The sequence below is a fragment of the Haliotis rufescens genome, unplaced genomic scaffold (assembly GCF_023055435.1).
Source record: "Haliotis rufescens isolate VD_foot unplaced genomic scaffold, xgHalRufe1.0.p SCAF_6, whole genome shotgun sequence".
Taxonomy (NCBI): Eukaryota; Metazoa; Mollusca; class Gastropoda; order Lepetellida; family Haliotidae; genus Haliotis; species Haliotis rufescens.
The window spans coordinates 40,125,783-40,197,871 of record NW_025964334.1 but is presented as its reverse complement, the minus strand read 5'-3'; the positions used below and the strand labels follow the sequence as shown (position 1 = coordinate 40,197,871).

General features: G+C 41.7%; 1 protein-coding gene across 1 annotated transcript; it reads left to right on the top strand.

The window, feature by feature from the left end:
• Positions 1-17,277: 17,277 nt before the first annotated feature.
• Positions 17,278-64,297, top strand: LOC124115560 (cell surface hyaluronidase-like). Its single transcript, XM_046476593.1, has 36 exons — positions 17,278-17,437; positions 18,820-19,008; positions 22,206-22,366; positions 23,431-23,572; positions 27,404-27,565; positions 28,096-28,320; positions 28,488-28,592; positions 28,780-28,967; positions 29,511-29,583; positions 29,672-29,790; positions 30,931-31,103; positions 31,284-31,353; positions 31,949-32,095; positions 32,640-32,794; positions 33,167-33,238; positions 34,191-34,334; positions 34,573-34,771; positions 35,016-35,228; positions 35,922-36,021; positions 36,345-36,450; positions 36,886-37,056; positions 38,778-38,940; positions 39,024-39,074; positions 39,960-40,041; positions 40,265-40,379; positions 40,518-40,690; positions 40,876-41,033; positions 41,225-41,387; positions 41,598-41,699; positions 45,109-45,257; positions 54,923-55,001; positions 55,168-55,242; positions 55,396-55,428; positions 55,856-55,937; positions 59,948-60,045; positions 63,814-64,297. The coding sequence occupies exons 1-36, from the start codon at positions 17,278-17,280 to the stop codon at positions 64,014-64,016; spliced, it is 4,800 nt and encodes a 1,599-aa protein (XP_046332549.1). The 3' UTR covers positions 64,017-64,297.
• Positions 64,298-72,089: the final 7,792 nt, after the last annotated feature.

Sequence of the window (72,089 nt, the reverse complement as noted above, 5' to 3'; positions counted from 1 at the left end):
TAAGAGAGGTGACGAATAAGCCTGGAATCTTGTGAAAACTTACCATTGTGGCATGATGCTGTCGTTTATTTTCTTTTTTTAACTAAACCAATGGATGATACGTTGAGCCTCTTAGTAGGACGCGTAGAAAAGGGACCTGCTACCCTACCTAAGAGTATTTCTTTTTGCAGTTTCCTGCTGACAACCTCTGGAAGTTGTACTGTTGTACTGTACAGAAATGCAAAGTGCAGTGTGATTTATTTACCCCCCCCCCCCCAAGGTAAAATGATCCTGATTACCTGTCGCCTGTTTGGCGAACGTGTTACCTGACCCAAGGGGGGGGTTGTTGCTAGGAAAGCAGTCCTTGGTGGTGTGAGTTGTGATGTTACATTTGGAACACCTATAGGGGTACAGCAATGCAATGTGCAATGTGAAAGATTGTGCACCGAAATAGACCCTGCTTGGCTGGAGATCGCCATCAATGACCCCAGTTATTTTGGGGAGTTCTTGCCATCTTTTGACGAACACTGTAATCATAAGCTGACCACGCCTCACCCCCAAATGTGTATGCTGCCCCTCTAACTGCCTCTGCATAAGACAATAGACCTTGCACTTTGTCAGGGTGGTTTGGGATGTATACACTCATGAAAACAAGGATGTGGGGCCGGCTTTTTGACGGGTGTAAACATGGCTTGTACAGCGTCATCTGTTGCAGTGTTGAATAGCCCACCCTCCTCATGTGACTGGGTTATCGGACTGTAACAGAGAAGCAAATTGGACATACTCACCATTCCAAGTCTTTTGCCTTATTGCGTCTCTGACGTGCACTGTCAGCGTATCTGCCTGGTACGTCGGTTGGGTGTGAAGTTGGGCTGCCGGGTTTTTACTAACTTGACATATATTGCTGGCAACAGACGATAACCATGTCAAAGTAGGCTGTATTTCTGATGCTGGGGGTGGATAAGGCAATGTGTTTTGTGCTCTGTGATCGGATGGCACTGTATTCGGCCGGTTTGTAATTAGATCATGTGTGTAAACGTTTGGGAATGAATTGATATTGCTATCAGGGGCTACCGAAGTGGTAAACGTCTGAGATCTGCATCACTTCGGGCTTTCCTCCCACATTAGGCTGACACGCCGTGATATAACTAGAATATCGTTAAAAGCGGCGTTAAACATAACTCATTCACTCACTATCAGGGGGTATTATAACCTGTGGGTCCATATGAACCCCAAACGATGTGTCTATACCCGAACCAAGACTAATCATATTCATACCTGATACGTCTGGAGCTCGAACGGTGGCTGCCATGATCGATGTTGGGTCCCTCGGTAGTTCAGCCTGTCCATGCTGATCGGGTAGTCCGGGTTTTTAAGAGCGCTCTTTTGTCCGCAACTGCTTAGACTGATCCTCGAAATATACTGTTTAAGAACTTGTGATATAAGGTTTTATACCCCAGTGACTCTAATGCTTATGGACAAAAGATAAGTCAATTTTAAATATATTGTTACGTGTCTATTCCCAAATTGAAACAATATGTTAACCCAGAAATCTAAATGTAAAGGAATTTAGCGTGAAACCAACAACAAAAATTAACTAGGTTTACAAATCAATACATATTACTGCACAACAATAACAATATGCAATAGAGTGGTAGTGCAATATTCAATCGCAGTATCAAATATAAATATGATGGCAGTGGTGATATCAGCAAGTTCAGTGATAATAATACTCACTTATCCGCAACAGTGGTCAAGCTTCTGCGACACACCTAGGCTGGGATTCCGGGGTGATAAGTGATCTTCACACAAAAGCTCGTCTTGATGTAATGTCAAATGAAATGTGAGATGAGACGCACCCGCTGCAGTTATATAGTCTTACCAGCTTCAAGCACTTTCCACACAGTGCTAGACCAGTTCGGCGTCACTAGAACATAACTGAATATTCCATATGATTCTGTAACGCTTGGCATCCATCCCTGCTATTCCGGAAGTTTACCGGTAATTCGAGCATCTAAGTATAATAACTTCCTCACCACTGCTTACATTAAATAGTACAATGTTCCTGACAACCAACCATTGTCCAAATACAATGCAAAGAACTTCTACTGAATGTCACAGACACAATGAAATACAGTTACAGACATTGTTTAACAATACACTACACTGCCATATAACAATATTCATATTTTATAGCCGTGTTTTAGTTTAGTTAATGCCCTAGCAAGTTACAAGTGATCTGTCACGCTGTTCTACATCTATATCTGCAGAGTCACGCTGTTCTACATCTGTCAGTGTGGTGTCACGCTCTTCAACATCTGTCCGTTCTGTGTCACGCTGTTCTATATCTGTCAATGCTGTGTCACGCTGTTCTACATCTGTCAATGTTGTGTCACCCTGTTCTACATCTGTCAGTGCGGTGTCACGGTGTTCTACATCTGTCAGTGCGGTGCCATTGGTACTTTTCACACTTTGCTCTGTGTTGCGGCATTGTTCACATCTTGCTCTGTGATGCGGCCCTGTTCACATCCTGCTCCGTGGTGCGTCACTGTTCACATCTTGTTTTGGGATGCGTAACTGTTCACATCTTGTTTGGGGATGCGGCACTGTTCACATCTTGATCTGCGGTGTGGTACTGTTTACATCTTGCTCTGGGATGCGGTAATGTTCACATCTTGTTCTGCAGTGTGGTAATATTCACATCTTGTTCTGCGGTGTGGTAATATTCACATCTTGTTCTGCGGTGTGGTAATGTTCGCATCTTGTTCTGCATTGTGGTAATATTCACATCTTGTTCTGTGGTGTGGCAATGTTCACATCTTGTTCTGCGGTGTGGTAATGTTCACATCTTGTTCAAGTGGTCCTGATTTAGAACGAGGTGCATATTTGTCCTTGAAGATACAATAATGGGCCTCGTTGACATCTGAAATGTCACCTTTATTGTACATTATGCAAACAAAGTGCTCGATAATGTTGACAACTTCCTGTGTGATTTCGTCTTGGCTTCCCAAATTAGAAAAAGCTGGTTGAAATGCATCTGATGTCTCCAACATATGTAATGGATGACATTTTCCTTTTCTGGCAAATGCTGCAGTGTAGTCACAACCTGTGTATGCATGGAAAGAAGGAAGAGCCTCACAGATATCCTCCCCAATAGCTGAAGCTACTGCATTGACATCAATGTAGCGTCTGGTGTTGTTACTACTATTTCCTATGTCCATCCATACCTGAGAACCATTCATTCGTTTCAGATGGTGCAGTAGAAGGACCATGACGTCTGTATCAGATGCTCTGACTGAAATCCTTGGCGATTCTAAGTCACTGCTGGTACTGCATGCATGAAATATCAATCTTGTATCTGCTTCTTCGTGGCCAGACTGTAGATGGGAAACAAGTGATCTGACAACTTGCCCACTGTAGGCTGTGAAAACATAGCTGACACTGTCGATGGCAACATACAGTTCATGTCCTGACAATATTGAATTATATTCATCTTTTGCCCATTCTTCTACAAGAAACCTCAGGAGCGATGATTTGAACGTTGGAGACCTCAATGCTTGATGGAATTCTTTTGGTCTAATCTGGAGAGTACCTGTCACTAAGGCTTCAAATTCAGTCGGACCACGCATCTGCCGTTCAGTATCCTTAATGGCTGGACTCTTGTATGTACCACACACAAACTCAACACGTTTGGCCATTCGACAGAGCACAATAAGCATTGTTTGGGCAATATCCTTGTACCTTAGAGGTACATTCGTGAGAGAGTGTACAAAGAACATCCCATCAACAATGCAGACATCAAGAGTGACAGCTTGTGAGTGATCCTCAACCTTCTTTTCAAGACAGTACAGAAGCCTTGATTTGTCAGTCTTGTTGAGAGAGCCGTCTATGTGGGCAAAGCAAAGAGGTACTGGAGTCAAGGGATATTGAAAGACTTCTTGCAGGTTGATGTTTGAGGTTGTAGCTAGGTACAGTAGTCTTCCAAACAGATCACTTGTGCATTTCAGCTCATTTACCTTCTTATCTTTGGCGGTGCATGAAAGTTTCACAGCTTCAGCAGCAAAATATTTTACTTTACGTCTGGGAATAGATTTTTCAAACCGACGAGCATCACTGAAACAGCCATCTTGAAATTGCTTGTACCACTCTTCTCCTTTCTGTAGCACAGAAACAAGATCATTGGCTATTTCATCTCATACAGCCTTTCCGGAACTGATACAATAGAGGTTGGAGTTGGGACATGCTTCACTGAATGGATTCAAACTATTTTCTTTTGCATTGAGAAGTTTCTCAACATCCTGGTGATCTCTCACAACCCGACATAGCCTTTGCTCACGAGAAGTTTCATCTTTTCTGTCAAGGCCAGCCATCTCAAGAAGACCTGACACCAACTGCGCTTCTTAAAGAGCGAGTTATCATCCATCTTGTGCGAGCAGACTCTGATTGTATGAACGAAGAAATTCCTGTCATCCTTGAAGCCGCATTAGCATTGACAGTTTGCTCAAGTGCCATATCAACTGGTACTCTGGAGAATGAATTTGTGCTTCTCTTTATTGAAAGTACTCAATTTTCTAGCATCTCTTTTGCTCCCGGGTGTGTGATATCTATGTTCAGTAGATTCAAGTGATACAAGGTCATCCATCTTGAATAATTTGGACGATTAATAGCAAAGAAAGCTGGACACATCCGTCCAAGGCAGTACACAAAAAGGTTGAAGTCATACGTCCTGCAGGCCCTGCTAAACATCAGATAGAGGTTTACAAGATCGTTATAGATGATCCAGAACTGAGCAGTTTTCCCATGAGCCCAATTCCTTGTCTCCTCTGAATAGGCATCATATGTGTCAAGGATTCTTTGAATTGCATTCTTTTCTAAAGCCAGTTTGACAGACTCTGATGTTGGATTGATGCCGACTTCACTCACCAGTTGCTTCATGTCATCATCAACAATTCCAGGGTGCTTGTCAAGGAAGGACTGAAAATATAGTTTCCAGAACGTGAGGGCTAGTATTGGATGAAGGCGTTTGCATCTATTGTAATGTCTACCACTGATAAATCCCTTGAGGGATCCACCAGCAAGAACACCAGTCTCGGTCAAGAGGTATGGTCTTCCAGATCCATCCAGGAGGTATCCCAAACAAGCAAAAAAAGTCATAGATATATGGAAAGCTCCAAAGCAAATGAACACGTTGTCATAGGTGGGTTTTTCTTGTGCCTGTATCTGCAATGCAAGTTTGGCGACAGCCAAATTATAAGTGGCAAGTGCCATGTTTTCCCCACAGGCTTTTGCAACGTCATGAGATATCCTCAGTGTTTTAGCAACCACATTCAGTTGTGTTGGTGGCTCTGTTATGTTTTTCAAATACCCAATTTTTTGTTGTGGTAGATAGTCCTCAGACCATCGTGCATTCCATCCGATCCACATTGGGGTTTGCTGATTCCACGAATAACCCATCATCCAGAGCATGTCCATGTGTCTGAAGTGTACATAATTTGCAGGCTCCTCATCTTTGGATAATGGATACTCAAACCTTTGAATCCTAGGCTTCTTCATGTATGGCTGGATGTAAGATTGTTCTCCTTGGAATGATCTCTTTCTTCTTCCTGCTTTAAAAGATGTATGTGTTGGAACATCTTCAGGTGTAACTGGGGCTGTTGGAATATCCTGGTAACATATACCGACTGTGTCATGAAGTGTCCCAGCACCTGATAGAGTTTCTGTGTTCTCATCATAATTGTCCCATGCTGTGCCTGTGTGAAGTCCAGGTGAGTGAAGGAGACCATCTGGAAGTGGTGATTCAGTTTGTGATACAGATGTTGCCATCTCCGTTTCCAACATTTCAGCCATGTGATACCCTAGACAGTGTCCAAAATGATTCAAAATCTCAATTACTTTCCTGCTGCCAGTGATACTTTTAAGCCCAAGTGCAAGATTTAGATGTTTACCTGGTTTGATAGTTCCATTTGAAGTATTGTAAAGAACGTCATCTGCTGATGACCTGATTAGTCCGGCAGAGAGGACAAAATCCAAGGATTGGGGGATAAAGTTTTTTTTATTGCTGGATTTGTTTAAGTACACATTCTAGGTTATGAAATTGACTGATGACACTCTGTCATCTTTGGGCATTTTAAAATATTCAAGATGGCCGCCAAGATGGCCGCTAAAACATGAAAATATCTCTTCCGTGCTAATTGTATGGAATATGGGACTACTTTTGGTGCATATCACTATTGTTTTGCCTTCAACATATTAGAATATGCTATTCTTAATGAAATAGTTTCATTTGGAAATGTAATTAATCAAAATAATAGGCAATATTGTCTATGAAACCCCCCAAATCAGTATATATCGTTATATATACATTTGTTATTATATTATTCAGTGTCAACTGGGATGCTTGTGGATTTTCTAACGATTGTTCATGTTCTATGGTTACAAAATAAGATAAATTCCCACTGCATTTTGAAATCAAATTATAAAAAACAATAAAGATAAATAAAAATAATAGTAACCTCAAAAGAGGTGCAAATAAAGCAAAACCTATTATGTCTGTTATACACATGGTTATGTTAAATTGTGTTAAATACTTTTAAGAAATTCATGCCAAAACAAACTGGGCCAAAAAAGATTGGGCCAACTTTTTAGGAAAAAAAGAATGGAACAATTAATGACTGGTCCCTTTCAATGGCTGCCTCAAAGCTTGAACTTGACATCTCAGCGTGCACTGCAAACACGAAAACGACGTTTTTTTCCGTATATGGTCATTGGACGGAAAAACGACTAAAAATTCATTAAAATTGATTAATTGGTTAGCGTCTAGAAAGTGTCCGGAAAAGGGTCGAGTTTTTCAAGCGTAAAATGGACGGAAAACGATGCTTTTTGCTCCGCCTTGTTCAACTGTTAACGGCCAATCAGATGGCGCTGGTCCCCCGACGCACGTGATGCCCAAGACTTCTTTTCGGAAGCATTAGGTTTCGCATTTCTGGCATGCCTTGCTCTAGTATCTGTCGCGCGCAGTGCAGCGAGATTTGCTGATTAGTCAGTTTTAGGATATGTAACATGGTAATGGAATTCAGACACGCGCCAAGAAGTCAAACCAAACCATGCTACCAAGTTTATTGAGATAACATATCCCTCCGCTATGCACAGTTACCTCTATCGGATAATGGGTTGTGTTTCATTTGGTTATAACAGTAACTTATTTTGTAATGTGAAGTTTACACGATATACGGCTTTTCCATAGGACGAGAGGTGGGTCACATGACGTTTATCAGGTGACTGTATTCTTGAAATTACGTAAACACTGAGTACTTCCACATTCCTGGGGAAAACCCTGGGAATTCCCAAGTACGAATTCATACAGAAGCGTTGTTTTTCATCATTTAGACCCTTTAATTTTGAACGTAGCGTCTTAGCATACTCTGGGATAAGTCATAGAGTCTGGTTGCATGCCCGTTCATGGATACCCATCCTAGAGAAAAAAAACAACCCAAAAATCCAAACTATCGTAGTGACAATCTACAGCAATCTATGAATTTACCTTAGTATCTATTTGACACATCTTTACAATCACCTTTCAATGATCGGCCAATTGATCAGTGATGACAAAGGCTTGAAATCGCCACAGGTTAATTAACAACTTCGGAAATATCTCCCGTCACGTTTATCGTGTCGGCCTTTTTGTACTTGATGTAAATGTATTACAACGCTCTGTCATTGTGATTGACTTACTGAGGTAGTTCTTAACGGACCTTCTCATCTAATGAGGATATTTTTTGGAATTCATTTCTTGTAAACAAACTAAAACAGATGTTCCTCGCTTTGGGGGGGACTATTTTATTCCGGAATGGCCTATTAAAGCTAATAGTAAGTCAAGGCACATTGCGTGTATATGATCTGTTATTATATGTGTTTAACAAATACGGTTTGGGGCGTTAATAAAATACACTGACGCAAGTATATTCTAATCAAATCAATTGGATAATTGAATATGCTTTATTTTACATATTACATAACATCACTACACAAAATTTGGACAGTTGCAGTAACACACTACGGTGATCGCATTAAACACCACTTTGAACAGTATTTTAGTTATATCACGGTGTATCAGACTGATGTGGGATACAAATCCGAAGTGGTTCAGGCCATCCAACGGGTGTTAGCGAAAGGTGAGCGTATTCTGCCATACAGGTGGCACCCGTCACAAACACATGCAAGGACAAGTCAATTGTTCACCTGAACAAAGCACGGAAACACACATTGATGCCCGTCCTCACTATTACCGAGCATGTAAATTATATTGTCCGTCAAAAACATGGACGAGTATAAGCAATATGTTCCTACAGGTAATACATGTCATACATTTGACAAAATGTATTGGCTCAGAGCATTATTGTTCATCACAGCGTATAGACTCGGCATGCAGATGAACTCATCAGCGCATTTTTACACTTTATCTTTTAACTGGCATGTTAAACTTCTATTTCATAACTCAGTTTTATTTGCATCGATCACTATGGAATCTTGGAAGGGACATTGTCGCGTTGTCGTATTTCCGCATTGACGCCCTTACAAAAACAAGCAAAACGTGTCGAAATTAACTAAAGCGCGACAATGCGACAACGCGATATTTTGGCCATTTGTCGCATTGTCGCGATGTCGCATTGTCGCTCTTTGAATAATCTTTTTCTATATTTTACAAAAGGGCGACAATGCCGTAACGCGACATTTTTCAATGTCAAAATATGTCTCGTTGTCGCATTGTAGCCCCATCACAAATATGTATAAAAGGCGTAAAGTTCAGTTAATGTTACAGTTAGGAAGCGGTAACCAAGTTATATCTGTCGTAGAAGTTCAACTTGATACATGTACGTCTTGAATTGAAAACACAAGTCCGTCCGCGAGTCCATAACGTTTTATGGTGAGCTCTTCTCTATAAGTGCTTAGTGTTCAACTCCCAGTTTCAAACACGTTGTAGCTCATCAACAATCCACATTCCTCTAGTGCAGTGATAGTCCGGAAGATCTTACTCTTGACCGTATCAGACAACTGACGAGTGCACGCCTGACCTGTGACCTCATTACACCCCCCCCCCCCCCATGAGGTGTTTGCAGAAGGGAGAGGGGCAGGAAATGTGTGCTCCAGCCCAGCGCGGAGCTCGCGACACACTGTATACTGCATGTTGTATACAGTATATTGCAGTTGATATACTGTATACTGCATGTGATACTGATTTGCGGAAAAACTGCAACTTTCAAGATTCAAGATTCAATTTGCATTTATTTCATATACAACAGACCGCCGTCATATATCACTGGAATGCTGCTGAGAGCGGCGTTAAAACAACTTGTTTTCATAATGGAGCGCTGCAGTCATTTAAAATGGAACCGTATACATGTGTTGTACCAACTCAATCACTCTGTTTCGAATATTCAGCAGCAAAAATATATAATAACCAGCTGTGAGGAGAGATATAAGATTTTTATAAGCAGTCAAATATGGATGATAAAGGACCCCTCACTGATTAGGTTCTTGTTTACTTAAGAGCAGAGTTGGCCATGTTAGATGATATAACGGTGTCCTCCCAGATCGCCTAATTTCTCCCCACAAGGTACCAAAATACAATTAGGTGATGTGGGTATGCCATGCCTGGATCAGATTTATAATTAGGTAATGTGGGTAGTTGGAACAGTCCACTTTACTGAATGAAGGGATGACAAGACAGCCAGAGATACATAGTTTTACATATTTTAATCAACAATATATTATAACAAGTAGCCTTTATCAAAAACTATGTGTCTCTGTGTCTCTTGTTGAATTAGCATTAGATAAGGTTGAGAAATAATTTGGAAAGTGTGTCGTCTCCTACCCCAGCTGGCGCCATCACGAATCGTCAATCACCTACTGACCCATAGCCCCGACAGCTGATTGTCCTGCTATTTTCACAAATTAAACTACCGCGGCGGTATTGATTTAAACATATTTTATTTCGGAAAACCAAATCGATTAGGCACAAGTGACACACTTACGAGGCCTTCTCCTATTACATTGTAGCTCCAGTGTCTGCTTTAACCCACTCACTAACCGTGTTATTGATGATGAGGAAGAAACCTAAACTGATTGTATGTATGTGAAGAAAACCTTGAGCCAATATTCATTTTTGAAAGTTCAGAATAATCAATTATCCTTAAAAAGAATGCCGTGCTTGTTGACTTTATAATGTTTCGACAGGCATTTTGCCAGTTATCTTGCTTATTTAAGAATCAAATTATGTTTTAAATGATACCAGTTCATATAGAATACCATATTCTAATTAGTTGAAAGCAAAATATTAGTGATTTGCTCCAAAAGTGGTATCATATTCCATACTGTTAGCAAGGAAGCGATATTTTCATGTTTTGGCGGCCATCTTGTCGGCCATCTTGAATATTTCAAAATGCCCAAAGATGACAGAGTGTCATCAGTCAGTTTCATAATCTAGAGTCCATCATTAAACAAATCCAGCAATAAAAAAACCTTTAACCCCTAATTCTGGGTTGGGGGAAAATATTCATTTCTCTGCCGGACTAGATGCATCTCTCAGCCTTGACACTAGGTGGATCTTTGGGCCTTGGAGAGCCTGTATACAATGTTCTAAAGAATCGCATTAAATCACTGGAGGGTTGGCCATTACCCTTTCCTATAACTTGTGCTGACAAGGGCAATGGTAGATCCTTTGACTCATCTCTCATCCTGATTATTTCCTGCCTCAGAATAAAAGCTGCGTCCACTACACGTGCAGAATTGGAATTTGCTTGTGCCTCAGCGTACAGGACCGCATCTTCATTTGATAGACTTGAAGAAAAAATTACTTTTCCTTTTCTGTTGGAGGATTTGGTACTCTTTATTTCATTCTTGTACTTGTTCAGCAATTTAGCTTCCACCTTCTGTGCACTGTATTTAGATTCACTCCCAAGGAATGTCACATATTGTTTATGCAGAGATGTGAGGTATTCAGCGCCATTTTTAACAATAATTTCTTGTTCAACATAGAGTGACAATGTCTTGAAGGCTGTCTCATGTGCATTGCTCAGGTTTTCTTTGCTGTTGTCAGAGTGCTCCATAGATGCTCCATAATTGATGGATATATTTTCTGCTCTTTTGAGGAAAAGCCTACGACAAGAATGGTGATATTTTACTTCCTTCGATATGAAATCTACGTCACAAATCTGAGCAAGTAGCGCTTGGTCACACAGGGTTTCAGCAGCAGATTTATTTTTTCTTCAGCATCAAAACTCTCACATGTTCCAAGTGTTTCTCTATGATTCCCAACACGCTTTGAAACAGCTTTGCAGAAAATGCACACATTTTCAAATACCCCAGAGGAAGTACAAGCAATACCAGGCAATTTTGAACGTAGTAAAACAGATGCATTTCTTTGGTGCTCAGTTTTCTCTTTTGGAATAGCTGTGAAATTTTTGTAGCAGTTGATATGATATCCATAGGACAGTTCAATGGCATCTAGAGTTCTCACATATTCACATGCTTTATGGTATTTTGATGAAGAATACTTGTTCAGACGAAGTTTGGCAGCATTTTGTATTTGTTGCCATGACTCACTGTCAAACCTTTTGACTGGTTCTTTTGAATGTTGACCCAGATGCAGAATACATTTGAGATTTTGATCATCCATTCTTCATATTTAAGTGCCTCTGCAGTCAATGAATGGTGTTGCTACTACACAGCATCTAAAAAACAAACAAATTGCTTTATAAATGATTAATCAAACTTGAATAGCCCCAAACTAATACTTGAAATTAAGAGTAGTCTCCCTTGATAGCCTTAACTTTTTGCAGGAGCTTTATAACTAATCACAAGACTTTATACTGTTGAACTGGTGATGATATATTCTGTGGATCATTACACAACTTATGACAAACAGTGTAAAAGATACTGATAAGGGTATTTACAACAACTCACCTTTTCCATCCTGCTGTCTACATGCTTCCAGCATTGCGGCCATCTTGGCATCAGGGACCAGTCATTGCACTTGATTAAAATTATATACTAAAACTTCATTAGAAAGGTTAATTGATTAACTCTATTCAAATCTGGTCCTTTTTATTAAATTAATTGTACTTGAACTGTCTGAATTGTAACAGTTTATGATTTTAGGATGGAGTTATCTCCCTTTACCAAAAATTAATTGATCCTGACTTCTTTGAATAAAACTCTGAATCTTCATGAATAATCATTTGAAAGTATTGAAAATGAATAATATTGTTTCTATAATGTTGGGCTTGTAAAGAAAAATTACTGAGATAATTAAAACCTCATATTACAGGAGTAAGAAGAAACAAAAGGTGGTACTTTGCAAACAAAATCATAAATATTATGATATTTCCTATCACAGATAAGACATTTTGATATAGTGGGTGCAATATTGTGTTCTTTTATCAAGTATATGCTCGTACCTTCACTTCAATACCCAAATAACTTTAGTCATTTTCAATTTTTATTAAACTTTTCGCATTTTCCTTAATCACATGTGCGCTAAAAAAATTTGCTGAGTCATGCCTTTAATGGCATACTGTGAGGAAATGGTCAAGATACAATTTGTAAGAAATTGATTTCTCGAAAATATACTCAATCTTCTTCATGATCTACATTTCAAACCTTTTGGACCTCTGAGGTAAATAAATTCCATGCTATCTCTTGGACTAATAATGGTAATGTTGACTTCTTGTTCTGGGATGCGGTACTGTTCACATCTTGTTCTGTGCTGTTGTAATATTCGCATCTTTTTCTTTGGTGTTTCTGTTCACATCTTGTTCTTTGATGCTGTACTGTTCACATCTTGTTCTCCGGTGTGGTACTGTTTACATCTTGTTCTTTGGTGTGATACTGTTCACATCTTGTTCTTTGGTGTTGTACTGTTCACATCTTGTTCTGTGGTGTGGTACTGTTCACATCTTGTTCTGCGGTGTGGTACTGTTCACATCTTGTTTAGCGGTGTGGTACTGTTCACATCTTGTTCTGCCGTGTGGTAATGTTCACATCTTGTTCTGCCGTGTGGTAATGTTCACATCTTTTTCTTTGGTGTTGTACTGTTCACATCTTGTTCTGCGGTGTGATACTGTTCACATCTTGTTCTTTGGTGTTACTGTTCACATCTTGTTCGTTGGTGTTGTACTGTTCACATCTTGTTCTTTGGTGTGGTACTGTTCACATCTTGTTCTGCGGTGTGATACTGTTCACATCTTGTTCTTTGGTGTGGTACTGTTCACGTCTTGTTCTGCGGTGTGTTACTGTTCACATCTTGTTCTTTGGTGTTACTGTTCACATCTTTTTCTTTGGTGTTACTGTTCACATCTTGTTCTTTGGTGTGATACTGTTCACATCTTGTTCTGCGGTGTGATACTGTTCACATCTTGTTCTTTGGTGTGGTACTGTTCACACCTTGTTCTGTGGTGTTACTGTTCACATCTTGTTCTTTGGTGTTACTGTTCACATCTTGTTCTTTGGTGTTACTGTTTACATCTTGTTCTTTGGTGATACCGTTCACATCTTGTTCCTTGGTGTTGTACTGTTCACATCTTGTTCTGTGGTGTGGTACTGTTCACATCTTGTTCTGCGGTGTGGTACTGTTCACATCTTGTTTAGCGGTGTGGTACTGTTCACATCTTGTTCTTTGGTGTTACTGTTCACATCTTGTTCTTTGGTGTTACTGTTTACATCTTGTTCTTTGGTGATACCGTTCACATCTTGTTCCTTGGTGTTGTACTGTTCACATCTTGTTCTGCCGTGTGGTAATGTTCACATCTTGTTCTGCCGTGTGGTAATGTTCACATCTTTTTCTTTGGTGTTGTACTGTTCACATCTTGTTCTGCAGTGTGGTACTGTTCACATCTTGTTCCTTGGTGTTGTACTGTTCACATCTTGTTCTGTGGTGTGGTACTGTTCACATCTTGTTCTGCGGTGTGGTACTGTTCACATCTTGTTTAGCGGTGTGGTACTGTTCACATCTTGTTCTGCCGTGTGGTAATGTTCACATCTTGTTCTGCCGTGTGGTAATGTTCACATCTTTTTCTTTGGTGTTGTACTGTTCACATCTTGTTCTGCGGTGTGGTACTGTTCACATCTTGTTTAGCGGTGTGGTACTGTTCACATCTTGTTCTGTCGTGTGGTAATGTTCACATTTTGTTCTGCCGTGTTGTACTGTTCACATCTTGTTTAGCGGTGTGGTACTGTTCACATCTTGTTCTGCCGTGTGGTAATGTTCACATCTTGTTCTGCCGTGTGGTAATGTTCACATCTTTTTCTTTGGTGTTGTACTGTTCACATCTTGTTCTGCGGTGTGGTACTGTTCACATCTTGTTTAGCGGTGTGGTACTGTTCACATCTTGTTCTGCCGTGTGGTAATGTTCACATCTTGTTCTGCCGTGTGGTAATGTTCACATCTTTTTCTTTGATGTTGTACTGTTCACATCTTGTTCTGCGGTGTGGTACTGTTCACATCTTGTTCTGCCGTGTGGTAATGTTTACATCTTGTTCTGCGGTGTGGTAATGTTCACATTTGTCTTTGTGGTATAGCGCACCAAGCCAACTTCAGCTTCCTGGAGGCCACCGTGTTGACTTGGCTGACATGAGAAATAGTTTGAGGTTGACATTGCGTTTCGGCATGGTGCGTGCGCCATCTTCTTTTGAAAGAGCATTTAATACGTCATTGTAGTATTTGAGTGTATGATATACTGGAAGCAATTACGATTAATGATTAGTCATTTAGGATTATGTACAGCATTTAAACATCGACTATGTACCCCGATTAATATACGTGTTTGTATGAACCTAAACTATAACCTTGTTTACTGAATACACAGCTTAATTAAAATGAACATCCATTCAAAGTTTAAATATTTTCATTATCAACGTAACCAACACCTCGTTTGGGACATACTTTAAAGCTCGAGACTACATAGCCGTATCCAAACTGTGTTACATCCTGTCACAAATACGTACATCATCACATCATATATTTGGCTGGTTTGCTCTTCGGGGATTAACGGGTTTAACATGGGAATGTTAAAATGTTATCTTTATATTATGACAACATTAGTTCCACCATAAACTAGTTATTGTTAGTGGGTGTGGGCTGTCAAGTGGTTCGTGCGAGTATGTCATCGGAAAAATATACATACTGTTAGAAATTACTTATCTTCTCATTTTACAAAATATTATAAACAAGTAACACAGTTCAGTTTTGACAAAGAAAAATAGAGATCGTTCAACCTAGATAGTGCTGAAATGACTAGGTTACCTGACTAAGGTTGGTACTGGAAACTATTCTTCAAGTTCTGCAGCAAAATTCATCTTCCCCATGCCTTATGGCTGGCGCTGAGAGGGCACTGATCCTGGTTATCACGATGTCGGGTGTGTACTAATATCTTCTACATATATACATGTACATGAATGTATCGTTCATTTTGAATTCAAGACAAAAGTTTAAGCAGATATTCGCGTCCTACACCAGGACATAAATGCTATCGAGGACCTCCTTCAGCGGGGCTTCAAGAAAGGGATCTTCAGCACATGCAGTCAATAAAGTAGCATAGGTTTTCTTTCTAAATAACACATATTTATCTGTGTGGTGACAAAACATGATGAAAACGAGCATAAGGTTCACCCGCAAGACCACGGAGGTGGTAGATCGCGTCATCTGATACGCTTATTAACGGGAAACATTGGTATTTTTATGGCGTACGCGTGTAGGTGGTTGGAGTTGCTATGCGAAAACATTATTAGAGTGAATCTGAATGAGACACCTTGTAATCCCTTCCTGTTGTCTTAACCAACAGTGTAACGTGAAGCATCAGATTAGGTACACAATTGTACAACCGTGTCTGTAAACGTGTGTTCATCTGCCTGTAGATGTACCTAGTGCAAAGGTTTAGTGCAGAGAACCGTTTAGAGAAATTCACATGAAAGAGCAAGGTGTTTTTTTTATCAAAAGTGTCTGCTCCGAAAATAGGCATTGTACATGATCGTTAACAATATTTCACAGGTACTAACTTGACGGTGACATGTGCCATGTTGGAAGAGATGAGAAGGCTGCTGCAGGGCCAGAATGATGAAGTGAAAAGGGGTTTAACGTCGCATTCGCAATTATTCCACGTGTATCCACGTGCGTGTGTGCGTGCGTGCGTGCGTGTGTGTGTGCGTGTGTGCTTGCGTGCTTATGGATGTTATGGGTGCTTGACTGCGTTGATTGGTTTGGTTGCTTGTTAGTTTTCAACTTACACTAATTTTGATGCATGTATCTGTTCGACTAAGTGTTAATTTTTAGAATTGCTTCTACGCGAGTAGTATTAAATCTGTAACATATCTTTATTTAATAACGATTTTGAATTCAAGTGAATTCAGAGATATGCGTCGTATAGCTGGAATATTGCTGAGTGCGGCGTTAAACAACAAACAGACAAAACGGTTATAGAGAAGATGAATGTTAGTATGGATTATAAAATATATACAATAATTAACTTAGTGTTACACAGTGCTTCAAGGTGAGGTGTAATAAATCTGTAACATATCTTTATTTAATAACGATTTTGAATTCAAGTGAATCCAAGGATATGTGTCGTGTAGCTGGAATGTTGCTGAGTGCGGTTATAGAAACAAACGGTTATAGAGAAGATGAAGGTAACTTTGTGGCACTTGCTGTTAGTATTGATGATAAAATATATACAATAATTCAGTTATTGTTACACAATGCTTCAAGGCGAGGAGAAACATATCTGCGAGTTTACAATGAACCGTTTTACATTTATTCTGCTTATTTATGGAAATAATTCTTAATCAGCTTCATTTTTGTACTTTTCTGATTTCATCAGCTGTATCTCCTTATTTCTGCTTACTTTGGCTTTCTATACTTATTTCCGTCTTTTACCTGCCATGTTTATTTACCCATTGTTACCCGACAATTCATATGTATTTATCATACTTAACAGCTGCTGGAAGTTAATTAAGCAGTTTGTGAAGGCAGGAACGCCGTTGGTCAATTTATCTGGTCACAAACAAAATTAGATTGTTTGCCAGCTCGATGGCCTCAAGTCTTTGGCTTATCTATATCTTGTTTATATTGTTCATTTGTTTATTGCAAACCAAACGCTTCACGCTCGGCTGACGGTGAACTGTGACTAGTTCACCCAGCACACGATGGGATTATGTAGTAATAGTCAGCTTCATCTGTGACGCCATGTCCGCGGAACCCCTTGAATATAAATATGACCGTATATTCATGTTAGTAACTATTCATCCAAGATGCGAGTGTTGCTGCAGCTAGCTATAGTATGTTTGTCCGTGGGGGTGGGAGAAAGTGCCTGTCCTAACCTAGAGGCTGGGCTGGAGAACTGGGGGGACACAACGTCCTGGACATCGGGGGTACTGCCTGTAGAAGATGACAAAGTTGTTATTCCATCAGGTAAACAGATTTTACATACATTACAGCAGTACATATGTCTATCTTTCTCAAACTCATGTCAAATATTTTGTCGCAGGTCGAATCCTTCACACCATTCCATAACTAAAGTCAGTGTGATCCAGTGTACATATATCTCCTGATGGAAAAACATCACGGCACGGTGTGGCTTGGTGACTAGTTGTTTAAGTCCGGGATTGAGTGACACTGCATAGACACCCTGTGTCTGATGTTGTCATGAAACATCTTCAAAGATCACAGCTGTGTACTTATTTATGGCAAAACATATCTACCACCTACTGTGAAAGATAATAATAGTACCTAGCCTAGATGTTGTTTTTTTTCTAAATTTGTAGTCCAAAAAACAATTCTGTTTTCTTATTATGTATGTAAGATCTCTAGTCAAATTAATGACCGAGGCCTCACCACTTTCATGCGCAATGATCTAAACGCTCCCATCGGGACGACTTTGTTCAATTTACGTCGAACGTGTACATCACTTTCCAAGCGGATGATTACTTTAAGGCAATATGTTACCATCAGACATAACATGCACTGCAATTGACAACTTGTACGGTTCACAAATCAACCAATACTTTGAAGCATGAAAGAAAAAACATTCCCAGTGTGACGTGGCAAGTGCAGTTGGAAACTCCCTTGTTAGTCATTCTAAACCATTGCACTTGGGTAACGAGTATGACAAACCATTCACATAAATAGTGATATTAGTTTGTAAATTATTTTCCATGGGACTTTATGACTTTGAACATTCCGCTGTAACTTCGTGGCGCACACTATCTTAACGATGCCTCAGTAACATCATCTAAAAAAACAGTCAGCCAAAGTTTATCTGGTGCAACATTTTCCACCTTTCATGTTGATAAATATCTTTTGTTTTACAGTTTACGTATTAACAGAGACAACTGATTGTTTAAACTATTATGATATCATTATTCTAACGCCTGCTATTCCATTGCGGTGCATTAGATAATTTGCACGCTAGTATAGTAATGTTTTAAGTCATTCTAGGGGTAGTCTAGTAGTTAAAGCGTTCGTTCGTCACGCCAAAGACCCCGGATCGATTTCCCATAAGGGTACAATGTGTCGCTCAAATCTCTGGTGTCCCCCGCCGTGATATTGCTGGAATGTTGCTAAAAGCGGCGTAAAACCATACTCACTCACTCAAGTAACTTAAGAATGTTTTGTCTTTTGTGTTGAATGTGTGTTTGTCTTATTTATTTTGACCAATAGCATGTCAGGATACATACAGGGCGATATATCAAACCTCTTTTGCTTTACCGAAATGTATCGGGGGAAAAGCGGCGTGCTTTGCACAAGTAAAATCACCCAGAGTTTTTTGTAAACAGTTATGCATTTGGTTCCAGGTAAGAAGCTCCTCCTGAACGTGTCCCCGCCCTGTCTGTCCTCCATCACCATCGAAGCAGGGGCAGCGTTAGTCTGGGGCGACGTGGACAACCTCAACGTCTGTGTCAGCTACATCCTCATCAGAGGCCGCCTCCAGATCGGCAGCGTAGACTGCAGGTTCACCAGGAAAACTCACATCAGACTTACAGGTCGGTTATTTGCCGTAATAGTTGTTTATTATCTTTCAGGCATATGCTGTGAGGCACATTATACTTATAATCAACCCGTGTATCGATCGCGACCAGGGAACAAACCTTTTGCACAACTGTCGTTATCGTGGAGATGTTCGTCTGGTGTCTGCATGTTAAAACACACATCCAAGATTGTGAGAGCAATGTGTTTGCGACCTGTCTCTGATCGAGGAGACGTTTCTACTTTAGAGTTCTGTGAACGTAGATAGGAAGAATTGTGTACATACCCTTCACACCAGTTTAACTCTATTTTCTCGTGTAATGTTAGTAAACCCCTTGCTCTTATTTGTAAATGACAGTACAGACAAAATACACAAGGTTCCAGTGAGCCACAGGAATACTAACAGGAGCTTTGTCCGCTAGTCATACAGCGTTTGCTGTTTGTGGAGCTTGGTACCTGTAAGCACATTTTGACAAGTTCTCGAACTCCTGGACTCTCTTCTCATATGAGAGGATATGCCCAGGGTTGTAACATTAGAGAAGCGTCAGTGTGTTAGGGAAGTTAAGTCTTAGTTCCCCGGCTCTTATCTCGAGGATACAACCCCAAGCCGATCCAAAAGGATTTCCGCATGGTATAGATACCGACACATCAAGATCAAATATGTAAGGATAAATAGATAATATATAACAAATGTCGAATATAAACATGAATGGTTTGCCCCCTAGCCTCCCACCCTCTCCACCCCATACAGAAGTAGACTCTCACAGATACAGTGAACGTTTTTTCAATTATCAATGGTTGCTTCCTGTTACTTATTATCTCTATGTAACACAGCATGTCATTGCTCAAAGGCCATATGGAATACAGCATGTCATTGTTATCCCACCATACTGAATACAGCATGTCATTGTTATCCCTCCATATGGAATACAGCATGTCATTATTATCCCACCATATAGAATACAGCATGTCATTATTACCCCACCTTCTAGAATACAGCATATCATTGTTATCCCTCCATATGGAATACAGCATGTCATTATTATCCCTCCATATGGAATACAGCAGGTCACTGTTATCCCAACATATAGAATAAAGCATGTCATTATTATCCCGCCTTCTAGAATACAGCATGTCATTGTTATCCCTCAATATGGAATACAGCATGTCATTATTATCCCGCCTTCTGGAATACAGCATGTCATTATTATCCCTCCATATGGAATACAGCATGTCATTATTATCCCGCCTTCTAGAATACAGCATATAATTGTTATCCCACCATATTGAATACAGCATGTCATTATTATCCCGCCTTCTTGAATACAGCATGTCATTGTTATCCCTCGATATGGAATACAGCATGCCATTATTATCCCGCCTTCTAGAATACAGCATATAATTGTTATCCCACCATATAGAATACAGCATGTTATTATTATCCCACCTTCTAGAATGCAGCATATAATTGTTATCCCACCATATAGAATACAGCATGTCATTATTATCCCGCCTTCTAGAATACAGCATATAATTGTTATCCCACCATATTGAATACAGCATGTCATTATTATCCCGCCTTCTTGAATACAGCATGTCATTGTTATCCCTCGATATGGAATACAGCATGCCATTATTATCCCGCCTTCTAGAATACAGCATATAATTGTTATCCCACCATATAGAATACAGCATGTTATTATTATCCCACCTTCTAGAATACAGCATATAATTGTTATCCCACCATATAGAATACAGCATGTTATTATTATCCCACTATAATGAATACAGCATGTCATTATTATTCCGCCTTCTAGAATACAGCATATAATTGTTATCCCACCATAATGAATACAGCATGTCATTATTATCCCGCCTTCTAGAATACAGCATATAATTGTTAGCCCGCCATATGGAATTGCAGCATGTCATTATTATCCCACCTCTGGAACACAGCATATCGTTATTATCCCGACTTCTGGAAAACAGCATGTCATTATTATCCCACCACACTGAATACAGCATGTCATTATTATCCCGCCTTCTAGAATACAGCATGTCATTGTTATCGCGCCATATGCAATACAGCATGTCATTATTATCCCGCCATATAGAATACAGCATGTCATTATGATCCCGCCTTTTGGATCACAGCATGTCATTATTATTCCACCCTCTGGAATACAGCATGTCATTGTTATCGCGCCATATAGAATACAGCATGAAATTGTTATACCGCCATACTGAAAACAGTATGTCATTTTTATCCCGCCTTCTGGAATACAGCATGTCATTATTATTCCGCCTTCTGGAATACAGCATGACATTATTATCCCGCCATACTGAATACAGCATGTCATTATTATCCCGCCCTCTGGAATACAGCATGTCATTATTATTCCGCCTTCTGGAATACAGCATGTCATCGTTATCCCGCCATGCTAAATACAGCATGTCATTATTATCCCGCCTTCTGGAATACAGCATGTCATTGTTATCCCGCCATATGGAATACAGCAAGTCATTATTATTCCGCCTTCTGGAATACAGCATGACATTGTTATCCCGCCATACTGAATACAGCATGTCATTATTGTACCGCCTTCTGGAATACAGCGTGTCATTATCCCGCCATACTGAATACAGCATGTCATTATTATCCCGCCCTCTGGAATACAGCATGTCATTATTATTCCGCCTTCTGGAATACAGCATGTCATTGTTATCCCTCCATGCTAAATACAGCATGTCATTATTATCCCGCCTTCTGGAATACAGCATGTCATTGTTATCCCGCCATATGGAATACAGCAAGTCATTATTATTCCGCCTTCTGGAATACAGCATGACATTGTTATCCCGCCATACTGAATACAGCATGTCATTATTGTTCCGCCTTCTGTATTACAGCGTGTCATTATTCCGCCTTCTGGAATACAGCATGTCATTGTTATCCCGCCATACTGAATAAAGCATGTCATTATTATCCCGCCTTCTGGAATACAGCATGTCATTGTTATCCCGCCATACATAGTGCCGATATCTGCAACACAATAAGTAGGTCAACGCCAATGTACCTATGAAGACAATCTGCCTAAACGAATGCCCATCATATCGACTCTGTATACCATGAAACACGTGCATATTAATGCAAAGGAATCCTGGGATGACTTTAAGAGAGAATACTGAGATCTGCAACATTTCCCTTCCCCAGGCGAAAGTAACTCCACGCTGTCTGTTTCTGGCTTTGGGAGGAAGTTTATTGGCGTGGCTGCAGGAGGCACGATTGAGGTGCACGGAGAAGAGAAACCGTCGTGGACGAAGTTGATCCAGACAGCTAAACCCGACGCCTGTGACAGCCTCTTTGATTTCCAGGTGAGTTGGTGTTGTGTTCAGATACTTTCACACGGTGGTCACTGTTGAGATACCCGTGACAGCCCCTTCAACTTACAGGTGAGTCGATGTAGTGCTGAGATACCGGTGACAGCCCCTTTAACTTACAGGTGAGTCGATGTAGTGCTGAGATACCGGTAACAGCCCCTTTAACTTACAGGTGAGTCGATGTAGTGCTGAGATACCCGTGACAGCCCCTTCAACTTACAGGTGAGTCGATGTAGTGCTGAGATACCTATGACAACCTCTTTAACTTACACCTGAGTTCACGTTCTGTTCAGATACCTATGACAGGATCTTTAACGTTAATCGATTTAGTGTTCCAATATCTGTTACATCGCCTTTAAATTTCCCAAACAATACAGTTTCAGCAGTACCTAGTAATTCGGTTTTGAACAGACCCCATGGAATTACATTATCCACAATGGAAGTTCACGATTGCCAAGTGTGTATGATGTTGATTTAAGATTCCATTTATACCAATACCGTATCAGCAACAGATGGTTCACTCCGCTATTGGCAGTCCCGGACATGCCTGCCAAATTGTTGTTTCACGCAAAAGAATGCGTAATATAACATTGACAGGAAGCACTTAACTCAATAATGATTACACTTGTTGCAACACAACGATCATAGTAACAGATGTATGGGTCTATGGTTGGTATTATGGTATTGATATTACATGTACATTTCATTGACAGCTTAATGCAGCCTCAGTTGAATTCCTTGAAGTAACTCTAGTGATTCGACGAAGACATGTGTATGTCTCGAGTGGAATATAAAATATGGTAATATCTAAGAAAGAATAAAACAATGCCACTATTACACAAGGTCATTGCTCTGTTGAGGTCATCGTGTATCGTGACGCTATCGCTGACATTAATTCCAAAGATAACTACTATTCTTTATAATCATTCATCTTTTCATGTGATACTCATTTAACCTGATTTCACTTCAACACATTTGAAATAGTCATTGAAATATGAAGACCACACTTACGGCGCAACGACATATCTCCTTCTTAGTTCAGTAATGTTATCTTACAGAAAAGCGTGTTCCAGGCGGAGTCTGCCCGAGGCCTGTACGTGTCTGTGTTTAATGAGGACAGCTCTCTGTGGGACTTTGCCGTGTTCAGGGCCGGGGAGGACATCGCTGACGAGGACCTCAAGTTCCAGGAATTTGTAGAAAGTCAGTTAATCAAGGATCATTATGATACGTTGTTGTTATAAGAGGTTGTTTAGGGCTGTTTTTTTTTTTGGCTTAGCTATAATTTATTATTTGCAACTCATTTGCTTGGTCATAATTGTGGGTTTTTCTTTCGACTCGTCTGTTTCAAATTTAGATCGTTGCATAAAGATTCAGAGTGATAAGACACATTCCATAAAGCCTCTATGAGGAGGGGAATGACTTTAACTTTCCCTTCATGTCGAGCAATATTTCTGCAGCTCTAGCCTTTGGTATCTACAATTTACAACATTTGAGGTACAAATGAGATTTCTCTTTCGACCAAGATTTGAAAGAGCGTCTTACGACTTTTGCTCAGAAGTTGTTTGATCAAGGTTAAACCGTTCAATGCCTCTGTAAAGCTTGATGTCCATGTACTCAACGGGCGGCTATTTGATGATATGGATGGGAACTTTACTTGTATCACTCACAATGGTGCCAGTGTGGTGGACTATTTTCTGGCAAGTACAGATTTATTTCCACATTTTAGCTCCTTTGGTGTTCATGAGAGAGATGGATCTAATCACTTCCCTCTTTACTGTACTATTGACTTTCCACTTAATTACTCTGAGGAATCCAACAGCAACCCCAATGTTTTTAATAATAGTCATATTGGTAATGAAAACCATCAAGATCCAGCTCAGTAAGAAAGATGGACCAAGTATACATGGTGCCCATATAACAGTAAATCATTTATGGTGAATTTCCAAGATCTCTTTTTAACATATTGTGACAGTATATACAAACAGATTGAAGAAAATTTAGAAGACAGTGTAGATACTTTAACAGACCTTTACCATAGTGCTGCAGAAGAGTTTAAAAAAGTGTAAAAAGGTAGTAAGTTAACTGACATATCACCACAGCCACCTTGGTGGGATGATCAGCTGGAAGTATTAAAACAAAAGAAATATACAGCTCTAAGGCTACATAGGAAATATGGACAGGGTATTGCTATATATATAGAATGTAAAAGGAAATTTAAAGAAACATTTTATTTGAAAAAAGAAGATTATTGCCATAAACAGAGGGAAATTCTCAGTGCATCCAGACATGATTCAAAATCTTTTTGGAAAGTGTTAAAATCCTGCAGAGTAAATCATAAGAATCCTTCCAACATAACAGTAGATCAGTGGTTTGACCATTTTGATAACCTGTTGAACTGTAATTCCGACTGCAGCTATGATTATAGTGACCCAATTTTGGAATACACAGATGCAGATGACAGTGACTATTTATATGAATTAAATTACCCTTTTACACAAGAGGAAATTAATGCGAGTTTGAAATTGCCCAAAACAAGCAAATCTCCTGGCCCAGATGGCACAGTTAACGAACTATTTAAAGCAACTAAGAACTATATCTCACCATTATTAACAAAACTATTCAATAAACTTTATGACAGTGGTATATTTCCTAGTAGCTGGGGCAAGAGTATTATTTGTCCCCTACACAAATCAGGCAGCTTCTCAGACCCAAATAATTACAGAGGCATTTCCTTGATAAATTCATTGTGTAAAGTTCTTACAACAGTAGTTAACAACAGACTTCAACATTGGTGTGATAACAACAATATTATTTCTGAATTTCAAGCTGGCTTCAGAAAAAATTATTCCACTATTGACCAGATATTTACCCTACAAGCTATAGTCAACAAATATTTATCAAAGAGAAAAGTAAGGTTTTATTGTCTTTTTATAGACTTTTCAAAAGCTTTTGGCAGTGTGAACCAAAAAATGTTATTTAACAGACTACTTCAACTGGGAGTTAAAGGTAAATTTCTCAAGTTTATAATTCAGATGTATTCAACACTATGTGCATGTGTGAGAACTGATTCTGGACTATCGCTATACTTCAAGTGTACCATGGGTACTCGTCAGGGGTGTATCTTAAGCCCCCAGATCTTCATCATATTTATTAACCTGTTAGTTTCAATGTTGGAGGAAGAAGGTGGTAGAGGTGTGTTTATATCTACTCATATCCCTGATGTATTTGCTCTGTTATTTGCTGATGATGTGTCAACCGTCTCTGATACTGCTTTACATCTTCAAAAGAAAATAAAGACCCTGGAGAAAGTCTGTGATGATACTGGCATGAAAGTCAATCTGAATAAGACTAAAATAATAGTATTTCGGAATGGAGGTCCTCTTCGCAGTTATGAAAAGTGTTTTTTGAATGGACAACAGATAGAAGTTGTCAACATGTACAGCTATTTAGGAATTATTTTCTCACCAAAGTTATCTTGGACCAAGGCCCAAGCATGTCTAGCAGCCCAGGCAAGGAAAGCACTTCTATCAGTATATAATTATCAAAAACAATTTGGATACATTAATCGCCATGATCTTTTTAATATTTTTGATGCTATGATTTCACCAATCCTATGTTATGGATCAGAGATCTGGGGAACCAGCTACTGTAACATTATTGGGAGTGTCAATAACAGATTCTGCAAATCCTTTTTGAAAGTAAATAAGTTCACCAACAACAACATGGTTCTAGAAGACTGTGATAGGATCCCCCTACAGTATAACTACATGTCAAGAGCAGTCAAGTACTGGTGCAGACCAATTCAGATGGAACAACACAGGCTACCCATCCAAGCTTATTATATACTAAAATCTCTTGATGATAATGGTAAAATTACATGGGCATCACATATTAGAAGGATTTTATTCCAGTTTGGATTTGGTTTTGTTTGGCTAAGCCAAGACATTGGTAATATTCAACATTTCATAACAGATTTTAAACGAAGATTTTACGACTGCCTCACTCAATTTGGCACTTTTCCCTGACATCATCAACGAAATGCAATTACTGCTCACAGTTCTAGGCATTACTAAATGTGGAATCATATATTACTTGTGATATGTCTTCTTACCAACGTAGACTTATAGCCATGTTCCGGTGTAATAATTTCAGACTTCCTGTTGAACTGGGGCGTCACAACAACATCCCATATAATGAACGTGTCTGCACTTTCTGTTTTTCAAAGGGACATAAGATGAATTCCATGTTCTTATGATTTGTGACCAGTATTCTAGAGCAACAAGAAACTCTTTTCCCAAGCGTCTCGTTACCCCTCCCTCTATTGAGAATTTTATAAGACTTATGTCAGCTGAAAACGAACAAATTATAAAAGGCTTAGGTAAATTTCTCTCCCAAGTCATGAACATCGAAAGGAAACACAGTGTTGAACGGTAACTCATTATTAAATCTACTCAGGATGCAAATATATTACAGTATATTTCCATTGTATTATGGGCCGGTGGCCTGAAGTACCGAATACATTTGTCTGTCTGTAAAGCTTATATAAAAATATTTTGTAGACAGGTGGAGGACATTTCCAAATTTGACTCATCAGTGGCAAACATGATTCCCTATTTTATCCCCAAATTCCTATTTTAACATGTACCCCCATGTTCCCGTGTTTTATCAGGTGAACTTGTGACTTGTTTTTGCACGTGTTTGTGACGGGTGCCCCCGTGGGACAGGATACGCTTACCTTTTCGCAAACAACTGGTGTCGTCACTATTTGATGGTGATTCATGGACGCATGGCTATGATATAGTCGGAATTATACCATCGACTCCGCTTTTGGCAGGGATTTTTTGTTATGTATATGGAAAGGATTTTGTCGATTTTATTTATACGACTTACATGTATTTACTGTTAGAACAAGTGATGTTTCCATTTCAGGCGTGATCCTAACATGGTTTCGTTATCTATATTTATGACGAGTTGTCATGTTGTGATATGATTTCATAATACGAATTAGTTCTGCTTATTTTGCACTCACAGGTATTCCCCAAGACAAGATCCTGGCAGTCGCTCTTCAAGGTGAACTTGGTAGTGGGGACATGGCCGCTGTGTACGAAACACTGGAGACTGCTGGGGGTCTGACGTCATCAGCCATCAGGAACGTCACAGGCAGACAGGCTTACGCCTTTATCACAAGAACAGGTGATTCACAATTCATTGCTATTTCAGAAATGTTTCGAATTACGAGTTACAAACACCCCATGTTTATCGCGTGGGCACACTAAAATTATCAATGTGTGGTAAGCCTGACAGTGTGTCATCGTGCTCCGATCGGGTGGATCAGTGCTCATGTTATCAACCACTGCTTTGTCTCGTTCAGATGATCTATATACTGTTGAGATATAGCTTGCAAATTGATGGGATAGTGCTGACATGTAGCTGGTATATTGCTACAATATACAGTAGCTGAGATATTGTTAGGATAAAGCTGAGATATTGCTGGGGTGCAGTTGTGATATTGTTGGGGTATTACTTGGATATTGCTAGATGTAGCTTTGGCGCTCCTTGGATATTACTTGGATATTGCTAGATATAGCTGAGATAATGCTGGAATGTTGCTGGGATGTTGATTGGATATTGCTAGATATAGCTGGGATATTGCTGGCTCTTGCGTAAAACACACCTACTCACTCACAAGGACTTCAAACACATACATGTTTATACTTCGCCAGGTTATATTGGTACAACAGTCGAAAAATATGTTCCTAATCCCCTCGACAAGGACTTCGTAGAAACAGGCTACCTAGCCGTTGATTACAGTGGGTTCCAGTTCAGAGTCAACAGCAAGGTGTTCTCCAATCCGAAAATGAAGAGAGGTGTCAACTTTAAGGTCCTAACACACGAAGCTGCGTACCCTTGTCTCAAGCTCAACGCAGACGTTTCCAGGTGGAGTGCGGGTAAATATTCTTCTCGTACATTTCCTGAGTTTCCCTAGGCTCATTAAACATCTTTGGTTTACCATACAGTTCAATTTCATTCAACACTTGTTCAAATAATGACGGGATCACGTACAATCTATTTCTGTCTTAAAGCTGAGTAATAACATTGCTGGTGTATTGTCTAGGTGACAAGATCGTCATCGCATCCACCGACTTCGACTGGAGACAGGCTGAAGAAATGATCATCAAGAGTTGTCCTTCGTGTGCGGTCAACGAGATCTGTCTGACAGGTATGTAGAGCTGGGGGATCTGGGTTGCTGTCAATGTTTCCGTAGATCAACAAGTTTCCTGTATTCAAAATCAACGAAAGACAATTACTTTCCTGAACATCTGTATAGAAATATGAACAGGATGTTATGTCCATACAACTATATGTTTTTTTATGTCCAAGTTTTATATCCACAAATTCTCCAACAGAGCCACTGAAATACATGCACTATGGGGAGGTAACTCTTGGTGTTGACGAGAGGGCGGAAGTGGGGCTGCTGAGTCGGAACATCCTCATAGAGGGCGTGATACCGGAAGACGGGTGCAGTGTCAACGAGCCGGAAGATCAGTATTTCTGTGACCTGTTTGGATTTGACACATTTGGAGGTCATATCAAGGTGAAAATTTTTTAAGTTAAATCATAAATCCTCCTTAGTAACGATAATGATAATAATAATAATGAAGTATGAGTATCGGACTGGATCCACAAATACTAAAGAATGTGCATTGCCTTTACATGTGTGTTCACCTGTGAGTGAGAGGGCGAGTACGTTAGGTGTGTTCAACACGAGTTTGAGCAGTTGTCAGGGTAATGTGGAAGGGACGACCAAGGATGTGGTGCTGACAAACCAAGTATTACAACAAGGTCGATTCTGAGATTTAAATCCATGACCAGCATCACCAACTGCCACAAGTCATGTCATACCATACATGGTCATCCCAGGGTCCCTCGGTTCAGAGTCGATGTCCCCAATTAAACTATTAGTTAACACTGTCTTACTGCTTCATGGTTAAATCTTCCGCTGCTTAACCAACACTTATGGAATATCACAACACAATGAGTGACCTTCAGAAAATGTTGTAACCTTTATGCTATTATACTCATATGTAACCATGAACAATATATTGTAACGTCATACAACTCTTCGTTTTTTATTAAGGTTGTCAGAGGCTTCACAGCTGCTCACATCCAGGGCGTTGAACTCTACCACATGGGGCAGCAGCGATTTGTCGGTGAGTTGCAGCAGGAGATTAGAAAATATGTTACTTTTGAATTCGATGTTAACAGGATGTCTTACCATAAGTAAATTCTCTTCCTCAGGCACCTACCCACTCCACTTCCACATGTGCGACGACGTGGACGGCAACTGGTTCCGTCACAACTCCATCCACCACTCTCTGACGAGATGCGTCACTGTCCACGGCTCAGATGGAGCTGAGGTTAGTGAAGTGTTGAGCTATCTGTATTCACTGCTTCTGCTGATCTTGTCTTTTGGTGACATGAGTACTTAAACTACTATCTGTTTGCTGTCTCTCTATTTGTTTGATATTTACCAAATTTCACTTTCATTTGAGTCAAGTACCAAAGTGATAATTATATAATAACTGTTACAGTTGCACTGACCTTGAGTTGATCCAAACGTAAGACACCGTGGTCTAATCGTTATGCCGGTTAATCCCAACTAGCCGTTATGAGGACTTTGTATCTCATTTATAAGTTTAGTGTATTTTCTTCTGACAAACATACATGTATCGGTTTCTTCACATAGAAACACGTTACTTTATCTTACTTTATTGTAACAACAGGTGTCTCAAAACGGGAGCAGGATAATTGCCACCTTGGACAATTGCCACCCAGACATTTAACATCCATAAAAAAATTCAACATGTTAATGGTTTCTTTATTCAGTTAATTATACAAAAAAAGCCTTAACAATGGCGGTCAAATGTTCCAGTAAAACTTCAACTGTCACAAGTACAACAGATAATACTAATATAGTCTTACACACCAACTTTACAGATGGCTAATTCATAATCGAGCATGAGAGTCTCGGGGACACAATCACAGAGTTGTTTTATTTGATAGAACAATTCTCTCTTGCTTGGCTTCCTGCTTGTTTGTCATCAGAACACAGGGGTTAAGGCAGAAGGTGGTGAATAGTCGTTGTAGAGATAGTGGACAGTCTTGAATGTGCCATCCGCAAACCAGTGGGGTCACCTCGCCAAGATATCATTAATATAAACAAAATAATTTTGATTGAAAATAGTCCTACTAGTTAGAGCAGTTTACTGGGTGGCAGTGGGTTGCAGGTGGTAATTGTCTGGGTGGCAGTTGTCCTCTGTGCCAACTGTCCGGGTGGTAATGGACCGGTGGGAATTGTCCTCTGTGCCAACTGTCCGGGTGGTAATGGACCGGTGGCAATTGCCTCTGAGGCAATTGTCCTCTGTGCCAACTGTCCGGGTGGTTGGCGGCAATTGTCTGGGTGGCAATTGTCCTAGACCCATCAGAACGTATGTGCACTACATATCGTACCACATGTTGTCTCCAAGAGTGTCATGTCTTAACTTTCTTAACACCAGGTGTCTCACAATGTGTGCTACCTCCACCGCGGGCACGGCTTCTTCCTGGAGGATAGCGCGGAGCAGAGGAACGTCTTCGACAGCAACCTGTGTATCGGCACCATGCATGGCACCCACATCATGTCCGACATGAAGAAAGAATGGTGTAATTCTACCATGAAGGAATTCTGCAAGTAAGAATAACCCCACACGCCTTGACAGTTCAAGTGCAATCAATTGCAATGTACATTTTTAACTACCACATTGACTTTGTTGTTTATATTTTGCGGAAAGAAGACAATGATATCATTTCCAGCATTTTGCCAATCATAGAATTATTGCGGGGTAAACTGATACACTGACTGTGTTCCCAGTGCTCTCTCCTCCTACTGGATCACACACCCCAACAACACCTTCATCAACAACGTGGCCGCCGGCTCAGATGTAAGTGGACAAGCGTTACTATAATTACAGAATCAATGAAACATCATGTTTATGTCAACTTTTATGTTGCCGGGCTGTTCAAATAATCTCTATACGGTTTGATTGTTAGTTCTGTGTTAGTGAGGGAGTCGGCTCCATGAGGGTGGAGACCTCGATTTAACGCAGGTCGTTAACCTTCAGTACATTTCCGCTGTCAGAGCATGAATCAGCACAAGTCTCAGGATCGAAACCACGACCGACAATTGTCTGCCCGGACACGGGATGTTATTTTTCTCAGTCAGTTGAAGTGCCTTCGAGTACAGAGACAACGATTTAGTAGTCATTACTTTGTCTTATGACTTATGACTTTCAACTTCTTTCTTCTGTTAATGCGACGTCTTAGTACAGATGGGAGCAAGTAAAGGATAAAAAAGTTGAAATCTATATAGTCAATAAGGTCTTGATTGATACTACAGATTCGAAAATGTCACTTGTCACCTTGTGGTTATGCTCACATCGGCTTTTTGTCGACTTGCATCCATTTCTGGAAAGCCACGCCCAAGATGTTTGAATCACACACTCAGTGATACAGATAATATAACTTTTTGATTTCCAGAATGTAGGGTTCTGGATACTAGCATCTAAATTCCCCCTTGGTCCCTCCCGACAACGCCAGGCAGAGAGAGGGCTAGTGCCCAAGTTGCATGCCATGCAGACAAAGGTCAAGGAATTCAGAAACAACACGGCTCACTCTAACGCCCAGGTTAGTGGCACCTCTTCATAGTGTACCGTTGGAGAGTGCTATACTATTATTTATTACTAACAAGTGTGTTAATCTGTTGAATATGACTTATGCTTGCGAATGTGTTTATATGGCCTAAGTGTCATGCTGTGTATACTACATATTACATGCACTTGTATGTGGCGCATATTACATGTAACAAGTACCCAATAATGTAACAAGTAGTCAGACATGGATCCGATTAAGGGGCGGAACTTAGTCAACTGGGCCACCCGTGCCGCCTGTCATGACTAGATAGGGCTAAAACTATATGCACACATTGTTAAAGGTGTCGCTGCCATTGGAAGAGAAACGAATATCAATGTGTTTATAGAACTGGGCGTTTCTAAAGGTATTATGATATGAAGAACGTGTATATTCAAAATGCACTAAATGTTTAAGACTGCTAAGGGGTTAACTATGATATGCTGTTTAGTTCAATTAATTGACATTTTGCCACCCCACGGAAACTGTAAAATTATTTTATATGGCGTGGTAATAAGCTGACATGCCATCTGTTCAACAGAGATCACTGCGAATCGATCACCGTATTTCTCACGGAGAGAAAAAAGACGGTGTTTTTGTCCCCGAGAATGGAGTATTCGGTGCCACAATATCACACACACCAAGGGATCCCCCAACAGCGACCAAAGGATCACTAGACAAATCCTATCTCTATGGGTGAGAGTTATTGCCTTCTTAGTCAACCGTTATGCGCGTGGTTGTGAATGGCATAATATTTCACTTAATGTTTTCAGTATAACATGCCAACATAGTCACTACACATCTTTGAAGACCTCCTGTTGAATAAAGGAAAGTAATATGCATAATGCATCATGTTATCCAGATGGAATTCCTCTCCATATCAACACTATATGTATATATAGTTCACATAAATAATAGTTATATGATATCGTGAATAAATAATTTGAGAAAAGAATGACCGACGCTTAATAATAATCTTTTATTTCTGAACTAACATTCGACAGTACACAAACGCAAATGTATTCAGCTTGTTTAAATAATGACATATCATTTTGTCTCTTTGTACAGGTTCACAGCATACAAAAACAACGGCCTGAATGTCTGGACGAAAGCTGGAATCGTCATCATGAGTAACTTCACGTAAGTATGAACAAAACTGACTCCTTGATCAGAACACCCATCACAATATATAGAGTATTTAGTAATCTCCATTGAAGACGTATACATATTATACAAGTTTAAGCTTCCTTGTCGATTTGAAGGAACATTCTTTCCATTTGTATGACATGTTATTTGGCCATCACATTTCAGTCAAAATTAATACTATTTTAATATTTGTCTCATTGTTTCGTCATACATCAGAACCTGATCAACATGTAACAGTAGTGTTCTTTATGTTGGAAATCGTGTCCAAAACATGACGTCAACTGTGATGTCATGACACATAACGTCAACAATGATATCTGTCTCACGTAAACAAGGATATCTACTTTACATTAACAAGGATATCTGCTTTACATTAACAAGGATACCTGCTTTACATTAAAAAGGATATCTTCATTATATTAACAAGGATATCTACTTTATGTTAACAATGATATCTGCTTTGCATTAACAAGGATATCTGGTTTACATTAAAAAGGATATCTGCTTTACATTAACAAGGATATCTGCTTCACATTAACAAGGATACTTGCTGTTCACTAAAAAGGATATCTGCTTTATATTAACAAGGATATCTGCTTTATATTAACAAGGATATCTGCTTTATGTTAACAAGGATATCTGCTTTGCATTAACAAGGATATCTGCTTTGCATTAACAAGGATATCTGCTTTTCATTTACAAGGATATCTGCTTTATATTAACAAGGATGTCTGCTTTATGTTAACAAGGATATCTGCTTTACAGTAACAAGGATGTTTTTATGTTAACAAGGATATCTGCTTTATGTTAACAAGGATATCTGCTTTATGCTAACAAGGAAGAAGAGGACGTCTATACAATTAGAGTCTTCGGCATTACAATTGCATTATCTTTCTCACCTTGAACGGTCTTGATGTTTAGTGCATGTTCACATATATTTCCACAGCCTGGCAGATGCTACGAGAGGCATCACTATGGCTGCAGGGACGTTTGAGACATACGCTGAGATAACCAACTCCCTGTTTGTTGGGGAGACGGACAACCTGGGACTGCCACAGGAACCCTTTGGGCGGTCAAGATCAGGAGCCGCGTATGTCATCGTCATTTTGTTTGAAGTCCAGGATTTATGTATATTTATGTTCTCTATACGCCGGTTATTTTTGGCCTGTTGCAAGCTTGAAAACATTAATAACAAGAAGCCCTCGATATCAGTCATCGTGTGTTAAGAATTACGATTTTATTTATGGGCAATTTTGGAATGACCTTTTGTTGACGAAAGTCAGAAAGATCAACAACACTCTTTTTATAAAAGCTTGTTTTTTCTCCAGCGATGAACCTCTCCAAGGGGTGTTGTTCTACCAGGGTCCGGGACACGTGACTAATACCTTCTTTGACAAGTATGAGACGATTACATCAGATCAGAATATCACCAGATACGCGGGGGCCATCAGTGTGAAGCGCAGCAACCCCTACCCCCCTAAAGCCAGCAGCCATGTTGACGGGATCAAGTTCGGTTTCTGCGATGTGGTATGTATTTGTCATGTGTTACCTGTCTATCAAGGCCCAGTGCAAAATCAAACCATTTTCACCAGATTGTACAATGAAAAACGTAACAGATGACGAGCATCATTGCTCATGTACGACGTCTATCTGCGTCGTTGTGTACTGACGTAAAGATCCAGTGTTGTCTTGTTTGCAATACTGTGATGTGAATCGTGCAGTAAAATAGTACTGTGTATTAAATTGTATTAATGAACTATCCATCATTCAGACTGAGGGCAACTGGGCCTTTAAGGGTGATCCATCTGTCCCCACCCTTAAGAACAGAGACGGCAACAGACAGATCACCTTCAGGGACATCGACGGCAGCGTGTCGGGGATTGCAGGGACCCAGTTCGTGCCGAACACACGTTTCCACACCACCAACCAGTGTGACTATAGACCTGTGTCTAACTTTGCTGTGTGCCCTCATGACTACGCTAAGGTAGGAATGAAGTACTTGGCGAAAGATATTGAAAGATTCACTCACTCACTCGTTCCTGTTTACCTTCCAATTGTATACCTGAACAGCGACTTATAACATTCTAATGTTAGGAGCATAGTGATGGTGGGTGGTGGGGGTAGCCTTGTGGTTAAAGCGTTCCCTCTTCACGCAGCAGGCCCGGGTTCGATTGATGGAGCCCATGTCTGGTGTTCTCCGCCGTGATATTGCTGGAATATTGCTAAAAGCGGCGTAAAACCATACCATACTCATTCACCCATAGTGACGGTAACGAGTGTACCTCCAACGATCAGTTACCGTGTATCCCTTAACGTGTCTACAGGTGTGGTGTGGGTGTGTCGGGTTGTCTGCGTTTAATTTATATTTCAAAGAGACCTTATATTTTCATTATTATATCTATAATGCTTTCTTTAAATCTGTACCACATGTTTATTCTTTCCCCAACAATCGGTAATGTGCACTTACACATGACCACAACACCGTCATTGTTTGACTCAGGATTTACTTACTGACATTGGTGATGATACTGTATTATTGCAGACTTCAGAGATACATGTTATTCACTGTGGCGGCGTGTCTAGATCAGTGTAGGTTGATACAGCGTTCTGTTGAGTGCAACCGACTGGTATTGCTTTTCTGATTGCGAAGTCTCCAGATTCTTAACTCCCATTCCAGGCTGTCTTTAAGGGAGACGGAGCTCTTAAAACATTGGAGGAGAACTACCCCATGTACATGCGCCGGGACGACAGACCTGATGATCCCTTTGCCTTGAAAGGTATCTTTTATATCTATCCAGAGATGTTTCGTATGTACCTGTTTCCTTATGTCATGTCTCAGACGTCGATGACCTGCTTTACGTCAACTCATAATTAAAAAAAATAATGTTTTGAGCAGTAATATGCCTCACGTCGATAGTTCGGATCAAGTAAAATCATCAACATTTATCACACTACACCCAGACCAGACACATGATTTCCGAGATATATCCTTCGCCTGATGGATATATGTGGTATCGGGCTTCGTAATCATGTCAAATAACGCACGGATCGGCTCTTCAATGGTGTTTGTGTAAAAAGCAAGTTTTGTCCTTTCTTACAGGCACCAAGGGAAATATATACCTGGTAATCAAGAAGAAATCCTACACGGTGTATTTCAACGGTACAGCTCCGACGAAGCTAACGGTATCTGCAGAAAATCTGGAAAGGTAAGTTCTTTATACAACGATGTCGTTAATGCTAGTGTAGCGTCTGCAGTGGGCAAGTGTATGTCCTGTGCCCCCCCCCCCCCCCCCCCCCCCCCCCCCAGTTCATTGTGTCGTTATGCCGCTATTCGTAATATGCATATTGGTTAATCTAGTCGGTGTTATCCCTCAGCAAAGCATCGGCTCAGATTGCACACACTTCCATTTTTTTTGTCTACCTTTATGTTAGCTTGAACATCTCCTTTCATATGTGGAATGATAGCAGACGTAATGATCAGCTACAAGCGACATAACATAACGGTCAGAAATTATGACAGCGTGGTACACTTCATAAAACTGATTTTATATGCCTGTGTGTGAGTGTGTGTGTGTGCAAATATGTCTATGCCTTTAACTCCACGTTTCGGTAATAACAAAATGTATCTATTGCTGCTTCAGTGGGGACTATGTCAGTCTCGGCCTGTGTTACCCGAAAGACGTGACAAGCTTCAGCTTCTCCAGTGGACTTCCCAAGATAGGGGCAGCTACTCCTGCAATCAGCGTCAGTAGCATCAGCGACCTGGACCGCGACACCACGGGGAGGGCCTACTTCTGGGACAAGTCCACAGGGTGGGTATAGGTACAGCAGAGTATGGAAGGGCCAAGACATAGTGGTGTTTACAAGGTGGGTATAGGTACAGCAGAGTATGGAAGGGCCAAGACATAGTGGTGTTTACAGGGCGGGTATAGGTACAGCAGAGTATGGAAGGGCCAAGACATAGTGGTGTTCACAGGGTGGGTATAGGTACAGCAGAGTATGGAAGGGCCAAGACATAGTGGTGTTTACAGGGTGGGTATAGGTACAGCAGAGTATGGAAGGGCCAAGACATAGTGGTGTCCACAGGATGGGTATAGGTACAGCAGAGTATGGAAGGGCCAAGACATAGTGGTGTTTACAGTGCGGGTATAGGTACAGCAGAGTATGGAAGGGCCAAGACATAGTGGTGTTCACAGGGTGGGTATAGGTACAGCAGAGTATGGAAGGGCCAAGACATAGTGGTGTTTACAGGGTGGGTATAGGTACAGCAGAGTATGGAAGGGCCAAGACATAGTGGTGTCCACAGGATGGGTATAGGTACAGCAGAGTATGGAAGGGCCAAGACATAGTGGTGTTTACAGGGTGGGTATAGGTGCTGCAGAGTATGGAAGGGCCAAGACATAGTGGTGTTTACAGGGTGGGTATAGGTGCTGAAGAGGATAGAAGGGCCAAGACATAGTGGTGTTTACAGGGTGGGTATAGGTGCTGCAGAGTATGGAAGGGCCAAGACATAGTGGTGTTTACAGGGTGGGTATAGGTGCTGAAGAGAATAGAAGGGCCCAGTCTCGGCGAGAAGGGCTTTACAGGGAGGGTAAATGTGCTGCAGAGTATACCCAGTCTCACAGAGGAGAAGGTGTTTACATGGGGGGTAAAGGTGCTGCAGAGTAAAGAAGGACCCAGTCTCAGCGAGGAGAAGGTGTTTACAGGGAGGGTATAGGTGCTGCAGAGTAAGGAAGGGTCCAGTCTCGGCGAGAAGGTGTTTACAGGGAGGGTATAGGTGCTGCAGAGTAAGGAAGGGTCCAGTCTCGGCGAGAAGGTGTTTACAGGGAGGGTATAGGTGCTGCAGAGTAAGGAAGGATCCAGTCTCGGCGAGAAGGTGTTTACAGGGAGGGTATAGGTGCTGCAGAGTAAGGAAGGGTCCAGTCTCGGCGAGAAGGTGTTTACAGGGAGGGTATAGGTGCTGCAGAGTAAGGAAGGGTCCAGTCTCGGCGAGAAGGTGTTTACAGGGAGGGTATAGGTGCTGCAGAGTAAGGAAGGGTCCAGTCTCGGCGAGAAGGTGTTTACAGGGAGGGTATAGGTGCTGCAGAGTAAAGAAGGACCCAGTCTCAGCGAGGAGAAGGTGTTTACAGGGAGGGTATAGGTGCTGCAGAGTAAGGAAGGGTCCAGTCTCAGCGAGGAGAAGGTGTTTACAGGGAGGGTATAGGTGCTGCAGAGTAAGGAAGGGTCCAGTCTCGGCGAGAAGGTGTTTACAGGGAGGGTATAGGTGCTGCAGAGTAAAGAAGGACCCAGTCTCAGCGAGGAGAAGGTGTTTACAGGGAGGGTATAGGTGCTGCAGAGTAAAGAAGGGTCAAGTCTCGGCGAGAAGGTGTTTACAGGGAGGGTATAGGTGCTGCAGAGTAAAGAAGGACCCAGTCTCAGCGAGGAGAAGGTGTTTACAGGGAGGGTATAGGTGCTGCAGAGTAAGGAAGGGTTCCTTATGCAAAAGTGTCTCTGGAATCCCAATTTATTTCATTTACTTTCTCATGCTTTACAGGTTGTTATTCATCAAGATATACTCCAGTGTTGATCGCGTTGATGGCGAGAAATGTCCAGGGTACCGATGCCCGTCACTTACCATCACCAGAACAGGTGGCAGCGATGACCTCGTCGACTGTTACAACGACGCATACGATGGAACCTACAACATAGCTGAAGATGTAAGTTTTACTGCCTTAGAAAACGCTAAAAAAATACTTTTCCTGTATTAATCAAACGTAACTATCCACATCAAATATTTCAGGATGCAGTGAACATACCCACGGCTAAGCCTTGTACCAAGACAACATCAGAGGTGAGTTGACATACCCCGCCCCACCCCCTCACTCACATCACATGTTGCTAGGTCTTCTGCATACCCAATTGCTCATGAAACTAAATGCGTTAACTGAGTGATTTGGTGTACAGGGAATTGTTTGTTCATATAATGGCGTGTCATCGTTTGTGTGAAAATTACTCAATGTCTTACAAGTCGTTGGTTAAACTCAAGAGCACGAGGTATTAACACAGTATGAAACATGGTCCACACCGATACATATCTGAGCTGTTTGTAACAAGGCCGCGAATTATATATCACTCGAGCTTCTACTTCTTGTCAAGTTGACTGTCAACAATTCAAACAAACAGTGCCAAACATAAAAGATATTTCTTCTAGCAGTATCCTTCCAGTGTCAGCCTTACCGTATTCCATCAATGTACATAGGTGCATGAAGTTCATACCTACCTGATATGAGCCGTGCCAATTTACTTGTCAAGAGGGGCGGTCGGGTAGCGTAGTTGTTAAAGCGTTCGCTCGTCACGCCGGAGACCCGGGATCGATTCCCGACATGGGTACAATGTGTGAAGCCCATTTCTGGTGTCCCCTGCCGTGATATTGCTTGAATATTGCTAAAAGCGGTGCAAAACCATACTCACTCACTCACTCACTACTTGTCAAGACTACCAGTTGTCGGACTTTCATTTTTGTTGAAGCCCCGGTGGCTGAGTGGGTTTAGATGGCTGACTTTGTGAGTTGGCGATTATGTGCCTCACTCTGACAGTTTGGGTTCGAATCCCGGATGGGAATACCAGAATCTGTACTTTACTGATAAAGTGTTATCCCAAATATAACAGTTGTTATACCTGATTCTGACACTTCACTGAGGAGGAGGAACTTTAGCTCGATAATATTCTCATCCAGGGATTTGGTGCCGAGGTGGAGGCGAATTTCTTCAGTGCTACAGCTTCTACTCCTGTGTGTCCCTCTGACCCTGTACATCAAGGTTAGTACTCTACTCCATGTGTCCCTCTGACCCTGTACATCAAGGTTAGTACTCTACTCCTGTGTGTCCCTCTGACCCTGTACATCAAGGTAAGTACTCTACTCCAGTGTGTCCCTCTGATGTATAGCAGTGCTGATTAAGATTTCCACTTTTTGGTTGCCCGAATATATTCACGACCAGGAAGCCATGCGTTGCGAGTGAACCTCTCTCATTGTGACCATAGGTCGATCAACACCCGAACTGAAAGGTTGCTACAGAGACAGCTTCAACTTCAGAGATGTCCCCCATGACTTCATTAAGCTGACGATGTCCATGACTGTCAGCTCCTGTGTAGAAAGGTGGGTGGACAACATGTGGTGTTAATTCACGGATACTTCTTACATGAAATTGACAGGCCAAGTCGTAAGTCATTGTAAATTTGTTTTCAAGAAAGAAACAAGTAAAGAAATATTGTTCTATCTTAATGTGTTATTCAGATGCTACTATCGGGGCTATGTGTACGCTGCTCTACAGAACGGTAACGAATGCCGATGTGGGAATATGCACGGAGGCTTTGGAAACAGCACCATGTGCTCCAAGTCCTGCTCTGGCGACAACACCGTCAACTGTGGAGGTTCTCTGGCTAACGCTGTCTACACCACCGGCAACGGTAAGCGTCTATGACTGATAAAACAATCGGTAACATCATCAAGCAGCGTTAAATAAATGTGTCTGGGTTGTACCGAATGAACGAGACCCTACCTTGCGTATTACTTTAGTAATGCCAACTGTGACCTCCATAAAGTAAAATTGATGAAGACAAGATATATAGTTATGATCTGATTATTGTTTCAGCTGCACTTTCGGCAATGGTCAAGTGTAGGACAACAGGCGCAGTGATTGACGGGAAGTGTTATTACCTCACTTCCGGTACCTATTCGTATGTAGAAGCTCAGGCACAGTGTGTCAAACTTGGCGGGAACTTGGCCACCATCAACTCACAAAGTGTACAGGTAATTCAGATAAAGAGGGAATAAATACGACGTGACTACATGAAATTGTTTTTATTGATAACAACTTCTATATTCTTTGTAGCGACGTTTCAGGGTTACTTCTGCCCCCTTTATCAGACGCCATAAAAAGTGTCATGTATTCATCTTCCTCCAACCGCCATGCTGCTGATGTAGATAATGATCACTTTCAGTCTGAAGTAGAACGCTACATGAGACCCTTCAAGACTGATGCCTGGTTTGGTCTGAACGACGTTGCCAGGGATGGCACCTACGTCTTCATCGATGGTACAACACTTGGCAGTTACAACAATGTTATGCCTGGTCAGGGCATGTCAACAAAAGAAGACTACGGAGGTTGGTACATTATGAATCCTTCTAGGTGATAAGTTCTAAATATTTCGAAATATAATGAATTGAAGAACTGTCCATTGCTGTGTTGAGCACGTGTTTGTTACACCCTGCAACTCATCGAAAGTAGTTACGGAGGATAAAATTTTATCATGTACTGAGAATATGTTGTGCACCGTCGGGGAGATAACATTGTGTTGGGTATTATAATTACAGTTATACGAGCAAAAAGCCTTTACGGCTGGGATGACAGTGGAACAGGAGGGAGTCACCGAGCATTGTGTCAGCTACCCCTCAGTGGAAGCCCTCCTTCACCAGGTACGTCTTGTGTCAGCTACCCCTCAGTGGAAGCACTCCTTCACAAGGTACGTGCTGTGTCAGCTACCCCTCAGTGGAAGCACTCCTTCACCAGGTAAGTGTTGTGTCAGCTACCCCTCAGTGGAAGCACTCCTTCACCAGGTACGTGCTAGGTCAGCTACCCCTCAGTGGAAGCCCTCCTTCACAAGGTACGTGCTGTGTCAGCTACCCCTCAGTGGAAGCACTCCTTCACCAGGTAAGTGTTGTGTCAGCTACCCCTCAGTGGAAGCCCTGCTTCACCAGGTACGTGCTGGGTCACCTACCCCTCAGTGGAAGCACTCCTTCACCAGGTACGTCTTGTGTCAGCTACCCCCAAGTGGAAGCCCTGCTTCACCAGGTACGTGCTGGGTCACCTACCCCTCAGTGGAAGCACTCCTTCACCAGGTACGTCTTGTGTCAGCTACCCCTCAGTGGAAGCACTCCTTCACCAGGTACGTGCTGGGTCAGCTACCCCTCAGTGGAAGCACTCCTTCAACAGGTACGTGCTGGGTCAGCTACCTCTCAGTGGAAGCACTCCTTCACCAGGTACGTCTTGTGTCAGCTACCCCTCAGTGGAAGCACTCCTTCACCAGGTACGTGCTGGGTCACCTACCCCTCAGTGGAAGCACTCCTTCACCAGGTACGTGTTGTGTCAGCTACCCCTCAGTGGAAGACCTCCTTCAACAGGTAAGTGTTGTGTCAGCTACCCCTCAGTGGAAGACCTGCTTCACCAGGTACGTGCTTGTTCACCTACCCCTCAGTGGAAGCACTCCTTCACCAGGTACGTCTTGTGTCAGCTACCCCTCAGTGGAAGCACTCCTTCACCAGGTACGTGCTGGGTCAGCTACTCCTCAGTGGAAGCACTCCTTCACCAGGTACGTCTTGTGTCAGCTACCCCTCAGTGGAAGCACTCCTTCACCAGGTACGTGCTGGGTCACCTGGGTCAGCTACCCCTCAGTGGAAGCACTCCTTCACCAGGTACGTCTTGTGTCAGCTACCCCTCAGTGGAAGCACTCCTTCACCAGGTACGTGCTGGGTCACCTACCTCTCAGTGGAAGCACTCCTTCACCAGGTACGTCTTGTGTCAGCTACCCCTCAGTGGAAGCACTCCTTCACCAGGTACGTGCTGGGTCACATACCCCTCAGTGGAAGCACTCCTTCACCAGGTACGTCTTGTGTCAGCTCCCCCTCAGTGGAAGCACTCCTTCACCAGTTACGTGCTGGGTCAGCTACCCCTCAGTGGAAGCACTCCTTCACCAGGTACGTCTTGTGTCAGCTACCCCTCAGTGGAAGCACTCCTTCACCAGGTACGTGCTGGGTCACCTACCTCTCAGTGGAAGCACTCCTTCACCAGGTATGTGTTGTGTCAGCTACCCCTCAGTGGAAGACCTCCTTCAACAGGTACGTGCTGGGTCACCTTGGTCAGCTACCCCTCAGTGGAAGCACTCCTTCACCAGGTACGTCTTGTGTCAGCTACCCCTCAGTGGAAGCACTCCTTCACCAGGTACGTGCTGGGTCAGCTACCCCTCAGTGGAAGCACTCCTTCACCAGGTACGTCTTGTGTCAGCTACCCCTCAGTGGAAGCACTCCTTCACCAGGTACGTGCTGGGTCACCTACCTCTCAGTGGAAGCACTCCTTCACCAGGTACGTCTTGTGTCAGCTACCCCTCAGTGGAAGACCTCCTTCACCAGGTACGTCTTGTGTCAGCTACCCCTCAGTGGAAGCACTCCTTCACCAGGTACGTCTTGTGTCAGCTCCCCCTCAGTGGAAGCACTCCTTCACCAGTTACGTGCTGGGTCAGCTACCCCTCAGTGGAAGCACTCCTTCACCAGGTACGTCTTGTGTCAGCTACCCCTCAGTGGAAGCACTCCTTCACCAGGAACGTGCTGGGTCACCTACCTCTCAGTGGAAGCACTCCTTCACCAGGTACGTCTTGTGTCAGCTACCCCTCAGTGGAAGACCTCCTTCACCAGGTACGTCTTGTGTCAGCTACCCCTCAGTGGAAGCACTCCTTCACCAGGTACGTCTTGTGTCAGCTCCCCCTCAGTGGAAGCACTCCTTCACCAGTTACGTGCTGGGTCAGCTACCCCTCAGTGGAAGCACTCCTTCACCAGGTACGTCTTGTGTCAGCTACCCCTCAGTGGAAGCACTCCTTCACCAGGTACGTGCTGGGTCACCTACCTCTCAGTGGAAGCACTCCTTCACCAGGTATGTGTTGTGTCAGCTACCCCTCAGTGGAAGCACTCCTTCACCAGGTACGTGCTGGGTCAGCTACCCCTCAGTGGAAGCACTCCTTCACCAGGTATGTGTTGTGTCAGCTACCCCTCAGTGGAAGCACTCCTTCAACAGGTAAGTGTTGTGTCAGCTACCCCTCAGTGGAAGCCCTGCTTCACCAGGTACGTGCTTGGTCACCTACCCCTCAGTGGAAGCACTCCTTCACCAGGTACGTGCTTGGTCAGCTACTCCTCAGTGGAAGCACTCCTTCACCAGGTACGTCTTGTGTCAGCTACCCCTCAGTGGAAGCACTCCTTCACCAGGTACGTCTTGTGTCAGCTACCCCTCAGTGGAAGCACTCCTTCACCAGGTACGTGCTGGGTCAGCTACTCCTCAGTGGAAGCACTCCTTCACCAGGTACGTGTTGTGTCAGCTACCCCTCAGTGGAAGACCTCCTTCAACAGGTACGTGTTGTGTCAGCTACCCCTCAGTGGAAGCCCTGCTTCACCAGGTACGTGCTTGGTCAGCTACCCCTCAGTGGAAGCACTCCTTCACCAGGTACGTGCTGGGTCAGCTACTCCTCAGTGGAAGCACTCCTTCACCAGGTACGTGTTGTGTCAGCTACCCCTCAGTGGAAGCACTCCTTCACCAGGTACGTGCTGGGTCACCTACCCCTCAGTGGAAGCACTCCTTCACCAGGTACGTCTTGTGTCAGCTACCCCTCAGTGGAAGCACTCCTTCACCAGGTACGTGCTGGGTCAGCTACTCCTCAGTGGAAGCACTCCTTCACCAGGTACGTGTTGTGTCAGCTACCCCTCAGTGCAAGCCCTCCTTCACCAGGTACGTGTTGTGTCGGCTACCCTTCATTTGAAACCAACCACTCTACCCCAACCCAATCTAATCCAAACCTACCCTCCGCCGCTAGTCAACAAGACATACTGCGATTAATGTAAGTACAGAGGTAAAGAGAGGTGTGATCTCGATGGTCTAACTCAGCTGTATGAAATGCTACATGTGAACAACTTGTTTCATTTTACACCTTCGTTCTTGTGAACATATGTAGGAAGATTTCATGTTCGAGCTGTACTTCAACTTTATATTCAAAACAGTACTTGTGTACATGAGGATATACGAAATGTACAAGCTTTGTCCATACGACCTTCTCCTTCATTCCAGTAAGTTGTGGTCACAACAATTACGGACAACAATTGAATGGCGGCGACTGTTACCTCGTCATCGACACAGCCCAGAACTACAACAGCGCTAAGCACGCCTGCTACACTAGACGCGGCACTCTGGCTGATGTATCCAACGCTCAGACATGGGTAGGTACTCTCAACCATTACCAAAGATGTTATCCCGTAACAAGAACTCCAGAAGTTACCCTGTGACCAGAACTGCAGAAGTTACCCTGTAACCAGAACTGCAGAACTTATCGAATCACAAGAACTGCAGAAGTTACCCACTACCCATTACTGCAGAAGTTTCCCATAACTATTGCTACAGAAGTTACCCCATGACCATTGCTACAGAAGTTACCCCATAACCATTTCTACAGAAGTTACCCAATAACCAGAACTGCAGGTATCCCCTTACTACTACTACTACAGATGGTACCAAGTCACTACATGTATTTACTAGAAATATATAAATGGAAGGTAGCCCGTCACCAGAACAATGGGCGGTACCTTGTCTGAACGAGTACAGAATATACCCATAGCCATAGGTACAGCAGGGGTCTATTAACTAGAACTACGGAATGTTCCCATTTGTCACCAGAGCAATAGCAGGTACCTAGTAACCATAACTACCAAAGGGACCTGCTTACCGTACATACAGTATACCATATTATACCTAGGCAATGTACCTGGTAACCAGCAATACAGTGTTTGTCTGGTAACTATAACTACAGAGCATGTCTGGTAACCATCAATACTGTAGGTGTCTCGTAACTATAACTACAGATCATGTCTGGTAACCATCAATACAGTGGGTGTCTGGTAACTATAACTACAGAATACGTCTGGCAACCATCAATACAGTGGGTGTCTGGTAACTCTAACTACAGAACATGTCTGGTAACCATCAATACTGTAGGTGTCTGGTAACTATAACTACAGAACATGTCTAGTAACCATCAATGCAGTGGGTGTATGGTAACTATAACTACAGAACACGACTGGCAGCCATTAATACAGTGGGTGTATGGTAACTATAACTACAGAACATGTCTGGTAACCATCAATGCAGTGGGTGTATGGTAACTATAACTACTGATCATGTCTGGTAACAATCTATACAGTGGGTGTCTGGTAACTATAACTACAGAACATATCTGGTAACCATCAATACAGTGGGTGTCTGGTAACTATAACTACAGAACATGTCTGGTAACCATCAATACTGTAGGTGTCCGGTAACTATAACTACAGATCATGTGTGGTAACCATCAATACAGTGGGTGTCTGGTAACTATAACTGCAGAACATGTCTGGCAACCATCAATACAGTGGGTGTTTGGTAACTATAACTACAGAACATGTCTTGTAACCATCAATAAAGTGGGTGTCTGGTAACTATAACTACAGAACATGTCTGGTAACAATCAATGCATTGCGTATCTGGTAACTATAACTACAGATCATGTCTGGTAACTATAACTACAGGTCATATCTGGTAACCATCAATACTGTAGGTGTCTGGTAGCTATAACTACAGAAGATGTCTGGTAACCATCAATGCAGTGGGTGTATGGTAACTATAACTACTGATCATGTCTGGTAACCATCAATACAGAGGGTGTCTGGTAACTATAACTACATAACATGTCTAGTAACCATCAATACAATGGGTGTATGGTAACTATAACTACAGAACATGTCTGGTAGCCATCAATGCAGTGGGTGTATGGTAACTATAACTACTGATCATGTCTGGTAACCATCTATACATTGGGTGTATGGAAACTATAACTACAGATCATGTCTGGTAACCATCAATACTGTAGGTGTCTGGTAACTATAACTACACATCATGTCTGGTAACTTTAACTACAGTTCATATCTGGTAACCATCAATACTGTAGGTGTCTGGTATCTATAACTACAGAACACATCTGGCAACCATCAATACCGTGGGTGTATGGTAACTATAACTACAGAACATGTCTGGTACCCATAACTACAGATCATGTCTGGTAAACATCAATACAGTGGCTGTCTGGTAACTATAACTACAGATCATGTCTGGTAACCATAGATACTGTAGGTGTCTGGTAACTATAACTACAGATCATGTCTGGTAACCATCAATACAGTGGGTGTCTGGTAACTATAACTACAGAACATGTCTGGTAACCATCAATACAGTGGGCGTCTTGTAACTATAACTACAGATCCTTTCTTGTAACCATCAATACAGCGGGTGTCTGGTAACTATAACTACAGAATACGTCTGGCAACCATCAATACATTCGGTGTCTGGTAACTATAACTACAGAACATGTCTGGTAACCATCAATAAAGTGGGTGTCTGGTAACTATAACTACAGAACATATCTGGTAACAATCAATGCATTGGGTACCTGGTAACTACAACACGGTCATGTCTGGTAACTAATACTACAGGTCATATCTGGTAACCATCAATACTGTAGGTGTCTGGTAACTATAACTACAGAACATGTCTGGTAACCATCAATGCAGTGGGTGTATTGTAACTATAAATACAGATCATGTCTGGTAACCATCAATACTGTAGGTGTCTGGTAACTATATCTACAGATCATGTCTGGTAACTATAACTACTGTTCACATCTGGTAACCATCAATAGTGTAGGTGTCTGGAAACTATAACTACAGAACATGTCTGGTAACCATCAATGCAGTGGGTGTATGGTAACTATAACTACAGAAGATGACTGGCAACCATCAATACAATGGGTGTATGGTAACTATAACTACAGAACATGTGTGGTAACCATCAATGCAGTGGGTGTATGGTCACTATAACTACAGAAGATGACTGGCAACCATCAATACAATGGAGTGTATGGTAACTATAACTACAGAAGATGACTGGCAACCATCAATACAATGGGTGTATGGTAACTATAACTACAGAACATGTCTGGTCACCATCAATGCAGTGGGTGTATAGTAACTATAACTACTGTTCCTATCTGGTAACCATCAATACTGTAGGTGTCTGGTAACTATAACTACAGAACATGTCTGGTAACCATCAATGCAGTGGGAGTATGGTAACTATAACTACAGAACACGACTGGCAACCATTAATACAGTGGTTGTATGGTAACTATAACTACAGAACATGTCTGGTGACCATCAATGCAGTGGGTGTATGGTAACTATAACTACTTATCATGTCTGGTAACCATCAATACAGTGGGTGTCTGGTAACTATAACTACAGAACATATCTGGTAACCATCAATACATTGGGTGTCTGTTAACTATTACTACAGAACATGTCTCGTAACCATCAATGCAGTGGGTGTATGGTAACTATAACTACTGACCATGTCTGGTAACCATCAATACAGTGGTTGTATGGAAACTATAACTACAGATCATGTCTGGTAACTATAACTGCAGTTCATATCTGGTAACCATCAATACTATAGGTGTCTGGTAACTATAACTACAGAACATGTCTGGTAACCATCAATGCAGTGGATGTATGGTAACTATAACTACTGACCATGTTTGGTAACCATCAATACAGTGGGTGTATGGTAACTATAACTACAGAACATGTCTGGTACCCATAACTACAGATCATGTCTGGTAAACATCAATACAGTGGGTGTATAGTAACTATAACTACAGATCATGTCTGGTAACTATAACTACTGATCATGTCTGGTTACCATCAATACTGTAGGTGTCCGGTAACTATAACTACAGAACATGTCTGGTAACCATCAATGCAGTGGGTGTATAGTAACTATAACTACTGATCATGTCTGGTAACCATCAATACAGTGGGTGTCTGGTAGCTATAACTACACAAAATGTGTGGTAAACATCAATAGAGTGGGTGTCTGGTAACTATGACTACAGATCATGTGTGGTAACTATAACTACAGTTCATATCTGGTTTCCATCAATACTGTAGGTGTCTTGTAACTATAACTACAGAAAACGTCTGGCAACTATCAATACAGTGGGTGTATCGTAACTATAACTACAGAACATGTCTGGTAACTATAACTACAGATCATGTCTGGTAACCATCAATACTGTAGGTGTCTGGTAACTATAACTACCGAACATGTCTGGCAACCATCAATACAGTGGGTGTCTGGTAACCATAACTACAGATCATGTCTGGTAACCATCGATACAGTTGGTGTCTGGTAATTATAACTACAGAACATGTATGGTAACCATCAATTCAGTGGGTGTCTGGTAACTATAACTATATATCATGTCTGGTTACCATCGATACAGTGGGTGTCTGGTAACTATAACTACAGAACATGTCTGTCAACCATCAATACAGTGGGTGTCTGGTAACTATAACTACAGAACATGTCTGACAACCATCAATACAGTAGGTGTCTGGTAACTATAACTACAGATCATGTCTGGTAACCATCAATACAGTGGGTGTCTGGTAACTATAACTACAGAACATGTCTGGCAACCATCAATACATTGGGTGTCTGGTAACTTTAACTACAGATCATGTCTGGTAACCATTATTACTGTAGGTGTCTGGTAACTATAACTACAGAACATGTCTGGTTACCATCAATAAAGTGAGTGGGTGGCTTGTAAGTATAACTACTCATCATGTCTGGTAACCATCAATACTGTTGGGGTCTAGTAACTATAACTACAGATCAGTTTTGGTAACGATCAATACTGTACGTTTCTGGTAACTACAGCTACAGATTATGTTTGGTAACCATTAATACAAGTGGGTGTCTGGAAACTATAACTACATATCATGTCTGGTAACCATCAATACAGTGGGTGCCTGGTAACTATAACTACAGATCATGTCTGGTAACCATCAATACAGTGGCTGTCTGGTAACTACAGCTACAGAACATGTCTGGTAACTATCTATACAGTGGGGATCTGGAAACTATAACTACATATCATGTCTGGTAACCATCAATACAGTGGGTGCCTGGTAACTATAACTACAGATCATGTCTGGTAACCATCAATACAGTGGCTGTCTGGTAACTACAGCTACAGAACATGTCTGGTAACTATCTATACAGTGGGGATCTGGAAACTATAACTACATATCATGTCTGGTAACCATCAATACAGTGGGTGCCTGGTAACTATAACTACAGAACACGTCTGGTAACCATCAATGCAGTTGGTGTATGGTAACTATAACTACAGAAAACGTTTGGTAACTATAACTACAGAACATGTCTGGTAACTATAACTACAGAACACGTCTGGTAACTATAACTACAGATCATGTCTTGTAACTATAACTACTGTTCCTATCTGGTAACCATCAATACTGTAGGTGTCTGGTAACTATAACTACAGAACATGTCTGGTAACCATCAATGCAGTGGGAGTATGGTAACTATAACTACAGAACACGACTGGCAACCATTAATACAGTGGTTGTATGGTAACTATAACTACAGAACATGTCTGGTGACCATCAATGCAGTGGGTGTATGGTAACTATAACTACTTATCATGTCTGGTAACCATCAATACAGTGGGTGTCTGGTAAGTATAACTACAGAACATATCTGGTAACCATCAATACATTGGGTGTCTGTTAACTATTACTACAGAACATGTCTCGTAACCATCAATGCAGTGGGTGTATGGTAACTATAACAACTGACCATGTCTGGTAACCATCAATACAGTGGTTGTATGGAAACTATAACTACAGATCATGTCTGGTAACCATCAATACACTAGGTGTCTGGTAACTATAACTACAGATCATGTCTGGTAACTATAACTGCAGTTCATATCTGGTAACCATCAATACTATAGGTGTCTGGTAACTATAACTACAGAACATGTCTGGTAACCATCAATGCAGTGGATGTATGGTAACTATAACTAGTGACCATGTTTGGTAACCATCAATACAGTGGGTGTATGGTAACTATAACTACAGAACATGTCTGGTACCCATAACTACAGATCATGTCTGGTAAACATCAATACAGTGGGTGTATAGTAACTATAACTACAGATCATGTCTGGTAACCATCAATACTGTAGGTGTCCGGTAACTATAACTACAGATCATGTCTGGTAACTATAACTACTGATCATGTCTGGTTACCATCAATACTGTAGGTGTCCGGTAACTATAACTACAGAACATGTCTGGTAACCATCAATGCAGTGGGTGTATAGTAACTATAACTACTGATCATGTCTGGTAACCATCAATACAGTGGGTGTCTGGTAGCTATAACTACACAAAATGTGTGGTAAACATCAATAGAGTGGGTGTCTGGTAACTATGACTACAGATCATGTGTGGTAACTATAACTACAGTTCATATCTGGTTTCCATCAATACTGTAGGTGTCTTGTAACTATAACTACAGAAAACGTCTGGCAACTATCAATACAGTGGGTGTATCGTAACTATAACTACAGAACATGTCTGGTAACTATAACTACAGATCATGTCTGGTAACCATCAATACTGTAGGTGTCTGGTAACTATAACTACCGAACATGTCTGGCAACCATCAATACAGTGGGTGTCTGGTAACCATAACTACAGATCATGTCTGGTAACCATCGATACAGTTGGTGTCTGGTAATTATAACTACAGAACATGTATGGTAACCATCAATTCAGTGGGTGTCTGGTAACTATAACTATATATCATGTCTGGTTACCATCGATACAGTGGGTGTCTGGTAACTATAACTACAGAACATGTCTGTCAACCATCAATACAGTGGGTGTCTGGTAACTATAACTACAGAACATGTCTGACAACCATCAATACAGTAGGTGTCTGGTAACTATAACTACAGATGATGTCTGGTAACCATCAATACAGTGGGTGTCTGGTAACTATAACTACAGAACATGTCTGGCAACCATCAATACATTGGGTGTCTGGTAACTTTAACTACAGATCATGTCTGGTAACCATTATTACTGTAGGTGTCTGGTAACTATAACTACAGAACATGTCTGGTTACCATCAATAAAGTGAGTGGGTGGCTTGTAAGTATAACTACTCATCATGTCTGGTAACCATCAATACTGTTGGGGTCTAGTAACTATAACTACAGATCAGTTTTGGTAACGATCAATACAGTGGCTGTCTGGTAACTACAGCTACAGAACATGTCTGGTAACAATCAATGCATTGGGTATCTGGTAACTATAACTACAGAACATGTCTGGTAACCATAACTACAGATCATGTCTGGTAACAGTGGCTGTCCAGTAACTATAACTACAGATCATGTCTGGTAACCATCAATACTGTAGGTGTCCGGTAACTATAACTACAGATCATGTCTGTTAACCATCAACACAGTGGGTGTCTGGTAACTATAACTACAGAACATGTGTCGTAACCATCAATACAGTGGGTGTCTGGTAACTATAACTAAAGATCATGTCTGGTAACTATCGATACAGTGGGTGTCTGGTAACTATAACTGCAGAACATGTCTGGTGACCATCAATAAAGTGGGTGTCTGGTAACTATAACTACAGAACATGTCTGGTTACCATCAATACAGTGGGTGTCTGGTAACTATAACTACAGATCATGTCTAGTAACCATCAATACAGTGGGTGTCTGGTAACTATAACTACAGAATACATCTGGCAACCATCAATACATTCGGTGTCTGGTAACTATAACTACAGAACATGTCTGGTAACCATCAATGCAGTGGGTGTCTGGTAACTTTAACTACAGAACATGTTTGGTAACAATCAATGCATTGGGTATCTGGTAACTATAACTACAGATCATGTCTGGTAACTATAACTACAGGTCATATCTGGTAACCATCAATACTGTAGGTGTATGGTAACTATAACTACAGAAGATGTGTCGTAACTATCAATGCAGTGGGTGTATGGTAACTATAACTACTGATCATGTCTGGTAACCATCAATACTGTAGGTGTCTGGTAACTATAACTACAGATCATGTGTGGTAACTATAACTACAGTTCATATCTGGTAACCATCAATACTGTAGGAGTCTGGTAACTATAACTACAGAACACGTCTGGCAACCATCAATGCAGTGGGTGTATCGTAACTATAACTACAGAACATGTCTGGTAACCATAACTACAGATAATGTCTGGTAACCATCAATACAGTGGCAGTCTGGTAACTATAACTACAGAACATGTGTCGTAACCATCAATACAGAGGGTGTATGGTAACTATAACTACAGATCATGTCTGGTAACTATAACAACAGTTCACATCTGGTAACCATCAATACTGTAGGAGTCTGGTAACTATAACTACAGAACACGTCTGGCAATCATTAATACAGTGGGTGTCTGGTAACTATAACTACAGAACATGTCTGGCAACCATTAATACAGTGGGTGTCTGGTAACTATAACTACAGATCATGTCTGGTAACCATCAATGCAGTGGGTGTCTGGTAACTATAACTTCAGGACGTGTCTAGCAACCATCAATACAGAGGGTGTCTGGTAACTATAACTACAGATCAGGTCTGATAACTATCAATACAGTGAGTGTCTGGTAACTATAACTACAGAACATGTCTGGCAACCATCAATACAGTAGGTGTCTGGTAACTATAACTACAGAACATGTCTGGAAACCATCAATACAGTGGGTGTCTGTTAACTATAACTACAGAACATGTCTGGTTACCATCAATTAAGTGGCTGTCTGGTAACTATAACTAAAGATCAAGTCTGGTAACCATGAATACTGTAGGTGTCTGGTAACTATTACTACAGATCATGTATGGTAACGATCAATACTGTAGGTTTCTGGTAACTATAACTATAGATTATGTCTGGTAACCATCAATACAAGTGGGTGTCTGGTAACTATAACTACAGATCATGTCTGGTAACCATCAATACTGTAGGTGTCTGGTAACTATAACTACTGTTCATATCTGGTAACCATCAATACTGTAGGTGGTTGGTAACTATAACTACAGAACATGCCTGGTAACCATCAATGCAGTGGGTGTCTGGTAACTATAACTACAGAACACGACTGGCAACCATCAATACAGTGGGTGTATGGTAACTATAACTACTGATCATGTCAGGTAACCATCAATACAGTGGATGTATGGTAACTATAACTACAGATCATGTCTGGTTACCATCAATACTGTAGGTGTCTGGTAACTATAACTACAGATCATGTCTGGTAACTATAACTACAGTTCATATCTGGTAACCATCAATACTGTAGGTGTCTGGTAACTATAACTACAGAACATGTCTGGTACCCATAACTACAGATCATGTCTGGTAAACATCAATACAGTGGCTGTCTGGTAACTATAACTACAGATCATGTCTGGTAACCATCAATACTGTAGGTGTCCGGTAACTATAACTACAGATCATGTCTGGTAACCATCAATACAGTGGGTGTCTGGTAACTATAACTGCAGAACATGTCTGGCAACCATCAATACAGTGGGTGTCTGGTAACTATAACTACAGAACATGTCTGGTAACTAAAACCACAGAACATATCTGGAAACTATAACTACAGAACATATCTGGTAACTATAACAACAGAACATATCTGGAAGGGTGCATTAGTTCAGGAACGCAAACAGTCTACATTTTCTAAATATATATTTTCACTAAAAATACAAATACACACAAATTATGAATTCTTTTCATCAGCATGAATCGTCTTACACTGCAACATCTGCAGTTGAATTATGATTGAAACCTTGATACCATTCCTTCAGGTGATATCTAATAGTCTCACTCTCTCTCTACAGGCAACCGTCAAGGAACACATCTACCGCTTTGGACAGTCCATGGACTACTGGGTTGAACAGGAAGAAGGGGAGTTTATCGGTGAGTAGGTGGTAGTATTCAGGTATTATTTAACTAAGTGTTTACATGAGGATGACAGCAGCATTGGGAATTGATCTGTATTTGGATTATGGCAAAATGTTGTTGGTAAGTATCCTTGAAATGTTCACATTCAAATGTAAAATGATATTCATCTCTGCGTATTCAGGATTGGAGGACACAAGGCTGTTCAGTAAGAAAGTGGTTATAACGGGAAACCTGCTCGGTGTCGTCTGCAAGATCGGTGAGTTAATATATCTTCCTGAAACAAAGGAAAAATAATTATTCACTTAATATCCAGAAAACCTTCAAGCTAATATTTGCTGCAGTCGTCAGTACATCAGCCTCTGCCTAACCAGTCGTATCAGCTATTCAGCCTGGTTTCCGTCATTTTCAGAAACTCTGTCAGCTGCAAAGCCGTGCTCAACAGGTATGTTCTGATTTTCTACGTGCTTGTCATACTTAAAGGTCGCTTGCTAATCCACACAACGTAATCCCAATATAAATCTTAATCTAGATAGAACAGATTACCCACACTGCTTCGCACTACGCTCTTTGTACTTATTAGTGAGGTCCGCTATGACCTCATTGTGACTAAAGCACAACACGTGAGTGGCGAGCGCATTGTAAATATGTCCCGGAAACAATTTTGCAATGCAACATACTCTACCTTTTGCAACTACGTCTTCCTTCCTGAATTGTGCTACAGTGTCTAATGTATCTTGCTGATTGGTCAGTAATCAGTAACATAAAGTCCTGCTTACGTGTGTATCCCAAGAATGGGTGTAGCAAACTTAATACCATGTAAAGTTTAAAACTGTGTACAACAATCACATCATGATTCCACACTGCTTAAGGCTGGGTTCACAACGGCGGCAGCTGTTACCTCTACACAGGAGTGCGCGCCACGTACGCCGCCGCCAGGGGATTCTGTAACCAGTGAGTAGTATAATCTTGTAAACATCTTGTCTAGTGGTCAGTATGTCCTATTGAGTGCCGGGCAATCTGCTGGCCAGACTATCCTGGTGATCAGTAGTCAGTCTAGGGATCAGTATGTCCTATTGTGTGGCGGGCATTCTGCTGGCCAGACTTTCTTGGTGATCAGTAGTCAGTCTAGTGATCAGTATGTCCTTTTGAGTGGCGGACAGTCTGCTAGCCAGACTATCCTGGTGATCAGTCTAAGGTCATTTAAAAGTAATTCAATTTCACCGGATTCTTGGTCATGTCATTCAATCATTTGTTCCAAGGCTTTTATTTTGCTGAATGTGAAAAGAAGTTTTATACAGATGTTCAACATTTTGTAGAATCTATCAGTGAAGAGTTGATTAACTCTACTGTAGATGACAATGGGTTAGATAGTAGAATAACATTAGATGAAATATTTAAGGCTGTTAATGATATGCCAAATAGAAAAGGCCCAGGGTTTAGTGGTGTACCCATTGATTTTTTTTAATATGCCCCTCCCATGTGTTTTGAAATGCTGTTATCCTTGTTTAATAAAATCTTATTGACTGGTACTTATCCAGAGGAGTGGACTTTAGGTGTCATTCTTCCTTTGCATTCAAAATATCTGGTAAAATCTTTTCTAAAATTATATTTTCTAGACCCACCAATTGGGCAACTGATGGAAATGTTATTATCCCTGAATAAGCATGTTTTAGAAAGGGGTTTCAAACTGTGGATAATATATTTATACTTCAAACTTTTATTGAAAAATATCTAAGATTATAAACAGGTAGACTATACTGTGCCTTTATTGATTTCAAAGCAGCTTTTGACTCTGTGTCACATAATGCTCCGATGTACAAACTTTGGACTGGTAATATTAAAGGTTCTGTTTTTAGATTACTTAGAAATATGTATGAAAATGTGAAATCATGCGTATCTCTGAATTCTGGTGTTACTAAATTCTTTGACTGTTCATTTGGAAATAGACCGGGCTGCTTGTTGTCACCATTTTTATTTTCATTCTTTATTATTGAAATTGTAGATTTTTTGCAACAAGATAAGTAATGGTGTATTAATATAGGTACTCTACGGTTATTTATGCTGCTTTTTGTAGACGACATTGTAGTAATAGATAGTACAGTTATTGGTCTTCAAAAGACATTAAATAAACCTTCCCAATATTGTGATAAATGACAGCTGCAAATAAAAAATGTCAAGAGCAAAGTAATTGTCTTTCGCAAAGGTGGTCGATTAAAGAAATATGATTTTTCTGCTCTAAATACATGTCTGCTTGAAATGGTTTCAGTGTATAAATATTTAGGTGTATATTTTTCAAGCTCTGGTTCATGGTTTAATACACAGAAAATTTTAACACTCCAGGCCCACAAAGTTTTGCAGTTACTAAAAACAAACATTATTGATTTTCATAAGTTACCTTTACATGTTTTGACTCATTTATTTGATGTCAAGCTTCTACCAATCTTGTTGTATGGTAGTGAAGTCTTGGGGTTTCATCCTTCACCAGATATTAATACATTCCATGATAATTTCTGTAAACAGCTTTTGCATTTAAGACGGAGTAACCTAATATTGTTGCAAGGGGGAGATACATGTAGGTCGTTATTCATTTAAAGTAAACCTGTATATGAAAATTATTTAATATTGGACTAGATTGATATTTCAAACTGATAATCCTATTTTGAAACATGTTTATGATTATGAAGTGTCCTTGGCGAATAAAGGTACTGAATGTTCGGCTTTTCATGTAAAACAATTATTATCATCATATGGTTTTGGTTCTGTCTCGTGTAATCTAGATGTTCCAAATGTAAATAAGTTTATTGTTTGTTTTAAGCACAGATGTATAGATATAGATCAGCAAACTTGCTTAAGTAAATTAAAAACATTTTCCAAACTTACAATGTATTCACAATTAAACCATGCATTGAATTAGAAAGATATTTGACATCAATACCTGTATATCAATTTGCTCTTAGTTCTTTCGGTTGTTCTAGCCATAACCTAATGCTTAAAGAAGGTGGAAAAATTGGTCTTTCTAGAGATGAAAGTTTATGTCCATTTTTTTGTAGTCCGTGTAATTGAAACTGAATATCATTTCTGCATTGAATGTCAATTTTACTCAAATCTGAGAAATAGTCTTATACCTAAGTATTTCCATTCACAACCTTCATTTGATAAATTTTGCACTCTTATGTCTTGCCAAAATGAACATGTTATTAATAAATTAGCTAAATATATTTTTCTTGCTTTTAAGAAACGACGTTAGTTTTTCAAATGTATGCAAAGATTCAATTGTTTCACTATGTATATCACTTATATTATCTGGCGGCTGCTATTGTTGTAATCAACTGTATCCATATTGTATAATGGGCCGATGGCCTCTTTACTGAAATAAACTCACTCTCATTCAGTAGCCAGTCTAGTGAGCAGACTGTCCTCGTGAGTGGCGACCAGCCTAGTGACCAGAATGTCCTTTTGATGGCGCGCAGTCTGCTGGCCAGACTATCCAGTGATCAGTAGGCAGTCTAGTGAGCAGACTGTCCTTGTGCGTGGTGACCAGAATGTCCTTGTGATGGCGGACAGTCTGTTGGCCAGACTATCCTGGTGATCAGTAGCCAGTCTAGTGACCAGGTTGTCCAGCTATATTCCACCTATATGACGGCAATCTGTAAATAATGGAGTCTGGACCAGACAATCTAGTGATTGATATCATGATCATCGATCCACACCATTGGAATACGATGACATGCATCAACCAGGTCAGCAAACCTGATCACCCGATCCCGTTAGTTGCCTCTTACGACAAGCATGATCGCCTTTTACGACAAGCATGGGTTGCTGAAGACCTACTCTACCTCGGATCTTCACGGGTCGAATGTCCTTTTGAATGCTGGAAGTACATTGACCATTATGCCATTGTGTGCGGTGGGCAGTCTGGTTACCAGTACAAATGTCCTTGTTGGTAGTGGACCGGTGGGTGATGGGCATTCTATTGACCAGTATGTCCTTGCGAATAGTGGGTCGTCTAGTGACCAATTATGTCATATCACTAACTTGATAGCATTTCACAAGACAAATATGGTTTATGGTTCAGATTACAGTCCTTCTGGATATCATTAAATCGACCTATGTTCAACAAAAAGGTAACTTCTATTTCAAAAACGAAGATTCATTTACAAACATCACTAGAAAAGCCTACATCTGGTTTGGCTTAACGGTTCAAAGCAATATCAAGAACTATACTCTGTATTCGATACTGCGGACTCTCACTGTTTGTAGACCCACCCCTCAGCAGAAGTTGCGGGAGTCATCAATCTCATTAAAATCAGATCTAAGTTCTCGCTATCGCTACACGAAGATCTGAGGACATCCCATTACTGGTCAAGTCAGAACGACCTTTCATCCGACCAATCAAAGCGTCGCGTACCAGGTCATGAAAGTAACAGTCGGAATGTGTTTTCTAAACATGCAACCTCGAAAACGTTAACACGGGGTATTCCGTACGACTGATTCCATCAAAATTATCGTCTATTATTAAGAACATTATGTCTGGTAAACGAGGGGCGGTCGAGTAGCCTCGAGGTTAAAGCGTTCGCTCGCCATGCCGAAGACCCGGGTTCGATTCCCGACATGGGTACAATGTGTGAAACCCATTCTGGTGTCCCCCGCCGTGATATTGCTGGAATATTGCCAAAAACGGCGTAAAACCATACTCACCTTGTTACAAGAAGGTTGTTTAAGATATATACTACTTAATAATGGCTATTAAACATTTCATAGAATGAACTGTCTGGTGCGTTACTGCGAGTCGTAACCTTTCATTCACTTCAGTTTGTGTTCTCTAGCATCTATCTCAGAGATGGCTTACGATTCCTGGAAGTATGAACGTTTCTTAAAAGATGTTTTCAATACGTGTTTTCTTTCATCTTCTTGAATGATGTTTTTGGTGGGAAGCTAACTTCATACTGTTTTTATTACAGGGGTGACAGCCAGGTTCTCACGGTTCTCAGTGATGCTGAAAACACCTTTGTGGGAGACACTGTGAAGACAGAGACGCTCAATCCTCTAGTCTACATTGGTAAGTAGACTTCTTATGTTGCTCGGGTACAGGCGCCAGTAGTCTGCAGCACCGAAATTGAATGTGCAGATTGTGTTCCTTTTGGTCTGTCAGTATCATTCCCAGCTTCGTATCAAGCATCATACCCATCAACATACCCATCAATATACCCTGCATCATACCCAGCAACGTACCCAGCACAGTGGCCTGCATCGTACCCAGCAACGTACCAAGCATCATACCAAGCATCATACCCAGCATCGTACCCAACAACATACCCATCAACATACCCATCAACATATCCAGAATCGTACCCATCAACATACCTAGCAACATACCCAGCAGCATAAACACCCGGCAAAACGGCAAAACACTCAACTTCATACTCAGCAGCGTACCAAGCATCACACCCAGCAGCGTACCCAGCATCATACCCAGCATCATACCCAGCATCGTACCCAGCATCATACCCAGCAGCGTACCCAGCATCAAACTCAGCAGCGTACCCAGCATCATACCCAGCATCATGCTCAGCACCGTACACAGCATCATACCCAGCAGCGTACCGAGCAGCATACCTAGCAGCGTATCCAGTATCATTCCCAGCAGCCTACCCAACATCATACCCAACAGCGTACCCAGCATCATACCCAGCAGCGTACCCAGCATCATACTCAGCAGCGTACCCAGCATCATACTCAGCAGCGTACCCAGCATCATACCCAGTAGCGTACCAAACATCATACTCAGCAGCGTACCCAGAATCATACCCAGCAGCGTACCCAGCATCATACTCAGCAGCGTACACAGCATCTCACCAAGCAGGGTACCCAGCATCATACCCAGCAGCGTACCCAGTATCATATTCAGCAGCGTACCCAGCATCATACTCAGCAGCGTACCCAACATCATACTCAGCAGCGTACCCAACATCATACTCAGCAGTATACCCAGCAGCGTACCCAGCATCATGCTCAGTAGCATACACAGCATCATACCCAGCAGCGTACCGAGCAGCATACCTAGGAGCGTATCCAGTATCATTCCCGGCAGCCTACCCAACATCCTACCCAGCAGCGTACCCAGCATCATACCCAGCAGCGTAACCAGCATCAGACTCAGCAGCGTACCCAGCGTAATACTCAGCAACTTACCAAACAGCATACCCAGCATCGTTCCCAGCATCATACCCAGCAGCATACCCAGCAGCATACCCAGCAACGTACCCAACAGCATACCCAGCATCTCACCAAGCATCGTACCCAGCATCATACCCAGCAGCGTACCCAGTATCATACTCAGCAGCGTACCCAGTATCATACTCAGCAGCGTACCCAACATCATACCCAGCACCGTACCCAACAGCATACTCAGCAGCGTACCCAGTATCATTCTCAGCAGCGTACCCAGTATCATACTCAGCAGCGTACCCAGTATCATACTCAGCAGCGTACCCAACATCATACCCAGCAACGTACCCAACAGCATACTCAGCAGCGTACCCAGTATCATACTCAGCAGCGAACCCAACATCATACCCAGCAACGTATCCAACAGCGTACCCAGCATCATACCCAGCAGCGTACCCAGCATAATACTCAGCAGCGTACCCAGCATCATACTCAGCAGCGTACCCAGCATCATACCCAGGAGCGTACCCAACATCATACTCAGCAGCGTACACAGAATCATACCCAGCAGCGTACCCAGCATCATACTCAGCAGCGTACACAGCATCACACCCAGCAGCGTACCCAGCATCATACCAAGCAGCGTACCCAGTATCATACTCAGCAGCGTACCCAGCATCATACTCAGCAGCGTACCCAACATCATACCCAGCAGCGTATCCAACGGCGTACCCAGCATCATACCCAGCAGCGTACCCAGCATAATACTCAGCAGCGTACCCAGCATCATAATCAGCAGCGTACCCAGCATCATACCCAGTAGCGTACCCAACATCATACTCAGCAGCGTACCCAGAATCATACCCAACAACGTACCCAGCATCAAACCCAGGAGCGTACCCAGAATCATACCCAGCAGCGTTCCCAGCATCATACTCAGGAGCGTACACAGCATCACACCCAGCAGCGTACCCAGCATCATACCCAGCAGCGTACCCAGTATCATACTCAGCAGCGTACCCAGCATCATACTCAGCAGCGTACCCAGCATCATACCCAGCAGCGTACACAACATCATACCCAGCAACGAACCCAACAGCATACCCAGCAGCGTATCCAGCATCATACCCAGCAGCGTACCCAGCATCATACTCAGCAGCGTACCCAGCATCATACTCAGCAGCGTACCCAGCGTAATACCCAGCAACTTACCAAACAGCATACCCAGCATCGTTCCCAGCATCATATCCAGCAGCATACCCAGCATCATACCCAGCAACGTACCCAACAGCATACCCAGCAGCGTACCCAGCATCGTACCAAGCATCGTACCCAGCATCATACCCAGCAGCGTACCCAGTATCATACTCAGCAGCGTACCCAGTATCATACTCAGCAGCGTACCCAACATCATACCCAGCACCGTACCCAGTATCATACTCAGCAGCGTACCCAACATCATACCCAGCACCGTACCCAACATCATACTCAGCAGCGTACCAAGTATCATACTCAGCACCGTACCCAGTATCATACTCAGCAGCGTACCCAGTATCATACTTAACAGCGTACCCAACATCATACCCAGCACCGTACCCAGCATCATACCCAGCAGCGTACCCAGTATCATACTCAGCAGCGTACCCAACATCATACCCAGCACCGTACCCAACAGCATACTCAGCAGCGTACCCAGCATCATACCCAGCAACTTACCCAGCATCATACTCAGCAACGTAAACAGTATCTTACCCAGCAACGTTTCCTGCATCGTACCCAGCTTGTACCCTGCATCGTATCCAGCATCATACGCAGCAACGTACCCAGCATCATACCCAGCAGCATACCCAGCAGCATACCAAGTAACGTACCCACTAACGAACCCAGCATCATACTCAGCAAAGCACCCAGCAGCATCCCCAGCATCGTGAACAGCATCACACCCAGCATCATACCAAGCATCGTACTCAGCATCATACCCAGCATTGTACCCAGCAACGTACCCTGAAACGTACCCAGCAACGTACCCAGCAACGTACCCACATCATACCCAGCAACAGGAGTTTCACAGCAGTGCTTCGAGCAAACTGAACTACTGCTGAACGTCACTCACTCATTCTCTCTCTCTTCAATCGTATCTTCTTCGTCAGTGTATCCGTCTGTTATTGCATGTAGCAGGTATACATAGCATGTACACTGTTGTGTAGGCACGTTGTTGTACACTATTTAGGGTCAAGCATAAGTCTTGGTTTCACGAACGATCCGATCTGCTATATAACTTTCAGAGATTTCATCATTGGGTCATTCAATTACTGAAAGTGTTTGGATCAAATTAATCTATATTTATCTACAATTAGTAATAAATAATAAGTGAATGCAACAGTCCTGTAAATGACGACATTGTCGAATGTGATGGTTTGGTTTGGTTGGTTGGTTGTTTAACGCCGCAATATTCCAGCATAGTAGCCTTAAACGGCAACCATGGGTTGCTGAAGACCTTTTCTACCCCGGATCTTCACGGGTCTCGAATGTGAAAGTCTGCAGAATTAGAAGGGACTAATTGCACTGTGAGACTTAGTATTTACGTTCATTAAAGTGCATTCATCTGTGAAAAATCGTTAAGGACTTCGGTATAAACTATGATGCATTATGTGTGCAGGGTACGTCTACAATAATGCTGCCGACGCCTATGAGTGGGAAGACGGGTCTTCATCAGCCTACACCAACTGGAACAGGAATCACGGGGTGGACAACGTGGTCAATGGAGAATGCGCTAGACTTCTGTCACAAAACTACAAATGGAAGAATACTAAATGCAATTCGAGAAATAGTGTAATGTGCAAAGCGCCCACTGGGCCGTGATTTTGAATAATTAGTACTATTCCAATTATGATATCTCGCAGGTAATATATTATTTCATGGAAATACACAAAGGCGACACCTCCTAAGTGTAGATTATAAAATTATGGCATATCTAAGTATAGATATAGTATATCTCGAAAGCTTTGTATTTAGTCTTTAATATTTGACAGTCTACTGTTTCCTGATGAGGGGAGGGGCTTGGGTAGCACAACTGATCTGAAGGATGTCACTGATTGTCTTCTGTTCTTTCCGTAAATGATTAAAAAAAGCAGTCTGTGAATTTTGTTAGTGCTGATTTATTTATTTATAATAATGTATTTATATATGTTTTTGCTTTTATGGGGGTATAAACGTGAAACCGATGTGCACATTTTGCGTGTGCGCCAGAACATTTTGGAGTGATTTCTTAAGACACTAGTCTGCACTTTTTCCAGAAACGCCCTACAATGTAAAATGGTACAATTATTTTATACAATGTGACGGCAGTGAGAAGTTGATCGATCACACAGACTTAAATTCTTCGAATAACAAAGACAATATATTATCTTTTTTATTAGTAAATGTATACGGAAAGTCCGAGGTCGCATATATTTTATGTGTAAATAAAGATACAAAATGAAAATATTCCATTTCCAACACATTCCAAAATAATTCGCAAGAAAATTCTAATAATTTGTTGCGATGGAATCCTAGAGGGATCATTGTCGAGTTGTCGCCCTTGCAAAAACAAGCAAAAGTTTGACTGAAGTTCTATTGGCTAATACAGGGTAATGGAGCGATTACGTGCGAGGGCAAAGCGCATGCGCGAGTCAGATTTTAAAGTACTACGAGTGTGTATCAGAACATACCTGAAGTAGGGCTGGGAACTCAGGGAGGTCACTCAATCTCTCCATTACTCTGGATTAGCCGATAGAACTTCAAACTTCAACTTACAGGTAAGTCGTGTTTAACTTCATTTTTCTATCGGCTAATCCGTAATGTTCCGGATCACGTGAGATTTTGAAGACAGATACTCACTTGTATACCTGATAGATCCGGGCCATAGAAGTTGACAAGCATGTAGAACATCCAAGGACCTTTATTTGCTTGGAAATCATTACAGACAGTGCAGCACACAGCGGAAACACAACAACTGCCTATGTTAGCTCCTGTCTCAGTTAGACAGGACAGAATGTTTGAAAGTAACACTTCCCCTTGAGATGATTGGTTTGTTATAGAAGTGAGCAAAAGTAGTCTCTCATGACCAGTCTGCTCAGTGAAGGACTTCAGAGATAGGCACTGCAGCGGCCGACGCTGCCGACGTAGCTGCCGCTCTCACACTTTGTGGTTTAAACACGCTGATGTTGATCACAGCTTTAGCTAAACCTGTCCTGACCCATCTTGCAAATGTATCACGTTTGGCCTCTCTGTGACGTTTCACGTAAGATATGAACAGTTTTGTAACTGTACCCCTGATGTGCGCTGTTCTCTTAACATATGCCTGTAAGACTGTGAGGACACAAAGCCTCGTATCTGGTTGGTATGCCTGTAATGACAATGGCTTGGGAATTCTGCCAGGTTTTTACTGTTTCTAATGCTTATCCAGACAGAAAGTATAAACGGTTCTCTGAACATTAACTGATAACTGGTTCAAATCAAGGATGTGTAAGGTTTGCCCTCTCTTGGCGGTCACTATGGACAATAAAAGTGCTACCTAAATAGTAAGATCCTTCAGAGAAATAAACTTAACGGGCACAAGTTTCTTAAGGTAAGCTAATACCGCCTCCACTGTATCGCGTCTGGGTGGGTTTGTCTGGAAAATACATTTCAGAAAACGACAAATGGTATGATGAGTTATTCTGGTTATTCCAGAACACAATAGTTGATAAAGCACGCCTTGTTGTATGTAGAGCACTATAACCGAGACCTTTATTTGTAAGGTCAACCAAAGAAAACTAGCACTTCTCCTAAAGATAGTCCAGAGAGACTAACCTGCCTCTCAACACAAAACTTCCCCCATTTCCGGAGGTAACTGTCATACTGTTTTTGAGCTGACTTGCGCCACGAGTCGAGAAACATTGGTACCTTCCTCAGAAATGCCTCTCTTTCTGTAAGTATTCCTGATACACGAAAGGCTGTTAACTTCAATTTCTTCCCCATGGGTTGAGGTTTCCCTTCTGTTGAGGTGATTATCCGCTTTATCCTTGGTAGAACAACCGGCCTGTCACAAATAAGATGGAGTAATGGTGAAAACCAAGTCTGAGTAGGCCACAGTGGAGCTGTTACTAATGCTCTGGCTTTATCAGCTATTATTTTCTGAACACACTTGGCCAATAAACAGAAAGGTGGAAAACAAAAAACTAATTCTTTGTCCAAAGATTGAAAAGCGTCCACCGCCATTGCCTCTGGTTCAGGCTTTCAGCTCAAAAACCACGGCAGTTTTTTGTTCAACGGAGAGGCAAACATATCCACGGAGGGTTGAAATTTGACTTGAGACACAACCTTATCAAAAACAGATTGATCAAGATACTATTCTGTTCTTTCTGATTTCCTTAATGTCCTGTCTGCCTCAACATTCTGTACCCCTGGTTTATAAGAAATAGTCAACCAAATATCGCTATTCAAACACCATAACCAAATATGTTTCACCACAAGGTTGCAGGTTTTAGACTTTGAACCCCCCATGTTCTGAAGGTAGTCACACTTGACATGGATGTGTTTACCCCTGAACTCTGATGTTCATGAAAAAGCTTGTAGTGCCAGGTATACCGCTTGAATCTCTAGTGCATTAATGTGTAAATTCATCTCTTCTGTGGATCAGTTTCCCCAGATACTCTGGCCTTCCCAATGGGCCCCCAAACAGATAGCATCTGTGTATATGACCATGTCTGGGTTTGCTGAAGGCTGACCCATGGGCGGACTTATGCCACCATGTTACTTCTGCCTTAGCTGTTTCAGATAAACACATCATTGCATCAAAATTGCCTTCATTTTTTTGTCAGTGCCTCTTTTTTTATGTCAGTCTGCCTGTAATACAGCTGGCCTAGCTTGACTGCGGGGGAAAAACTGAAACTGTCAATACTTATAATTTAGCAATAGACCTAATCGACCATTGTGGGCTCCCTAAAATAGCTTTGCATTTATTTCTTAAAGAAATTGCTTTTTCTTCCGGTAGTTTCACTACGATATTTGCTGAATCAATGTGAAGACCAAGGAAGGTTATACATGTTGAGGGACAAAGAGTGGATTTCTCCCAGTTAATTGAAAACCCCAATGACTCAAAAGAACTTGTTATATAATTTACAGAATGAGAGCAAGCTTCAGTGGTATCTGCTTGAACGTACATGTCATCAATGTAGCCAAGGCAGAGGTGACCAAGACACCTAAAGCGGGAAAACACAGGTTTGAGGATTTTGGTGAAAATTCGCAGTGCACATGCTAGGCGGAAGGGCATGCATGTAAATTGGAAAAGTGTATCATCGAGAGGCTCGCCGTCTGCGGAATGCAGCGGCAGAATATCACGCATAACATCCACAACTTCGGAAGTGCTGCCATTTTGAGTCACGTCCTCTGCATGTGCAGGCACACTGGTTGCCGAAGCAAAACCGGAATCATGTTGAGTAATTTGGTGGCAATATCCACGTTCAAATGAAGTTGAATGTAATCGTCATCATAGTCGAATTCACAGTCCTCATAATGTCCCTCTGGCTCATTAACACTGCCCAAGTCATCAATCTTTTCATCAACTTTAGTGAGATTTGCATTCATTTTTCGAATTTCGTCCAGTAACGCTGATGACATGTAAGACATTTCACTAGACGCATTGGTCGTTTGTGGGTTTAGAGTTTGAAGATGGGGACTTTGTTGCCTTGTTACCCTCTTTTGGAGCTAGAAGCGCCAGGTGCAGTGAGACTGCTGTCGTCTGATTTCGGACTTTTCAAAGCTGCTTCAGTCATGTCAACAACCCGTTTTGTATCAGACACCGTTGTATCACTGTTTTTGTGTAATAATACGCTTGATTTAGTTTCAGTATAAGTATATACTGCTTCAATATTACGGTAGTCATGCCTGAAATTATTCAGCTAGACATAACACGTCTTGACTCGGAGACGAGCCATTAAGCACTGACTCGCGCATGCGCTTTTCTATCTCACGTGATCTGGAACATTACGGGATTAGTCGATAGAATTGTCAATATATACATGTCATCACTGGCCCTTAAATTACACACGATTTGCTGATATCCAGTAGGTCGACCCAACAAGTAGCGAGACATTGCATTTACTGGACACATTGGTGAGTCTGGAATGGATGATAGATGTACTGATCGGTCTTCGAATTTCGCAGGTGAATAACTGCTTGTGTCCCAGTGTCAAATATAGCAAAATCAGTCAATTTTAAGGCTCGACCACTGTCATGCTGCATGGAATGTGAAACTATTTCACTCACACGAAAGAATTCAAAGAATGCCACAGTAAAACCTGCCATGAACAGTGTTGCCTTGTATGACGAGTGGCAGATGTGATCTGATACCCCTAGGACTTTCTCCAAAGGTTGTGACGTCCTGTGTTTGCTGTGAAATACCTGAGAGAGTTTTTTTATGAGAAAGTGGTTGGTACAATCGAACTACATGTGTTGTTCGACAAGGAAAGATTGGTTAACTTATCTCATTGTTGGCTTAAACCATCCAAACATCTGTAGGTAGGGGCTTCGCCTGGGTGTCCGCATTTGGTGCCATATGCCGAAATCTTTGCCACTGAAATCTCGAAATGGCATCAGCTATCACATTGTGGTGGGTGCTAATGTACCGGGCACGAACGATAATGTTCTTGTGTTAATAAATGAGGTCTGACCAATGACATTACCTGCTTGTTCTTGATTGATAACACATACGGCCCCCAGAGTCGAAAAGCCACGAGAACAGGAGATAGTTCAAGTAATGTCATGTCTTTGGTAAAACCCTTTTGAACCCAAGATGGTGGCCACTTACCATATGTCCATCTGCCCTGAAAGTGAGCCTCAAAGCTATTGCTTCTTGAAGCATCCGTGTATAGCTCTAGTTGTTGAGCAGACACCCATTCTGCATCATGGAACACTGAAACACCACACACATATAATTATTATGTTTCATCAAGGTTCGATCCTATATGATAAAAACAGTTAATCTTTATTTCCCTTCAATTCTTTTGCTTTGGTATGGAATTCTTGGTGGCCTGTCCTTGAACTTCTTCACTTATACAACCGGGTTTAGTAGACTTTGTTCGGGTCTCTTAATTCGGGTTCGGGCTTAATTGTTTTGTATTTTTTTTAGTTCTGATAGTACTAAACATAACTCTCTCTCAGATATCTTACCATCGGCATGCATCAGCACTTCTTTTGTAAACTACAAGAAAATATTGACATACCTGTGGCTTTGATAGAAATATATTAAACTTGTATAGTTGAGAGATTACTAGTATGATGTAAACGACCGTTGAAATGAATATACTCTGAATGACAGAGAATGACAACAGAAGGTACATTTGTGGGGCGAAAAGGTCAAGTTGCGGATGGACGAGGCGGTCACCACTCATAAAGGGAGATAACTCAGGTGTTGTTAGTATAGTGCAGCTGACAAATAAATCAGCTCTCTGATGTACCCTAAGCAGACGAGATAACCATGATCTGCAAGCTGGATAAATTGGCCCCACTGTGAAGCAGGCAACTAGCATAATAGCGATACCATTGTGGGTTTTGCCCGATGATATGGATCATGTCGCCCGCACCACGCCAACAGTGCTAGTATAGCGCCCCAATCCACAACATAGGTTGGTCTCCCGTTTGGGATTAACTTGAGCCCGCCCTGTGCTCAAATTATACACTTCCTGCATTAATATGTATAAACTTGGGTGATGTCCCTTATGAAGATGGTGTGTGTGCTTGCACTAAGGTGCACGTGGTCTCTTGGGTACATACTATCAGCATGTGGATCAGCGTGGTCGTGCCTGTCCGATAGGCCTTTGAGCTGTTTAACGCAATTGTCAATCCGACGATTAAGCTTCTTTCTTGCTGTTACCTTGCACACGTTGTTCGCCCCTTGCATTACCCTGAGTGGAAGCATTCAGGACCATATCAGTGTGCAGTGAGGGAGGTGAAGGCAAGTCTATAATAGGTCCCTCAGAATATCGTCATACAGATGGTGTCCAGCTTTGACACACACGTCGTTTGATCCCAGGTGTATTATTAGCCTTCTTGGATGTTGCTTGGTGCTGTTGAGGAGACTGTCGAGGGCTGATCAGTATTTGAAATGCCAAACCCCTTTCATCTTCCAACTAGTAGGACCATGATCTGTAAGGGCTGTGGACAGCTCCTTTCTGGCTCGTGCTAGGTAGCTGTCACCTATCACCCGTACCTGAAGCAAGCATAGGTAGAGTTAGAATTGGATAGAATTCTGATAGCACGACGATTGCCATCAGTCATATTGCTGGATTCTTTGCTGATCAGCCCCATTCATTGCTGCCGTTAAGCAGCGCCTATTCGAAAGGAATGAGATGTAAACTTGTGGGAGTCAAACCCTAGAAAAGAAATGACTTTTCTGAGAAGGGACTGATATTGATATCTGGTTAGAACACTACCATCGAAATGGATGAACAGCTGCTGATATCCAGTAGGTCGACCCAACAAGTAGCGAGACATTGCATTTACTGGACACATTGGTGAGTGTGGAAAGGATGATAGATGTATATACTACATTTTCCTGACTGATCGGTCTTCGAATACCGTAGGTGAATAACTGCTTGTTGCCCCGTATCAGATATGGCAAAATCAGTCAGTTTTAAGCCTCAGCCACTGTCATGCTTGCATGGAATGTGAAACAATTTCACTCACCCGAAAGAATCCAAAGAATGCCACAGTAAAAACTGTCATGAACCGTGTTGTCTTGTATGACAAGTAGCAGATGTGATCTAATACCCCTAGGACTTTCTCCAAAGGTTGTGACGTCCTGTGTTTGCTGTGACTTACCTGAGAGAGTTTTTTATGAGAATATGGTTGGTACAATCGAACAGATTATTTCACTTGTGCCATGTTGATACTGCTGAAATGTAAGATCTGGCAGTGCGTGGAGGCCTACCTCCAAGTGACAAAGCTGCGTATACCACATGAGAATCATCCAAACATCTGTAGGTAGGGGCGTCGCCAGGGTGTCCGCGTTTGGTGTCATCTGCCGAAATCTTTGCCACTGAAATCTCGAAATGGCATCAGCTATCACATTGTGGTGGGTGCTAATGTACCTGGCACGAACGATAATGTTATTGTGTAAGAAAATGCATACAAGAGGTCTGACCAATGACATTTCCTGCTTGTTCTTGATTGATAACGCATACGGCCCCCAGAGTCGCAAAGCCACGAGAACAGGAAATAATTCAAGTAATGTCATGTCTTTGGTAAAACCCTTTTGAACCCAAGATGGTGGCCACTTACCATATGTCCATCTGCCCTGAAAGTAAGCCCCAAAACCATTACTCCTTGAAGCATCCGTGTATAGCTCTAGCTGTTGACCAGACACCAATTCTGCATCATGGAACACTGAAACACCATTAAAGTGATTCAAGTATGTAAGCCATACCTGATTGTACTGTACGAAATGTAACCTTGTGTCTGTGGGATTGCAGTATGTTTGTCATTTCAATAACAAGAGCCTCGATCTTTTCCTTTGGAATCTGTATCTCCATAGCCACTGTATCAATTGATAGCCCAAGAGAGGTTATCTTTGTGGTTGGCCCAACCGTCTTTTCAGGGGTAATGGGTACACCGAATTTATGAAACAGGTTTTGTACTTGCATCAAGAGTTGACTGCGCTATTCAGAATCACACTTACCTCCAAGCAGGAAATCATCCAAATAGTGCATGACCTGGCTTGATTGTGATCTAGGAAAGAACTGATTTTCTCAATTAATGCACAAGAAATAGAGTATCCAAAAGGAAGACATTTGCCAACATAGAACATTTCCCTGAAGTACATACCTAGCAGATGAAAATCTTGTGGTCGGGCCGGAAGCAGCCTTAATGCAGGTTTGAAGTCCAGTTTAGCTAGAAGAGCTCCTTGTCCGAGAT

Bases quoted from the DNA above. Each gene is read 5' to 3' on its own strand.
- LOC124115560 (XM_046476593.1), top strand. From the start codon at position 17,278: ATGCGAGTGTTGCTGCAGCTAGCTATAGTATGTTTGTCCGTGGGGGTG. The intron at 31,354-31,948 runs GTAAGTGGACAA...TTTGATTTCCAG, and splicing joins ACGTGGCCGCCGGCTCAGAT to AATGTAGGGTTCTGGATACT. The intron at 55,429-55,855 runs GTATGTTCTGAT...ACACTGCTTAAG, and splicing joins TGCAAAGCCGTGCTCAACAG to GCTGGGTTCACAACGGCGGC.